The sequence below is a fragment of the Lethenteron reissneri genome, chromosome 24 (genome assembly GCF_015708825.2).
Source record: "Lethenteron reissneri isolate LAM-NWPU_2019-01 chromosome 24, ASM1570882v1, whole genome shotgun sequence".
NCBI lineage: Eukaryota > Metazoa > Chordata > Hyperoartia > Petromyzontiformes > Petromyzontidae > Lethenteron > Lethenteron reissneri.
Genome location: NC_083802.1, coordinates 4,351,412 through 4,423,500, shown reverse-complemented (window position 1 = coordinate 4,423,500; position 72,089 = coordinate 4,351,412). Strand labels below are relative to the sequence as shown.

At 42.2% G+C, this 72,089-nt stretch overlaps 1 protein-coding gene across 3 annotated transcripts; it reads right to left on the bottom strand.

Annotated features, from left to right (window-relative positions):
* Window positions 1-31,331: 31,331 nt before the first annotated feature.
* Window positions 31,332-52,352, bottom strand: LOC133346437 (GTP-binding protein Rit1-like). Of its 3 annotated transcripts, none has more exons than XM_061558003.1 (6): window positions 52,204-52,352; window positions 48,766-48,888; window positions 39,505-39,561; window positions 37,428-37,501; window positions 36,577-36,768; window positions 31,332-35,311 (listed from the first exon to the last, which is right to left on the bottom strand). In XM_061558003.1, exons 2-6 carry the CDS (start codon window positions 48,866-48,868, stop codon window positions 35,078-35,080), a joined length of 660 nt encoding a protein of 219 aa, XP_061413987.1. In that variant the 5' UTR covers window positions 48,869-48,888; window positions 52,204-52,352; the 3' UTR covers window positions 31,332-35,077. The 3 variants fall into 3 exon arrangements, with proteins under 3 accessions (XP_061413987.1, XP_061413986.1, XP_061413985.1); XM_061558002.1 differs by having other exon boundaries at window positions 48,766-48,877; window positions 52,204-52,331; XM_061558001.1 differs by lacking the exon at window positions 52,204-52,352 and adding an exon at window positions 49,318-49,337.
* Between the last annotated feature and the right edge of the window lie 19,737 nt (window positions 52,353-72,089).

Sequence of the window (72,089 nt, the reverse complement as noted above, 5' to 3'; positions counted from 1 at the left end):
TGACTTTATGTGAACGAAAAGACACAAATTCGCCCGTTTTCTCATTGAAAATAGGTAAGTTTCTAAATATCACTGTCCTGGTCACAAAAACAAAGTTTGTGGGGAATAATAGCCATCTTCTATACTTTTTAGGCATAAGCAATTACAAAATAACAGGAACAAAAATTGTGTTACATAGTGTAATACTGGTAGGAACCTCCTGGTTACATCAGCCCACAGGGGATTATTGTGTCCGTCCGTCGTGCAGGGAGGGGCTGGGTGAGGAGGGAGGGGCCAGGATGGGGAGGGGCTGGGTGGGGAGGGTGGGGCTGGGTGGGGGGTGGGAGGGGTGGGGCTGGGTGGGGGGTGGTAGGGAGGGGTGGGGCTGGGTGGGGAGGGGCTGGTCACCCCGTGGTGCCCTTATAAAACTCAACGTTTAACCTACTCACGCCGGCTTGTGCCCGCCCTCACAGTCGGGCATATTTGCGGAATACACCACGCCGCCGTTGACCCTGGCCATTGACCGAGCAACCTAAAGTTCCTACCAGCTCCCTCCGCAGGAATGTGTTCAATGCCGAGTCCTCTTTTAATAAAATTGTTTTGCGTGCATTCCTTGCATCGTGCAGTAGGTGGAGCCTTTGCCCAAAAGATAATGCACAAATGCTGGACTGCCGAATTGTTTTCTACCAGCGTTGAATTTTACCAAGTATATCGTCTGATATAGCGATGTTTTGCATTGCCCTTGTGACAACATTGTTATACATCGACGAGCTACAAATCTAGCGACGTTCTGGGATGAAGATATTGTGAAAATTTAGGATTCCAGTAAGTTTTAACTATCATGTATTAGTTTCATGTGCTCAATTCTCGAAGTGTCGTCGAGTGCCATGTTTAATGACTTAACACCGATATGTTTAGCCACGTCTAGAGACTGGGGTTAATTTTGTGGCATTCTGCTGCAAGGAGTTGGTAACACAATGTCGACTGCTTGGCTGGAAATAACCAACATTTCCATGTAATAAATATTTCACGATACAGTTATCCCTCTCATCAAATTAATAATCAGCTTCAAGATCGGTAGTTTTGCACGGAAAATAACACCGAACATTTCAAATCTTTAAAACATCCTGCCTCAGCAGCTTTCCCGATATGTTTTTCTCCTGATGACGATTGCTTGTGTTGCGATCGAAACTTCGTAGTTTTTTGTTTGTTATTTTCTTTGTACCTATAGACGCGACTTTTACCGAAAGACCCAAGAATATCACTAAACAGTTTTGGCTCCTGAGTTAGTTGCTTTGCCTTGCAATTGCCAACGTAAAAAAATAATATGTTTCAAGCACCCTTATTCAGCTGCACTTAATTGCACAAGCTACTCTGCTTAGCATTATTCCATTTGAGTGCATTAAACATGCAGCCTCTGCAGCACTCCCACTGAGTGATTATAGCGTTTTATTATGAACGAGGTACAATAGTAGCACTTGTTTAATTCAGACCAATGCATACATTTTGACATCAAAGCATTATAAGTGAAATGTTTTGCTGAATCAATGATGGCTAATTGTGCTATAGGCTCGCTGAGTGATGTCTGACTCATTGTGAACTCTGTTAACCGTGGAAAGATAAAATGAATACTTCCCGGTGCAGCCATATGTGTACATCCCTTCATTTCATGGGAAATAATACAGTTATGACATACAAATGTGAGATCATAGGTAAAAAGTTAATGATATTGGCTACATTTTCAAAAGGAAATGTTTACACCGTATAATGTAAAATATGCACACCCCATTTTTTTCCCGAAACCATTGTTTTCATTATGAAAAAACTATTATCTGAAGGCAGTTCATTGTCACATCATGTATTTTAAATTGTGACACAATTATGTAAGGCAGCGTAATACATTTTGCACAAACTCGGACAACTTACGTACCCATTAAAGCTGTTTAAAAATACGGAATAACAATTGTTGTGTATGCATGTAGGCATGTCCACATTTATGATCACATGTTCTCTGCGTGGACAACGCGGCATGAATGTTAATGGGCTTCTTTCCACCAGATACTGCATATCGAGGTACAATAGCATGTTTTACAATGTTATGCATGTTACTATTGCATTTTCTGATGCATTTAAATGTATTAGTAGTATTATACATTTGCACATAGTGTGACCAGTGCATATTGAAAACATTTGTATGTGTGCAGCTTACTGTGAGCTCTGAAATGAAATTACAGTCATAAGCTGTGCACCATCGAAATTAATTATTTGTGATTACGGTAGATGAGACGTACTATTTTAGGTCAACAAAGTATATCCCTTTAAAGAGCTCTAACAAGCTCAGATGAGCAAACAGTTGTGCACCGCATTGTAATGTTTGAAAATTGGAGTCTACACCACTGTGTGTAGTTATATGCCCTAAAACTATCATGCACGTCATTGTGGAGAATATAAATAACAATAAATACAAACATGCTCACAGAGCCCATCAGCCCCTGTGGCCTTCTGGGTGTGAGTAGTTTTAGCAGTATTGATTCAATACAAGCAAACTCTAGATCGGTTTAAACATGGCAGTGTCTTAGCAGCAAAGTCAGGTTTGCTTGAATCAATGCTTGTCAACTGCCAGGTGTCAAATGCAAGGATCTTTAAGACGTAGGCTTTCGCGACCAAAATCATCCATATTAGTGTGTTTTGGGTTATATCGCGTAAATATATAAATGTGCCGTTAAAACCCGCTACCACCCGACACAGCCAACTAGTAAGGGTTGTCGCGTAAACGGAACATGCCAATTCGTAGCACAGAAATCTGCTGTTATCAAGATGCTCATTCATCGAGCTAAGAAAGTGTCAGATGGTGAAAGTCTGAGAAGTGGAATTCAACATGTTAAAGATGCGCTGTAAATGAACGGTTGCAATGATGCACAAATCAACAGGGCATTGAATACCAAAACCAAATAAAATAACAAGAGCATTTAAACTTCCCAATTAATTAAAACGATCATAATACCGACCGTACATTGCGGGAGTAACTGATAACCTAGCCAGATGTTTGGAAAAACAAAACATCAGAGTCAGATTTGGCATGATACATAAAATACAGAAATTAATACTGGAAGGAACCACCTGGTTCTACCAGCCCACAGGGGATTATTGTGTCCGTCCGTCGTGAATCAAAAAATGGGAGGGGTCGCGCTAGGTGGAGAGGGGAGGGTGGGGAGGGGCTGGGTGGGGAGAGTGTGGAGGGGTTAGGGTGGGGAGGGGAGGGTGGGGAGGGACTGGGTGGGGACGGTGGGGCTGGGTGGGAGGTGGGTGGGGAGGGGCTGGTCACCCCGTGGTGCCCTTATAAAAGTCAACGTTTAACCTACTCACGCCGGCTTGTGCCCGCCCTCACAGTCGGCTATATTTGCGGAATACACCACGCCGCCGGTGACCCTGGCCATTGACCGAGCAACCCAACGTTCCTACCAGCTCCCTCCACAGGAATGTGTTATCTGGTACAAAAGATGTATTACCAACGCTATCAACAGAAGGCGTGTACAAGATTAACTGCATTGTGTGGTAAATGTTATGTTGGGTAAACAGGACAAATGATCAGCACGATAATGAAATAACATCAGAGAAATGTTAAATTCTCCCAAATACAACTGTCAGCAGTAGCAGAACACGCGTGCCAATAAGGACACTCAATTGATTTTGATAATGTCGAAGTTTTGTGCAAAACTAGCTACTACTGGCCAAGACTAATTAGCGAATCTATCGAAATTGAACCGTTCGGATAGCTACCGCCTTAGTGCTGCGTGGAAGTGAATCATCAAATAATACATTATTTAAATGCATGACAAAAAGGGCAGCATATTTCAATAGGAATTACCGTTGGTAGGGCTATCTTAATAAACACAATAGACAGGAAGGACAAGTTCAAAGGGCTCGCATAATGCACAAGTATAATGTATGTTGCCTCAGTAATCCCCCCCACACACACCTTGTGCAAGAGCGCAGAAGGGTGGTCAATACATCTACGCCTCTATACAAGGAACGAAACAGTAAGACTTCTCCACAAATCTGGCTTTCGCCTGATGAAGCTAGTTGTAATTACTGGCGAAACGTCGTACTCAGATTGTAAATGTTGTGGCTTGGCTCTCCAACACACCGGTGTGCTGTACTAGTGATGAATTGGCACGTTCTGTTTATGTGACAACCCTTACTAGTTGGCTGTGTCGGGTGGTGGTGGGTTTTAACGACACATTTATATATTTACGCGATCTAACCCAAAAAACACTATCATGCAAGGCTCTTAAAAATGGGTCCTAAATAGATAAGCAGACACTATGTCTCCTTTACGTTTATTTCTTTTCACGTAAAATGTAGAACAAAATATTGTTTTAAATGTATAATAAATAGTTTATAAGTGTATTATGTGGAGACAGATATATGAAGGGCAATATAGTCTGCATATATAATTTTTGCTCTATGAAAATAAAGATACACAACGTTAAGGTATGTAATTAAAAGAGAGGGAAATTAATTTACAGGTACCTTTTTAGAATATGTAATTAATGTCTTGTTGTTGTGACTGATGGCAATAGAATAGGAAAGCTGTCATCTAGAAGTGGATAAACAATGTATGATAATGATTTTGTTTCATGTGTATTGTTATAATTTTGGGATATAATTTGCCATGTTGACTGAATTTAATTCGCAGTTTCATCTCAATGAGCACTCGGAAAGAATGGATGCCTCCTGTGAAATACAACTCTTGGCTGTAAAATCTAAATTTAAACTGTAGATTGCACAATTGCTGAATAATTTTATATGTATCGTCATGTTTCCATGTGTAATATAAATATTGAATGTTTTATCCCAACAACTGCAAATTTTATTGGTCATTGCCATCATGCCCGCCTTTTGTACTGCACGTATAACAACGAGAGAACGTGCCAATTATATTAAGCACTTGTATGACTCAGACTTCATGGCCGCTGTGCATGGTGGAAATTTACCGTCCAATAATCCAAAAAGCAGCTCTATTATTGGACCGTGCCCTGACTATGAAAATATACGTATCCAATTAAAGTTACGTTTTTCTATTGCAACTATTGAACACAGATGATAACGGGTTTTTTTTCGACTACGGTCTTTTAAACTTTGTGGACCCAGTTATTTAACGTGCACACTTGTGCACCTGGTTACCGTTCACTGCTCACAGCATGTGAATTCTGGTTCGTGTAAAATGGCCCCAAAAGCAATGCTGTGTTATATTTGCTCGCCAATCTTTGTGGACTATAGGTTGTGATGTTAATATGTGGGGGGTGGCCCAGTGGCTCAGAACTAATGATCTTGTCTAATGTGAGCCATCACCAATGTATGTTGAACTTCTTTCGCACCGTATGTAGCCAACCGTGCTAATCGGAGGTGAAAATATACATCACTGGTGTTGGCCATGAGCGGGACTCCAACTTGAGTCATGCCGTGAGGTGGGTCATGGTCAATGAAATCCTGGGTTCAAATCTGGGAAATCATGACTATTAAACTACTTTTTCAAGTGCAATGGTCTGATCGCCTTAGATTGCTTACTACTGCTGAAAAGCAAAGGAATGTCGTTAGTAGATCCCTTAGCTCAGTATGTCTAGGTAATAATTGTACGAAATTTGTTTAACAATTGTTGACCAAGGTGATCCTTGCAAAAGACCTGTTGTCTCAATGGATTCTCAACTCGTGAAATTTGAAATCAATCAATCTCGATGTATAATTTCACTTGATGTGGTCTATTGCATCTATTAATGCTACATTTATAACTACAATTCAACAGCTATCATTATTTATTGTTGCAAATATGCATGGATAATAGTAATGTAAAATCACATCATCCCAAATAAGAGTAATTCTGCATATCAGAGTTTGTATTTATTCCAGACTATCTGTGTATTATTTGTAGAAGTCCTATTCAGGGGAAATTGGCGTTGTCATTCTGCACACTTGCATACTTAATGCAGAATTATGAATATTGTCCGCATTCTGATATCAAGCTGCAGGTTGCAAGATGTATGCTGAAGACCACATAACACTTTAGTCTAAAGGATTTTTGGTGCTTTATTAAAATAAATCATGAAAATGTATCTTTAAATTCAGTGTGTGCCATGTCTTGGCTCAAAATATTTAAAATATTTAAGGGGTTACTTACCTGAGCACACATACAAGGCCTGTTTCCTCTGGAGCTACACCATCAATTCCATTCAGGATCATTTCATATCAGAATTTTGTGTTGAAAAAAAAAGATGCACATCAGATACAAATTATTGGCTTGATAGGGACTCGCTTTAACCAGGGGAAACCCTGAGAGCTAAAACAGGTCAAGCTTAGGTTCTCCCTGGCCAATGTAGACACCCTGTTGGAGGCAGTGTTCACCCACCTTGCCATCATCTACAGACTGTGGGGCCCAACTATTGCAGCGATGGTTCCCGTGTGTTTGGGGAGTGAGGCGGTTGTTACCATATCTGCAGAGCGGGTGGTCATTGTGGGGTGTGATGCAGGTGAGCTGCTGAACAACCAACATAAGCATGAGAAGCCACTTGCATGTATGTATGTTGAACTTTTTTCGCACTGTACGCATCTCACCGTGCTAATGGGAGGTGTGGGGGAAGGACAACAAACTAAACACAAAAGGCAGTTCTAAAGAAATTAGTTTTTAATCTATATTTAAAAGTGCATTGCTGCAGTGGCTACCTAATATCGGAACGAAGAGCGTTCCAGACGGCCGCAGAAGCGGATTTGAAAGTGCGCAATTCAGTGACCGCCTTTGTTCAATGGCCAGCCAAAAGCCGGTGTTCTTTACCTCTCATGTGTCCCAGGGGAGAAACCATGCATGTGGGTAAGACTACGATGAGAAAGTGGAGTGACGATGCTGTTTATGATGATAGTGATGATGATGGTTCTTCATCATATCCGTTGCTGCAGTGTTACGCTTTCTGGTACGGTTAAGCAGGTTCCATGTTGTGGAAGCATTCCTGTCAAATTATGGTGGAGCAGAATACGTCATGACTCGCACTGAATGCATCATCACCATGCCCATTCCACAATCACTTATTTAACCACTCAATCGCCTCCACAGTAGCACTACCCACTTTTGAGCAATTCACTTTGTTTACCAAGGAAAATTGCATAATGCAACACACCAGCAGTGAACAGGGCCCTATAAGAATTCCAAAAAATGTAATCACGACAATTGTTAACAAAATCGACCATTATTCCATGAAAAAAAGTCAGAATGATGGGCAAAAACGCATATACATGGTACCATTTACCTGGATTGGCCCATGTATAATTACTGAATAACATTTCTCTCCATATGCTGGGAGCTTCTTCAGGAACTAATTTTTTCAATGTTTTTAAGTTGTACATCTTGCGGAGCAATAAACCCAAAAAACACAGCATGAACAAAAACACACATGATGTAGCGAATCTCCTGTAGCAACACTCAAGACAATGGCGAAAATATCCACATTTCCATCACAGGTGTAAGTCTCTTGATCTTTTATACATTATACATTTATCTTGCCACTTGTCCAAAACTGCGTCGTAGTTAGAGGGTCTGCCCACCCGATACTGCCGTGGCTAGATGCCTGGGTACACTGATTTTTTTTAATAATCCCAGTTAATCGGCACCATTATCACATTTGAAATGATTACACATTTTTTTATTCTTTGCTGCTGAAATTACTTTAGTACTGTAAATTAAAGTGTTTTCTTCACCAAAAATATAACCCAGGAGTATTGTGAACTCAATAGGAAGCATTCAACCAATAACAGTATAATTGCAAGGCTCCACTGGGGCTATACTTAACGGAATATTTAACTACATCTGTCGTAGAATGAAGATTTTTTTTTACATTAGAAATGTATCATTTCTGTTACCATAAAAAAAATACAATCATCCCTTCTAGCTTATCATGAATTTGAACAACTTGCCAATCAGGTTATAACCCAATCATGATCTGGCCGATCATTCAATGTTATCTGATTTTCTTTGACTTTAAACAGTTTGGATCCAATGCTCAATAGATCATGTATTTTTATTGTATATAGTTATAATTTTTTTATCATTGCACCTTCTACTGTTAAAATATAATAATACTGAGAATATATCAATTAAAACACAAATTTGGTATTTGGCCTCATTTATTAAAGCTCCTGTGTTACATACTTAACGGTGTATTTTTCTCATACATCAATCCAGCCATGTACATATAAGTAATTGACTTGTGACAAATGAGTTATATGTCAGGTGATTATTTTGAATGAACTTTATTGCCACTCCAACGATGGCCGGAACGTCATTCCAGGCTTTGCTTCTGAAGGCCTCTTCACCACAATATGAAATTATTAAATTAATGATGCTCTTCTGTTTTTTTTGTTAACTACTGCATGTAGAAGCATTATACCGTGGCTATAATTCCTTAATTTTTTAATGAGCCAGATTGCTCTTCCTAAAACGCATAGCATGAACATGAAAACGATGATATACATATCTTTCTAAAAACAAAGTATTTATGTTTAATATATGTTTTGATTTAAAGCTTTCGTGACTGCAGGGATTCATATTCTTGGTTCTTTCTGTATAGTCAATTAGAAGGAAAAAAATTAAATAATAAAAATATTAAAAAAAAAAATTCATTTCAATTGTTATTGTTTTATATTTTTCTTTTTTAATATATGTGTTTATAAATAGAGTACTGTCATGTTAGCATATAATAATGCTCGTGATGTCTAATCTCATGAGGTCGTTTCACTGCAAGGGTTACGTTCAGAGAGAGTCTGTCATTGTGGTGCATAAATCAAATCACGAATACGTCAGCAAAGAAAATGTATGTGCAGTCGCTGGGGACAAGATAAAGGGAAAGTGAAAGGCAATGCAAGCACTATACATTCGGCAGATGGAAGGAAATATTAAAGTACTGTATTGTAATAGGGCCTTACCAAAAATGAACTTATTGACAGAATATATTTATTAAAATTTTCATTTCCAGTAAAAAAAATATATGCTCTCACAATATTTAAAGCATAGCAAATTAATACAAACATAGCATTTAAGTAATAAACACAATTGAGAATTTTGGCTTAAAACTTTCGTGACTGCAGCAATTCATATTCTATGGTTCTTCCGGTAAAGTCACGTAGATAGAAACATAAAAATAAAGTGAATAAAAAAACACTAGACTGTAGCCCGGTTCTTAATCTGAGTGAGTGTACTGACAGTCTATAATGTAGACTGTAGCCTGGTTCTTAACCTGAGTGAGTGTACTGGCAGTCTATAATGTAGACTGTAGCCTGGTTCTTAACCTCGGTGAGTGTACTGGCAGTCTATAATGTAGATTGTAGCAATGGTTATTATGTATAAAAAAATGTGTTTGATCGATGGAAAATCCCCTTATTTTGACACCCCTGTTCGTTCACCGTTATTTCAACATGTCATTCTCCATGGTGAAACCGGGCAGTGCTTATTCCCATTGGAAGCACTAAGCCACTGGTGGAAATTCCATGTTTCTATGGAAGGAGCTAATATATCTTCATTATCAATCATTGTTGACTTCTCACTGGGTGTCTATTTATCAAGCCAAGGTGGATGATGGGCCGAGTTTATCCCCAAACCTGGTTGTGAACGTTCAAACCTTCCAAGTTTAGTGACGTGAGATGAGTCACTGGAGCGCGTGCCGCTGGGAGATTGGTAGACAATCGAATTAGGGGTAGCAGCCCATTCTACCAGTTCAACCTGTGGCAGAGGTCGCAAACGGGTTTTGATTCCTTACCCGTACCCGGCCGCACCAGGGTCGCAAACGGGTACGGATATCGGGTACCTGATTGCGACCTCTGGGATGAAGCCATGTTGCAGGCGTGGGTGGGTTGATTCTAGGAACTTGAATTGTGAGAAGAGACAAGACGTTGGGAAATGAGTGACAAACGGTGACTCACCAGTGACTCACGGTCTACCCGTACCCGTACCCGGCCGCACCAGGTTCGCAAACGGGTACCCGTACCCGGCCGGGTAGCCAGGTATCGGATAGGGTACGGGTATCGGGTACCCGGTTGCGACCTCTGACCTGTGGGCAAGGCACGGGGCCATCTGGGGATCCAGAGGGGTGCGGGGCCGAGGGCGAAGCCTGGCTACGCTGGGCAGGATGTAAGGCGAGCTCCGACTCACAGTCTGGGCTGCTGCGATCTGGAGTGGAACTCGTCGTCGTTGTGATGTGACGGAGATCGGAAGGGGCCTGTCGTGGCGCCCGGGATGGAGTGTTGTTTACGGTGTTTTCTTTGTTTTTTTTTTGTTTCCGCTGAGAAGTTAATAAAAACGTTTAAATCGGATCTTCACGCTCTTCACGCTGTGGGTCTGGCAGCATGTTGGCTGTCCCGACCGGGTGGGTGGTTATCCCCTAAAGGCTGTGAAGGCCGGAATAAAAGAGAGAAAGAGTACCTCCTACTAGTGTCTGTGAATTAGTACACTACACAAGTGTGGGTCGATAGCTTTTAATCACAGCACCGCCAAGACAAATGAATACGCTATTTTAAAAAAAACTTACATGAAGGAAAATAAAATCGTGATCCAAGATAAATATGCGTCACAGTAATTCCCAGGTGCTGCAACGGGTAGACCAGATGTCACGCTCGATTGCAGCTCACAATCTGAAGGTTGCGAGGTCAGATCTTGGTTGGGTGTTGACTCGGCCCATCATCCCTTTGGGGTCAATAGAATAAGTACAACTTTGTGGGGAATGTTAACGGTGGTTGTCCTATGGAGAGACTTACCCCTGCCATAGGAAGGTTGCTTTATCCCTCTGGTTTCAAGCTGTAAATAGAAGATGGTTACCACCACCCCAATGGTCATTTTAACAAGAAATCACCTTTGGTGCCTCTTTAAGATATTATTAGCATCACTTGTATTGTAAATACCTAAATAATATTCATGGTAATTGTTTTTTTACCCTTCTATCTGGCAACAAAACTGACACCTTTTTTTTTACAAGGAGTCATGTTTGCATAGACCACAATACCTGCAGCCATAATGCAAACAAAAAACATGACTCCTTAAAAGGAAAGCTGTCTCGGGTGTGGACCAATCAACTTCAAGGACAGTGCATATATTATCAGAGTTATGTTTTATGTTTGCATTATGGCTGTAGGTATTGTGGTCTATGCAAACATGACTCCTTGTAAAAAAAAGGTGTCAGTTTTGTTGCCAGATAGAACGGTAAAAACCAATTATCATATTTTTTACTGGCAAATGAGGTTCTAATGGTGTAATATTCATGGCTTGACTGTTGAATACAATAATCAATTAACACGATGCAAACGCAGTGGTGTATCGCTGGTTAGGCCTTCTGGAGCAGCTGTGGAAACCATGGGCAGTTTCTTAAATCCCCTCACCTTTGTCCACCCTGCAGGAAAATGGGTATACACCGCAGTTAGATGATTGCAAGGCTACCTCTTCCAAGGCGCCTGGCTAGTGTAGAAGAGTAGGCCAAGTAACCTCGAAAGGAGCTCTTTAAAGCTCCCTCCAGTGGAGGCCCTCCTACCTGCAGTCGTGTGAGGAAGCAATTGCATTGCTGTGGTTTTACTTTATATCCGCTAAAAATCCTTTAATCTATTATCTGTGGGAAGCAGGGATTGGTGGCCAAGGTGATGACCTAAAGCTAGATGGAAGGATCCAGTCATTGGACCTTTGAGGTCGGCTGTCAAATGTGCAGCAGTTGTGGGATTTGGCTGAAGCTTACCCTATCCTGCCAATATGACATTGTGTATCCTCTACAGGTACCTGTGTTTCAAAAGGCAGACCCTTATTTTCGAATTGGTTTGTTAAAGTGCAGCTCTCTGAATCTGTACAGTACTAGACACGATTCCTGCCTCGAACACCAGTCTCTTATCACTTAAACTCACATATCTATGTATTCAAAGTGGTTTATCTAATATGACAACAATGCACACATCCCTGCAATGCCAGCACACTTCTGAGAACGCTGGATTTGGAGAAGTCGACCATAACGGACCCGTGTCCGGGAACTTTAAGAGCTGACTTCATTTTTTGGCGATATTCCCGGATTTTTTTTACGTGTGACGTTAGTGTGGAAACAAAACGTGAATATTGGGGGATGGAAGGTATCTTCTTAAGGGGCCTCATTCCAACTACGACGAAAGCCTAAAACACATTTTGGTAGAAAGGCAGTTTAAACTCGCGAATATTTTCTGGAAAATTAACTGCTGTTTGTTGTTGAATGAAAAGTGTTCTACTCAAAATAAAGACAGCTGCCACAAACACATGGATTAAGCCCACTGCTCTCAGTGGACTCTAAGCTGGTTATAACGGGTTTAATTAATTCATATACATAAACCACAAAGCCTAAAGGGATCAGGGTAATTCAGTCGCAAGATGAGCGATCATTTTAATTATACATCAACTACTGTATAATAGATTCATTAGTGTGCAATTAATTATGGTCAATTCTAATACGGCTTTGGATTAAACAGGCCCTCGTTGGTTGATTTAATGTAAATATATTAGAGCTAGATGATCTTATTCAATAACGCCTTAACATAAATGCGAATACAACAATACAAATCAACACATTTTACGGTGACTCGTGTTTAAATATTGTAGTCAATTTATAGCCAATAAATCAATTTATAGCCAATAAATTATAACAAAAATAGGACTGCGGTTAGAAATAATTGTACAAATGTACACTTCGAATAACGACTTGCACACAGCATGTTACGGTGAAGCATCGAGGTTGTACAATGATATTCACTATGGGCGTGACAAGATGAGTCTCTGCGCCGTGATGACTTACAGCTGCCATGCGCTCGCAATGACGTCAATGGTGACATGCATCTCAGGCAATTTGTCCAAGTGGCATCACCATGCATGCATTATTCGCTGCTGCTGGAAATCAATTTCGGCAATTATACTTGCCTTCAGCAGCATTAACTGTTCTTTGGAACTGCGCCATAAAGGAAAGAGAAACGTATTCATTGAAGTGGTCTGAATGTACACAGTTGTGAAATGATACGTTTTCCGAGTGTGTTTTATACCAGCTTTTACGTAACCTCAAAATGACAAGGACAGTGCGTGACAATAGTTGATTTGTCAATCCCCTATGGGATGAAGGCCCCCCTATGCCGTGTGAGTTATGGCATTATCTGACTGTCCTTCACGATGCTAATACATGCGGCGGCTTTGAGATTGAGTGGGCACGAACAGGATTTCAAGGTTATTAATTGCCACTGACGTTAGCCGTGGCTGGAATCGAACTTCTGTCATCAGTTCCCCGCCCTCTCTGACTTTAAATAATACTGTTCATGTAAAATATTGTGAACTTACAAAAATATATATAACGAACATGCTTTCCGTTCATGTCCGACTATTTCTGAGTTCTATTAACATATAATGGGGGTAATTTAATCAGATTAAGAATACATATATAAAAAATAATTGTGGAAATTACCCAATGGGCCTAAGAGAAGTGGGGCTGACTAAAGAACAGAATATTTTGTGAAGGACTTTCAATACAGCAGCCAGAAAAAAACATATTTAGTACGTGGAAGAATCACAAACCCCCCTTCCCATACTCAATGGTTGAATTAATTAGGCCCAACCTCAGCATTGGCGCATCTGAGCTATAAGCCCAGAGACAAGAAAGAAGAATACACACGTACATGGGGTTCACTCCTAAACCTTAGACCAGTCTTAAATACCTGAGCCCAGAGTGGCGATGACCTGACCACTCCATCACCCAAATAAAATCCCCCCCACCCCCCGCCTGCTCTGATGAGTCCGGTATGCCTGATACCGTCAATAAAACTGGGAATGCTGTCCACAATGTCAGCATGTTACAATGTGTAATGTGAGGATGTGGAATAAAAAAAATTATATAAAAAAAGTATATGGTGAAGTAGCGCTGCAGCGGTCAGCGAATTTAGCAATAAACCTTGTGACTTGAGTCAAATTCCCAGCCATTAATAACAGTAGCGAGTGATATCTGACCCAGTCCTGGGCCACCCAACCAGTACGGTAAAGGATGGCCAAACAACTGACGCAGCTTTGGTAAACTTTCATCCCTCACTGGATTGACAAAGCACTGTGAAGGTACTCCACTCCGTCTTATCGTTTCCACCATTAACTCACCTACTTACAAACTGGCCCGATTTCTGTCTGAGACCCTGCTTCCATTCACGGGCAAGACCACCTCAGCAGTACTTAATTCAGCTCACTTGGTCTCTCTAATCAAGGACATTTCACTATCTCCAGGTGATTTGCTTGTCAGCTTCGATGTAGTCTCCCTGTTCACCAAGGTACCTGTACCTGACACCAGAGTAATCATTGAAGACTTGGTCCAACAGGGACTGAATCCTGATGTACCAAGCCCTCAAGATGAATGGATACTCAAACCGCACAATCCGCAAAGATGTATCCCCAACAATGGGAGACCACAATCTGAGGACCCAATCAAAACCACCACCTTGCCATACATAGCAGGTGTTACCAAAAATATTTCCAAAATCTTAAACACAAGATCCAGTTCCGATTCAATACAGTACACAAAATCCGTTATTTGATCCCATCTGTGATGCAATACCCTGGTGTCTACAAACTAAGTTGTGTCTGCGGCAGCAGTTACATTGGGGAAACGAAGCGACATGTCTCGGACCGTGTTCGCGAACACAAGGCAGATTTGAAACACGGCAGAACCAATACCTCTGCCGTGGCTGATCATTGTTATAACTCAGTGGGTTCGCACGATATTGTTTTTTTCCGAGACCAAGGTACTCTGCAAATCTTCGGGCTACCATAAAAGTTTTGTCCATGAAGCCATCCAGATATATACACACAGACACAATTTCAATCGAGAAGATGGGTATAAGCTGAACAATCATTGGAAGGACGTTATTAACCAAGCAACGTTGTAACTTGCTGTGGTGCTTCCATTCTTCCCTGACGTTTGGCTGTTATCTTCGACTCTCTGAGTTGCATTGCCCTCTTAATTTTGGAGCTTTCGTGACTGCAGGAATTATTCTTTGGTTTTTTCGGTAAAGTCACATATAAAAATAAAATAATAAATTAAATAATAGCATACGACGTTTCGATTGCAACACAAGCAATCATCATCAGGTATAATGAAATAGCGACATAGAATATAACCAGAAAACTATAGACAGACATATAAGCAGACAGATATCACCAAGATACATAGAGAGAGCAACCCAGGTACAGAGAGAGGTGATCGTCTCTGTGGGGTGGCCTTAAATAGACAGAGGGGGGCGGAGGCAGAAAGAGGGAGGGGGTAGGGAAAACATTTACATGTCAATGAGTACGAAGGGAGGGGAGTAAGGTAAGCAGGCTTAGAGGGAGACAGAACACACTAAATTAAATAACCTAACATAACATTTCGATACTTTGCTAGGTTATTTAATTTAGTGTGTTCTGTCTCCCTCTAAGCCTGCTTACCTTACTCCCCTCCCTTCGTACTCATTGACATGTAAATGTTTTCCCTACCCCCTCCCTCTCTCTGCCTCCGCCCCCCTCTGTCTATTTAAGGCCACCCCACAGAGACGATCACCTCTCTCTGTACCTGGGTTGCTCTCTCTATGTATCTTGATGATATCTGTCTGCTTATATGTCTGTCTATAGTTTTCTGGTTATATTCTATGTCGCTATTTCATTATACCTGATGATGATTGCTTGTGTTGCAATCGAAACGTCGTATGCTATTATTTAATTTATTATTTTATTTTTATATGTGACTTTACCGAAAAAACCAAAGAATTGCATTGCCCTGTTGGGTGCCTCTGCATTAACGGGATGGGGTGTCACTAACATGGCCACCTCTGCTCCCTTATCCTCGATGTATCGATGGTTCTGGCTGTGTGATGGGTTGTGTGTCTCACTGGAGTGACCACCGTTGCGGTGGTACCTCTTGCATTGACGCGCTTGCCTCTTACAGCGCAGTTGGCAGCGCCGCAGCTTGTGTTATACATAGACATGACGTTAACTTGCTAATCCCCCTAATCTCACTGCCATCAACATAGTCTCCTCTTAACACTGCTGTTGTGCGCATATGCGGGGACGATACTCTTATGCGTCGACGGAAGCTCATTTCATGCTCATCTCTCTCCCTAATCTCTCTCTCCCGAATCTCCCCCATTAGCACAACGGACGTGCTTGCGTGCGGGGATGGAATTCCTTTCCAGCCCAGACCCCGCCTGCTTGCCCTTCACCACATATATAACCTCTTGTTGTAACAGCTCTCTCGCTGTGTTCTTTCTGGTTCAGCAGTTCTACTGCTGTATTATTTTTTCTGCCTGAGGGCGACCGCTTGTGTTGCGATCGAAACGTCGTGATATATTTTTATTTTATTAAATTTTTCTACCCACGTGACTTTACCGAAAAAACAAAGAGTATGGATTCCTGCTGTCACGAAAGCTTCAAATCAAGAATGACTGTGAATTATTACATGATGTATGACTATTATAAAGTGAGCTATGTTTAGGATCACAACATCTTTAGTTCGTGAAGCATAATGGATCGTGTTAAAACCAGTCCAGCGTTTCCTTGTATTTAAACTAATCCTGCTGAAAGGGTTGTGAAAAAATATATATATACAGTACTTAAACAATTTTAACATGGAGCGACAAATATGGGAAGGAAGCATTTGTCTGCTTAATACGTGTCAGAAACATTGATGCATTGAACATAGACATAGGACGAGTTATTCACAGTAATTCTCTCTCTGTTGACTTGCACTGTTCTGAGAAAAAAAATTTACTTTGTCAGATATTACATTGGTAATTTGTGTTTGGTTTCACAAAGCCATTGTAAAGAAACACATTTGCCTAACTCATACCTCTTCACTTTAAACAGTATTAGCACATAAATGCATCGTTGAATCATCAGCGTCCTTTTTTTAAAGCATTAGGTTAATTTGCGAGTTATCCGACTGAAATGTACTGAGCTTTACCATTGTGCAGCCATGTAACGGGAGGCCAAATGTGTCCGACAATCTACAAATTAACTTTTAAATGCATTAAAATGTTCACGTGCTGATGACGCATCACACCTCAATGACTCAATCACCGCCCACCATCCAACTTCACCCACCAAGCCTATTTAACTGGGATACAAAAAAACTATACATTTAATGGAGAAATAGCTTTTTGCAGAATTTGCACTTGTTGGCAAAATTATGCAAAAGCATCTAGGAGAAGGATAGATAAATTGGGACCATTGCGTCTGAGTACATGGAGAGGTGGCTGTTACAAAATTAAGATGACTTGGAGCAATGTCAGGTGCCTATATAAAGCCACAACAGCAGATCATTCTTTCTCACCTGATGACGGACGCTTGTGTTGCGACCGAAACGTGGCGTTCTTTTATTATAATTTTCTATCTACGTGACTTTGCCGAAAGAACCAGAGAGTATGCATTCATGCAGTCACGAACGCTTCAAATCGAGGTTGAATTTAAAGTTCATGGGAAAAAATATTTGTTTCTCAGGTATTTTCTCAGTAATTTTACTGCTGTAATAATAATCATAGTCATCCAGGGTTTTTTTTAGGGTTACATCGAGTAAATATAAATATGTCGTTAAACCTGCCACCACCCAACACAGCCAACTAGTAAGGTTTTCACGTAAACGAAACATAATTCAGCACACCGGTGTGTTGGAGAGTAAACCCATGGCGTAAAAAAATTCGAGGATGACGTTTCGGCGGTAATTACAACCATCCTAGCCAGGCTACAGCCATAATTGTGGATAAATCCTCCTGTTTCGGTCTTAAATAGAGGTATAAATGTGATGTGACCCAATCAGGTGCGAAGACCAAGGTGGGGGGGGGGGGGGGTAATGTATTCAAAAAAATTACAATTAATATATATTATTGGTTGGGTTATCCACAGTTCAGCAAGAAGTAACCGGGGAGAGACAGACTCAACAGACAAGCAGGAAAAATATAGCGCTATATTTTTTCCTGCCTCAGCATTCCTGCTGTATTTTTTCACCTGAAGACGATTGCTTGTGTTGCGATCAAAAGGTTGTGATTTTATTTTATTATATTATTATTTTTATCTACGTGACTTTACCGAAAGACCCAAAGAGTATGGATTCCAAACATGTTATACAACATGTAAACTAGACATGGGGAATGGCTTTAAAAGTTGTATAATCTCATGTAGATACAGATGCTACTGGTTCTTCATATTTCTGCAGATTTGGATGCCACCACCGCCATCAATTGCATTGCGGTCTAAACGTATGTCTCTTGGTCCGAACAGGCAACTGGACATATGGACAGACATGTTCGTATTTCTGCAAGTTCGTAAGTCGAATGTTCGTAAGTAGAGGAGTCCCTGTATGTCTGTCTCTCCACGTAAAAATGCATATGTTACACAACCCATCGGCCCCACTGCCTTCTGTTAGTGCACAATTTCAGCAGCATTGATTCAATACAAGCAAACTCGGGATCCGTTTAGATATAGTCTCATCAACTGTTGAAATTGCGTACTGAAACAATGCTGCGGAAATTATTACCTTAATTAGGGGAGACGTAAATATTATGGAGAAGTATTGTCTACTTATCTAATTTATTGCTAATATTTTCCAAATGCACTAATTATTTAGTATTACAATGTTTAATTGACAACACTATTTTGTTTACAGTTAACTGACATTTCGAATCTGAAAAAGGGATCATTCAATCAACCAGTCAGAATATGACTTGAGCCTGATCGGGTCTCAACGCAGCGCATGCACAAATAATTCAAACCGATGCAGGTTATTTGCCGAAAAACATATTTGGTCTACTGCGAGCATTCTTTGACTCGTAATATATAGCAGCACTGAATGCTCAATTGTATCGTGCAAGGCCAAAGCCATAATTTAATAACACTTCTACTAAATGCTAAATATGGCATATTCTTTCAACGTTGACTCATCAAAATGTAGTTTGAACTGCATAGGTGCCTTTTCAAGGTAACACGGTAGCCACATCAGCTGATGTGTCAATGTAGTCTCTCTCTGAATAGTGGCGTATTGTGCATTTTCATATGCACATTTTATCATTAATATTAATTTTATCCCCACTGAAATGTACATTGTATCGTGTTCATGTGCGGGTTTGGTTATGTCCCAGTGATGTAAATTCCATATCCCCATGCCCAGGGTCAATGACCTCCATAGTACAACCGATGTGCACGCTATAATAATCATTAAAAAAGCCACAATTTTTTTTTATTCACTTTCAGATTCTAAGCCATGAACACAAATTGGAACCTCGCAGCTATTACCCCTGCATAGTCTCCCCCAAAACCATCTCAAAATGAGCACACGGAAGATTATACCAGAGCACAGGCAGCAATAACACCAACATGGTGTGAGTGCTGTAGTAGACCAGCGTGATTTGGCTTCACGATCATAATAAGATTGCATGTCTCTCGTCAGCCCCAGTTTCATTGTAATATTATTTAAGAGTAATACTGCACCCTAGCTACGTGACCGCATGGACTGCCCGGACCAGTTCTCCCATTTTTTTTTTACTCTGTCATGTTCTTTAGAAGAGATTAAACAGAAATATAATAAAAGAACGAGGAAAAGGGTATGAAACCAAAGTTAGGATATGTAATATACTCCCATGACACATAGCTCTTTGGAAGTTTCTCACATTACTCCACACAATGATCATGTGTCATTTCCAATGGAACATGGCACCTACTCCATGCTAATAAACTCCCGGCTTCAGAACCCTCTTCTCTTTTCCCACCTCATTGAATGTGTTAGGTGCAAATTGCCACTTTTTGGTCTGCAATACTAACAGCGAATACATTCACTGCATCCACTGCATGACCTTCCATCTGAAGCTAACAATACAACACCAATTATGACCAGTGAGACCCACAAGGGGGTGGAAGGTCTCACGGTTTCAGCTATCTTTAGCTTTGGATTCATATTTATAGATAATTAAATACTGTACATGCTTGTGATGAGATTATCAGTGACATTTTTACAAAGGCATATGATGCTAATATAAATCCATGCTGACAAGGGGAACACATTCGAACAATCTTCATCAAAATGTGTGGCTATAAATTCCACAAATGGAAAATGTAAAACTCTCCAGTGTGCGACTGTGGTCATCAAGAACAGGCTGAACAACAGCTAACGACGCAGTGCCCGATCCACACATACGAAGGAGACACTCCCCTGCTGGTGATACGGATATCTGACTTAATCACTTGAATGTGAAATTGTAGCTGTTGCCAGAGGTGTGGACTCGAGTCATGTGACTTGGACTCGAGTCAGACTCGAGTCATGAATTTGATGACTTCAGACTCGACTTGGACTTGCTTAACAATGACTTTGTCCCACCTCTGAGGTGTGGACTCGAGTCATGTGACTTGGACTCGAGTCAGACTCGAGTCATGAATTTGATGACTTCAGACTCGACTTGGACTTGCATAACAATGACTTTGTCCCACCTCTGAGGTGTGGACTCGAGTCATGTGACTTGGACTCGAGTCAGACTCGAGTCATGAATTTGATGACTTCAGACTCGACTTAGACTTGCATAACAATGACTTTGTCCCACCTCTGAGGTGTGGACTCGAGTCATGTGACTTGGACTCGAGTCAGACTCGAGTCATGAATTTGATGACTTCAGACTCGACTTGGACTTGCATAACAATGACTTTGTCCCACCTCTGAGGTGTGGACTCGAGTCATGTGACTTGGACTCGAGTCAGACTCGAGTCATGAATTTGATGACTTCAGACTCGACTTGGACTTGCATAACAATGACTTTGTCCCACCTCTGAGGTGTGGACTCGAGTCATGTGACTTGGACTCGAGTCAGGCTCGAGTCATGAATTTGATGACTTCAGACTCGACTTGGACTTGCATAACAATGACTTTGTCCCACCTCTGGCTGTTGCTCTGCATCCACGTATGTTGAACGTCTTTCGCATCGTACGTAACCAACCGTGCGAATCAGATGTGGGGGAAGGACAACAAACTAAGCACAAATATCAGTTTTCAAGAAATGAGTTTTCAATCTAGATTTAAAAGTGGATAGCTCCAGTGGCTTCCTAATATTGGAAGGAAAAGCGTTCCAGATGGCCGCAGAAGCTCATCTGAAAGCGCGCGATGCAGTGCTTAGCCAAAAGCCGCTGCGAGGATGACCGGAGTTCACGTGATGGTTTATGCTCCTTTACAAGATCAGCAAGGTATTGTGGTTCATTTGTGGCAATCAGTTTTTGTGTAATAGGTGCGACCTTATATATTCGTTCGGCAACCAGAAGCCAATGCAGCTCGATGAGAACTGGACGGATTCTGCAGTGTCCGTTAAGACACGTGCCAGAAATTTTTGTACATGCTGCAGCTTGGTAATGTTTTTTCAGACGTCCTGTAGAGTTGTCATTTGCAATAATTTAGCCTTGTGGATACTATGCTACATGCCACCATCCATGCTATCACATTTGTCATTCAATTGATATTGGATGATCCTCCACCTGCATCCTTCCACCATGCCCTGGAATTATGTTGGAGAGATCCACTTTTCGTGTCACCAGTCCAAGACATCTTATTATCATTTTCATCGCCATTGTCAACAGTGGTGGGCGTTCTCCCATTTTGTGAATTCAACTGTGTGTGGTATTTGTAGTAATCTTCTGAGGGATCTTATCCCAAATTCGAGTATTCCTTATTCTGTCTCTGCAGTAAGTCTCCACGATTGACAGCCACATAGCACTGGAGAAATAACTATTGCTCGTATCAGGCAGATGTTGGATGTGAACGATACACGTGTTTGCCCATACCCTTTTGATGTTTGCTAGTCTTCCAGTTACAGCAGCTCGTCTGCTGTTGACTTCATTGTCTGATCTTTGATGGTTGCTCCGAAGTGAACGATTTTACTCTTTCCAACTTCTTCCCACCTATGCAGATATCAGTTATGAGATTTCCTACGTGTTTTTCTGTTATATTAACCTTCCTCTTTACCGCAATCATATCCATCCCGTCAAATGATGTAATGCTCTGTTCGATCTGCCACTGCTTATTCTGTTCCTGCAATCAAATTGATGTCATCCGCGAAATTAAGATTGCAGATATTCCTCTCTACAATAACTGAGCATTCATTATTTTTCAAGACATCTCACACAATGCGTTATCACGAATGACTCATGAGATTTGATGAAAGTAGTCAGCCTTGGCACACTCCCCCACTGTTTTACAAAACTAGTCGTTAAGTGCAGGGGCGGTTTCTTCATTAGGGCGATTGGGCGACGCACCACCAATGTCATTCAACCACAGAGTCACGCTAGCCGTCACTGTGCCTCTGGATATAGTCCAATCAGCGTCATGCTACGTTCTGTGGAGTACCGCCTCTTTTTGGGCGATTTCCCTCCGGCTGAGAATCGCCCCGAGTGGTCCCATAGACTTACATTCAAAGATGTTTTTTTTCGAACGGGGGGCGCTGCAATGCATTCTCTATGGCTTCCGGGAGGGCTCGCACTAACGTGCTTACATCATCATACGTAAGCACGTTTCATCCAACAAAATTATTTGTCGCCACCTAGTGGAATCTTTAATAAAAGAAACATAAGTGGATTGTATTAATAGTGAGTATAGAAACAAACAAGATGTATTGTAAGAGTCACTTTATTTTTCATTAATATTAAAGAAGTGAAGTTGCCTTTACATGCTTAAGCTGTTAATTTATCCGTTGCATGGGTGGACCTTATCCTTATCAATCATCCAGACATTTGCCCCCCCTGAGAGATTTTGCAGGAGCCGCCACTGGTTAAGTGTACTTCTCACCAGTACCGTGCTCTTTGCGTTATGCAGAGACATTTGATTGTCCTTACTATTCTCGAAATTATAGTGTTTTTTTTATAATTATTGCCCATAGTCCTTGTTGCCATACATGATCAAAGGCTCTCTTGAAGTTAACAAAATTATGGTGTACGCTTTTATTGATCGTTTAAATATTTGTCAAACATTCCAAGTTGAAAACCTCTTTTTGTAGAGCTCTGCCCTATTCTAAAACCTGCTGGTTCTTCAGCCAAAAGTGTATCCACCTGCACGTGTGTGTGTCTTTATGTATGTGTAACGGTTATGACTCCCCCGAGTGGGTCATGACGCAAACACTTGGGTTGGAGTGATTGGAAGGTATGGGCATGATCAGCTCAATAATAACGGGAGGGGGCTGCTGGACTTCTGTGCAGCCAATGGGCTTGTAATTATGAACACGCTGTTCCGGCATTGGCGCATCCACACTACATAATGGATGCACGCCAGGTCCAAGCAATAACATCTGCTGGACTATATAATTACGGACCAGCGGATGCAGGCTCATGTCCTTGACACCAGGACTTACCGTGGAGCTGATCTGCACACTGACCATCGACTTGTCATCTGTAAGATGCGCCTGCCATTCTTCCACTCCAGTGGTGGGTGTCCATCTAGGACCCCTTTCAAACCCACAGTGGCCTTGGTCTCAGCGAGCTGATAGTTGCAAGCAGGGATTTTAACATCTCTTGCAGCTGGGGTTGTCCGACTCATTTGCCGCGTGATCACTTTAATAGGCACATTGCCATGTGCTTTGCGGTGGGACTTCTTTGAAAAGCATGTTTTTATTATTGTAATGGGGTACCAGTATTAATAAATTAAAATGTATGCCCCCCACCCTCTGTCCCCCTCTTTTAAACAAAAAAATAAACGGTTGTAATTCTTATATTTGTAGATTTCCATGGGGGTTTTTTTTTTATTGTGAAGTTCCTTGGGCAAGGGTTGCCACCTTTTTCGACAGAGCAGACCTAGACACATTTCTCAAGTCAGCCTACGACCTACGTCTATCAACACCTATGTGGCAAATGTGTAATAGAGCCTGGGCGGCAGGGTTGCGCAGTGGTCACACCCATGCCTCACAACAAGAAGCGCCTGGGTTCAATTCCTGACTTGGGCGCCTGTCTGTGTGGAGTATGTATGTTCTCTTCCTCTTCTGTATGCATTTTCTTCAGGTTCTCCGGATTCTTCCCTTAGCTAAAACAAAACTTGCCGAGAACAAAACAATGCCGAGAAGCTACCTGCAAACTACTAAATTGGGATTACACATGGCAATATTTCCCCGACTGCAAGCACTTGAAAAATAGTATTGAGACTCGATTAGTCTTCCTGGGTAAACAAGTACACAACGATAAAACAATAATACCAGTTCAACACAATATACCACCAGATCTTGGTACAAATCGATTCCTGCCACCCAAACTTAGATGATAATTCCCAGACTGACCCAGACAGATGGCAACGCTACAATGGAATTACTTTTGTGAAGGCACTCCAAAAAGCTAGATTTCATGAATATATGGGTCAGGGAGCTGACTTTAAAAAAAACAGGTTATTATACACAAATATACTGGCCTTTGAGTATATCCGTATACTGAAGATAGGAACTTCATAAAACTATTTGGGCATTATTGGGATGCTGTTGATGTGGAAGTTTGAGCAATGGGCAAGTCGATCGGCAGTTCCCGTGTGGTTGGGTGAAGTGCGTGACCCCACCTATTCTATGTTTACTGCAAAGATGTAAGTGTAAGTTTTGTGCACTTTATCTAATGACAACAATTAACTTGGAAACCACAGATATATACTTATTCGGAAGCCAATGGAGCTATGTATATATGCCCTTTAAACTTAGATTGACAACTCATTTCTTTAGAAATGCTTATGTCTAGTTTGTTGCCCTTCCCCGGCATCCCCGATTAGCACGGTTGGTTACGTACGGTGCGAAAGAAGTTCAACATAAATACATACGTAATCAGTGCACATACGTACAAATGCATAATTTAAATTAGCTATGCCCAGTGGCGTCACTAGGGTTGGTGTCACCCGGTGCGGTAACTCATGGTGTCACCACTCATGGACTACCACCCGAACCAGACCATACAGAATCCTTAGTAATGTTTTTTTGTACTGTTACTCGTAAATCGTAATTCCCGTATATCACTGAATGTAATGGCAATAGTAGTGACGTAAACAACTAGCAAAATTACACCTTTAAATTACAATATTTCCTTTAATTACTTCTTCATTCTCAAAAAAGTTATTGATATAGGTTCACAAATACTGATTACCACAATATTGTAGCTAAAACACCAGCAATTTTAACAAAATCGGCGACGATAAAAACACGAGCAGCGACGAAAACAACAGCGCGTGCTTGCAGCGCGTGCAGACGAAAGCACGTGACTCGAAGCGTCACTGTAGTTGGGTAACACAATCGCTTCCACGCCGTCGCCCACCCTCTTGGCCCCGCCCCCCTCCCTCCCGATACGTTCCATTCATTGGCTACCACATTCTGATGAGCTCCCCCCCCCCCCTCTCCTCCCCCCCCCTCAACTCGCTTTTAAGGGATTACATCTTGAATCATTGCCTCACTTGGTGCAGCTAATCTGGCTGTGACGGTCCCACCTGATGACGGAGACTTGTGTTGCCTCCGAAACGTCGTGATCTTTATTTTATTTTTATTAATTTTGATGTTTTACCTACGTGACTTTACCGAAAAATAGAATGAATATAACAATGACAGCTCTGACTGGAGCGCATTAGAAGTCTCAAAAAAAGAGTTTCAGCCTTGTAGGTATATTGATACAGTACATGTAAGCTGGGCTTACGAAAAAAATATGTGTTGTTACTACTAACTACGGGGATATTTTTATTAAAAATTATAAATTTCTGCTGAAACACTGCACAAAAATGTTATATACAGTCATTTTGGTGTCACCCCCTGTTGGTGGTGTCACCCGGTGCGGTGCGCACCTCCCGTACCCACCTAGTGACTCCACTGGCTATGACCCAACTGGAAAAAAACAACACAACCCAACAATAATCTTCACTATGGGGACCTCATTTGCCAGTAAAAATATGATAATTGGTTCTTTACCCTTCTATCTGGCAACAAAACTGACACCTTTTTGCAAGGAGTCATGTTTGCATAGACCGCAATACCTGCAGTCATAATACAAACAAAAGAACATAACTCTGATAATGTGCACTGTCCTTGAAGTTGATTGGTCCACACCCGAGACAGCATTCCTTCGAGCCTAGTCTCATATGGGTTGGACCAGATGACGCCAAAAGGCGCACAACTCAAGGACAATGCACCATCAGAGTATGAGAGCTCGGGGCAAGCATCTACACTATGGGGACCTCATTTGCCAGTAAAAATATGATAATTGGTTCTTTACCCTTCTATCTGGCAACAAAACTGACACCTTTTTGCAAGGAGTCATGTTTGCATAGACCGCAATACCTGCAGTCATAATACAAACAAAAGAACATAACTCTGATAATGTGCACTGTCCTTGAAGTTGATTGGTCCACACCCGAGACAGCTTTCCTTCGAGCCTAGTCTCATATGGGTTGGACCAGATGACGCCAAAAGGCGCACAACTCAAGGACAATGCACCATCAGAGTATGAGAGCTCGGGGCAAGCATCTACACTATGGGGACCTCATTTGCCAGTAAAAATATGATAATTGGTTCTTTACCCTTCTATCTGGCAACAAAACTGACACCTTTTTGCAAGGAGTCATGTTTGCATAGACCGCAATACCTGTAGTCATAATACAAACAAAAGAACATAACTCTGATAATGTGCACTGTCCTTGAAGTTGATTGGTCCACACCCGAGACAGCTTTCCTTCGAGCCTAGTCTCATATGGGTTGGACCAGATGACGCCAAAAGGCGCACAACTCAAGGACAATGCACCATCAGAGTATGAGAGCTCGGGGCAAGCATCTACACTATGGGGACCTCATTTGCCAGTAAAAATATGATAATTGGTTCTTTACCCTTCTATCTGGCAACAAAACTGACACCTTTTTGCAAGGAGTCATGTTTGCATAGACCGCAATACCTGCAGTCATAATACAAACAAAAGAACATAACTCTGATAATGTGCACTGTCCTTGAAGTTGATTGGTCCACACCCGAGACAGCTTTCCTTCGAGCCTAGTCTCATATGGGTTGGACCAGATGACGCCAAAAGGCGCACAACTCAAGGACAATGCACCATCAGAGTATGAGAGCTCGGGGCAAGCATCTACACTATGGGGACCTCATTTGCCAGTAAAAATATGATAATTGGTTCTTTACCCTTCTATCTGGCAACAAAACTGACACCTTTTTGCAAGGAGTCATGTTTGCATAGACCGCAATACCTGCAGTCATAATACAAACAAAAGAACATAACTCTGATAATGTGCACTGTCCTTGAAGTTGATTGGTCCACACCCGAGACAGCTTTCCTTCGAGCCTAGTCTCATATGGGTTGGACCAGATGACGCCAAAAGGCGCACAACTCAAGGACAATGCACCATCAGAGTATGAGAGCTCGGGGCAAGCATCTACACTATGGGGACCTCATTTGCCAGTAAAAATATGATAATTGGTTCAACCCATATGAGACTAGGCTCGAAGGAAAGCTGTCTCGGGTGTGGACCAATCAACTTCAAGGACAGTGCACATTATCAGAGTTATGTTCTTTTGTTTGTATTATGACTGCAGGTATTGCGGTCTATGCAAACATGACTCCTTGCAAAAAGGTGTCAGTTTTGTTGCCAGATAGAAGGGTAAAGAACCAATTATCATATTTTTACTGGCAAATGAGGTCCCCATAGTGTAGATGCTTGCCCCGAGCTCTCATACTCTGATGGTGCATTGTCCTTGAGTTGTGCGCCTTTTGGCGTCATCTGGTCCAATCCATATGAGACTAGGCTCGAAGGAAAGCTGTCTCGGGTGTGGACCAATCAACTTCAAGGACAGTGCACATTATCAGAGTTATGTTCTTTTGTTTGTATTATGACTGCAGGTATTGCGGTCTATGCAAACATGACTCCTTGCAAAAAGGTGTCAGTTTTGTTGCCAGATAGAAGGGTAAAGAACCAATTATCATATTTTTACTGGCAAATGAGGTCCCCATAGTGTAGATGCTTGCCCCGAGCTCTCATACTCTGATGGTGCATTGTCCTTGAGTTGTGCGCCTTTTGGCGTCATCTGGTCCAACCCATATGAGACTAGGCTCGAAGGAAAGCTGTCTCGGGTGTGGACCAATCAACTTCAAGGACAGTGCACATTATCAGAGTTATGTTCTTTTGTTTGTATTATGACTGCAGGTATTGCGGTCTATGCAAACATGACTCCTTGCAAAAAGGTGTCAGTTTTGTTGCCAGATAGAAGGGTAAAGAACCAATTATCAACAATAATCTTCTTTGAAACCATCCAAACTTGTCAGTGATTTGTGGGAAGAGTTGCCCGGTAACAAATGCACAGCGTGGCTTGTGCTGAAACGAGAACATTTCATTACAAAACCATACTCACGTATGTCCACTCATGCCCTCTTGTATGCTTTATGACTGGAATATTGTGAAAGCCAAGAGCACATTACACTGATTTGTGCAATTTTACTGACAAAATTGCGTGAGGCATGTGGACTTGCAGGCAGGAAGGCAGACGCACCGCAATTTTTTTTTAATAGCAAAGGCAAGCCAAATGCTGCACCCCCCTCCCCCCCAACATCATGTATAGACCCCCTCTCGGATACTTGACAGGAACATCATGACTACTTGCCATGCAGTATAATTGCATAATTAATGTTGTCTTTCAATTCAAAGCAACTTAATTCGGAGGCTAAAGCCTCTGGTGTGACGTCATTGAATGCAACTTGCACACTTCCCTGGTGTCGTTTCATGTGATCCGCCTAGGCCAATTATGGGCAAAGTAGTGGGTTTTTTTGTTAATCAAGATTTCTCCGAGCAGCCACATCCGTAACAACCACTGACACCTGGCACAAGGCCATTCCTCGTGACAAGCAAAACCAACCACTACTCGCCCAGGGGCACGATGATATCACCCGTGAACACACAACCCATGGCTACCACTCAGTGTGAGACCACCAGGCATGAGATGGCTTTTATGACAAATACCACCACCAAGGGCAAGACTGGTTATTGTGAACACGTCCAGGCATGAAATCGCTCCTCACCTCCACCACCAGGCGCAATATACTCCTCACAATCATCACCAAAGCATTGTGCAAAACTGTTACTCTTACCCACCACCACCATCAACTAGGGATTTTGGTAATAACCAACCATTTCTCACAACAGGGAGCATAAAAAACATGGCCCGATTGCAACAATTCTCAAATGTCCCTCTATTTTGTGCTGATAGAATCAGGTCACGTGCCTCAATGTCGGAGTTAGTCCTACATGAGTGGTTACTTTTTGTATGCCTTGGCAGCACCGACACCATTACATACTCAATATTATACTCACCAAACAGGTTTGGCGTGCAGAGAGCCATATCCAACCAATCCCCCAGGTATAACTAAAAAAAATGAACCCGTAAAAACAAAGTTTTTCACTATAAATCCTTTATATGCGTGGCGGCTAGAGTCCTCTCGTCCTCTGGCTTGAGATGGCTGCCACCTATGGGTCAGATGATTGCCTGCCACCATTAAGCAATTGGTAATTAAATATAATTTATTTTTTCCTAAAAAGTGTAAAATTTTTGAAAAAAAATTTCACGAAAATAAATTGTCACGCACGAGTCTGTGTGCAAAATGTCAGCTCGATTGGATCACGGGAAGTGGGTTAAAAAACGACCAAAAGATTTGCACGGTCGTAAGCGCGCAAGCAAGTGAACTTAATATAAAGGATTTAAAAAGAGGTTCGACTGTCCTGTAAGCCAGCAGGGCCATGCTGCGGATCTGTAAAGGAGGGAGAACATGGTTCCAAGCACCTGCTCGTTGCAGTGCACAGCACACCTTGAGGTGCACCGTCTGCCACCAGGTAAAAGTATCGTGGACACGCCGGGCCCACAGTCATGCCTTGTGCGAGTGTGGTTGAACCCAAGTGCGGATTAAGGTAATTCTGTAAAGGAAGCTTGGTGATGGTGCAGAAATTAGCACAGCCCACATCGGAAGTGAGGGTGCAGTTCACGACCGGGTCCCCACCAAATGTGGCTCGTGGCTGGAGCCCGACCAAAGCCTTCATCTGTTGACTGCGTTTCTCTAAACAGTGTGGAATCGGGACAAGCACGGTCCACCTGGGATTTCAGACTTTGTAATACCATCTGCACCGACCAATGCGTTGCTAAAGTATACCAGGCCATGCCTACCGCTGTTGGGGTGACTCCAGCTGGATTTTGCTGCAGCCCAAAAGCCTAAGGGCATTGGTCGTCGTTGATGCTGCGAGTTGGCTGCCCTATACCATGATTATCCCGTAGTTCAAGTACGAATGAGTCCACACGCAGGACTTTGTTGTCACCTTTAAGCCAGGTTTAAAAAAAAAACTCCCAATCAGAGTCGAGGGAATTTTACGGCTTGAGCAGACTTCTGCCATCTGGTGCTCCTGACCTCCAATTCTATTTGCGGCAATGCCGACAGGCTTAGCACTGATACGCAGGACAGGATGTGGTGGTCTGTGCGCAAAAATGGACGGTAGACCATGTTGCAGTCTGAAATGCACCACTCAGGCAGACAGGGCTCATTACTCACAAGGGTAGAACATGAGGATACAAACTTTAAGTGTTCCGTCTACACTTGTACAGCGAAATAGTTGGTCGCTAAGCACTGCTCTCTTTATAGGTAACATAGTGTGAATGTATGAACTTCTTTCGCACCGTACGTAGACAACAGCGTTAATATATAGGAACACAAATTTTGTTACAGTGTTATCACTGTTGGCTATGTATGGTTCGAAAGAAGTTCATCATACACGTAATGAATAAGTCACGCTTACTTTTAACATCCTACTCAAAAGGTACATCATATACTGATGCATACATAGTAAATATTGCGTGGCTACAAAAATATATCATATGCAAGCTTATAACTGCAGATCCTGGACATTATCCCATTTACCATGAATCTGCTCTGAACAAAACAATGCATGGACACCTAAAGTGGCACATTTTGAATTGGCCACCAATTTATAAATGTTGATGGGTTACACTTTAGTACAGATGAGGAAGGTATCTCCCCCCCCTCTCAACCGATCTGGGGTCACACTTCACCAGCCTGCACTGGCCAGCATGGGAGTGAACATCGTTAAACAACCCTTGCGACCGAACAGAACTTGGGATGACTTTCATCGGTGGATAAACAGAAGGTCTGTAAAGTATTACTGTGCACTTCATTTAATATCCTTGCAGAATTATATGTTGTATGGCATTTGTGCTACATTTTAAAAAAGACGATTTTCAAGTTGACTAAAACAAAATTGCACGTCTTAAACTGTAAACACAACGCTTGCGAGACGTATTAACAGACAAAATGAAAAAACATTTATTAGAACTGTAAAACAGGCTTCAACAGCTTTGACACAAATTAAAAACAGACGATGGCATCTCGATTCGCATGAAACAGCTACCAAGTAACAGTGTTCAATGTCCATAATTACCCGTTTTTGGTTTTCATCCTGAAAACAACCACTTTTTAGGGGTGAGTTTTTTTTTATATTTTTCCTATTTTAAATCAAAGTAGATAATAATGCGGTTAATTATTTACTCAATATAATGAAGCTAACATGTAATACAATGCACATTGAAACTTTTAATCTCTCAATTTAATTAATTTATGTGTTGGCCTATTTTTAATGTTATTTTTATGTTATTTTTATGCAGGAATTTTAAAACCAAAAATGTGCAATTAACTTACAGTATCTTTTTTTTTATTGCAATAATTCTTTACTGCCCCCCATTGAAAAGGCACCTAAATAAGTTATTTCACTATGTGTGCTGGCAAAAAAACAGCCACAGCTTAATTATTTGTTAAATTATGCACTTTGGAAATTGTGCACATTTAAACATGATACAAATGTTAATGGAAAACTGCTTGATCATAGTATTATGGGTGACGACAAGTTACTCAAACAAGTGATCATTTTCTCACTGTTTCTTACTGATAGATTCTAGACAAAGCTGCTATTAAAAAAAGTATTATTTCCCAAACATACATCATTTTCTAAACCACAAGGACAATAATAGCTTCCATATACAGGCTAAAAAATAGCTCTTAAGGCAAATGTAGGTAGACTCTTAATTGTATTATTATGCAATACATGAACGTAGGCTGGCATTTGTTCCAGTTGATTGGAAGAAAACATTACAAATGTCACCCTCTGGTCATTGACCCACTGACTCAATTTTGTAAACGTCATCAACTGGGATTTAAATCAAATATTTACATTTTAGAAAACAGGCATTTGAGTGAATTGAATACATCCAGCTTTTGATATGGAAGGTCTCACCAGGCTACTTATTCCTCCTGTTAAGCTTCATGCAGGAGTATTTAAGACAGTCCTGACCACACTGAATCTTCCTCTAATGCATTCTTGATTCCGTTATGCATCATGTAACCTGTACTACAAGCATTTGAACACTAGTTAACATTCAATCTTGATTTGAAGCTTTCGTGACTGCAGGAATCCATACTCTTTGGTTCTTTCGGTAAATACACGTAGGTAGAAAATAAAACAAATCACTATTTTATACCTACGTGACTTTACCGAAAGAACCAGAGAGGACTAGTTAACATGATTACCATTTGCAAACAGTCTTGGTGATATGAACATTGGTCTTCATTAACATGATGTGGATACCATGTTCTGGATACCATGTTCTGGACACCCCATTCCAGTTGTCAGTTTGACTGGTGGTGATTTTTTTAAATAACACTTATTACAACCTCTTGTATTGCAACTGTAATTTTGCTTTGCAACGTAGACCTGAGGTTAATTAAAAATGGCAAATTAACGATATGGAGCAAGATCATGAATCTTCAACTAATGACGATGCTTTGAAGGACTGAATATGTAAGCATATCATAGTCCACAATAACTTTAACTGTCACTGCTAAAGGATTTGTTCATAATTTTAAAATACTTTTGCTGTAATGGAATCACCTTTTTCTTTTAATTGTACGTTTTTTTATTTATATATATAAATGACAAACTTTGAAATTTAGAGAGTGCCGACTAAAATTAACATTAACATGTTTTTGGTATTAGTCTGTTAGTAATTATTTGCATTTACATCTAAATGTGTTTAATTATAAATGGATTATAAATAAGTACAACTTGAGCAATATTAAAAAAAATAGCCTTTCATTCCTGAAACAAAATAAATAAGCTCCAACTGTAACATCTACAGATCATTGTGAAATTATCAGCAGTTTGTTTTACCATGTCATCAGTTTTGTATGCAACTCGATCATAACGTGGAATAAAAAAGTAGGTGTCCAGTTGTGATAAATTGCCCTACCATGTCTACATGAAGGTAAATGGATTATAAAATATCATATTAAGAAAACCAAATATAATCACGTTCAAGCGGGTTACCCTTCCCACAGTGAGAACAACCATGCGAGCTGAACTTTTGAAATCTAATTCTGTTAAGCTACAGTAAACATAAGGCAAGTTTAAGGAAATGTAAATGTCCAAAAGACTACTTTGACGTTTTTTTTTGTTGTTGCAAATTTGAATTCAAATAATGTATTCTGGTTTGCTTTATAATTTACTTTAAGTGGTCATATAAATAAACACAACTGTTGAATGAGCAATACAGTGATTCTAAGCACAAGTCAATATTTAAGTTGAAAGGATGTCCTAAAAGTAAACTGGCGGTTAACTTCCGTGATCATAAAAATTACAAACCAGGAAAATACCCTCAAATCGACAGCACCCACCACCCCTTAACATCAGACTCTTGTATTTGTGCCAAAAAAAGTTTCACACTGACCAAATACAATGCAATGTAGTTAGCTACCCATACTTGATGCAAAGTCATCCTTGTACTTCTGGGGACATTCACCACAAAACAGGTGACCTTCTACACATTGGGAAAACAGATGTATGTATATTTTTGGAAAACCTGTGTGACCATTATTATGTAAACACACCAGGTATGTTTCATTCTTATTCATTTTAGCTTTCAAGACGAGATTTCAAAATAAGACATTATGTGATTTAAATGGGGTGAGAAATGCATGATCATTGTACAAATGCCACTAAGATGAAAGTGCAAATATTAGAACAGTCATTGCCTATCAGAGATGAAGTGATGTTTTTCTGTCTCACAACAATATCATTTATCACAGGATTTCATGGCCAATAATAATATTCACAATTGACACAGCCAAATAAACGTGATTTGTTTAGCGATGTTGGGTGGTGGAGGGTTAAGAATTTGCCTATATTAGGGACGTAAACCAATTCTCATTCATCTTCTTGGTTCTTTCGGTAAAGTCACGTAGAAGGGAAGCAATAAAATAATAAAAATAAAACATAATAAAATAAAATAATTCTCACGACGTTTCGGCCACAACGCAAGCAGCCGTCCTCAGGTGAGAATTATTTTATTTTATTATGTTTTATTTTTATTATTTTATTGCTTCCCTTCTACGTGACTTTACCGAAAGAACCAAGAAGATGGATCCCTGCAGTCACGAAAGCTTTAAATCGAAACCAATTCTCATTCATTCAAATCAATTCGTGTTTTCCTACTTGAGCTCTTTTCAATATATTCCAAGAGGAGGTATAACACTTCGTTTTTTATTCGCCGCAGTTATCATACTGGGCGACTTGCTCATTTGGGTCAGAATAGACTTGGCCTTTCATCTGTCTTGAAAGTTCCAGCACTGCCTCAAACCTTCCAAAAGCGAGACGAGCACTTCCCCACGCTCATTAGCGAGGAGACAGACTTTTAAAATTTTAAGAAAAATAATTTAAACATTACTTTGCATCAAGCACAGATGTTTAAGTCAGTGATGTGTGTAAGGGTGGTGAATGATAGTCATAAATTGGATATTATGCGGGTTCCACGGTACGTGGCACCGTTCCACGTGCCGTAAACAAGCCCACCTCAAACTAATCAAACAAAACCTGATGAAATATTGAGAAACACATTAAGCCACAGTGCACGAGTCTAACCTATGATTTATAGAGATTAGTGCCAGCTTGCGAGGTGTAAATATCCTCAGCCGCTGAAGGCATATGCGACCTGTGAAACTCATGTGACGTTCTCTCTCTTTTTAGACTTCAGGGAGCCCTTGAGCTTTTTCCAAAGGCTCTCCTTCCTTTTGGACCGTCTCTCCATCGCCACCATGGCATCGTGCTCCTTGCGGCGGATTTCCCGCACGACAGCGTAGAATACCTCGTCCACGTACTGCCGCAGCGCGGCTGACGTCTCAAAGAACTGGCAGCTAAACTCTCGTGCCAGTGATCGGCCCTCTTCCTGCGAGACCTGCAGAATGCAGAGCAATTTGAGATAGGCCTGGGTTAAGTTATCCATTCACGACCACAAACATCATTGCATAAATAGCACACCCACAAGCACATGAATGTGAGCAAATGTGCAATGCACAATGTATTCGTGTATCTGCAGATGCAGTTGTCACAATTATTCATTTTCCAGTATATTGTTTTATTTGAATATTCTCATTCGACAACTTTGTGTACGTACATTTTTTTTTTATTCATTGGATCATTAACAGACCTCATGTCATTTACAATGTAATGATTTAAATGCCTCAATTCTGGAAACATGCACTTACCAAATGTATGCTAATTGGTCTGCTCCTGAATGCTGACAAAAATGTATTCAAGTCTGCTGACTTGCACAATTGGCAATGGAATATATTCACCAAAACACGAGTTTATTTTCCTTTTCAACGAAAAAAACATCCACATTTTACTTCCCCTTTGTGGATTTTCATTATAAGCACACACATCCAAAAGAATAAATACTGGTTATAAACAGCAGACAAATCTATCGCCCCACTCTCAACACTCGGAAATAGCTCAGGCTGTCATCTATACGCCATGTCACAGGGTCACGGCACACAAAATCCACTTAGGCATAGAGCAATACCATTCATCCTATTTTATGCCAGAAAATGCTGCTAAAATCTGATGCCGAATTGCACATGTATTGATGTGGTGGTGCTAGTGAATCGTTATGATTAAAGTCTATATGGCATTGTTAAATTTATACCGTGAGTAAAAAGGGACTTTAAAAAAAGGTAAGAGAAGAAACACTAGTTAATCTAATGGATACTTTGTTACAAAAAAGTTCATCTTTGTACTTCCAATATCCTGATTCTGCATATTTCAGTCTCCACCAAAATAATAAAAGTGCTGGAATAAAGGGTGATTTGATTTAAAAAATACCACTGATTTCTAATGACCCTCTTATTTCTTCTCAACATGAGATTGAATGTGTGAAAGCGATTGCCCCATGTGTTAGAGAACAGTGGAAAATATATTTTTTAAGTGCATTGGAATTGGTGGGAGACATGAAGAGGCATTGAAAAATGTTGCTGTTTCCTGTATAATTTCTCCATACTATTTCAGTAGGGTACCTATCCATGGTTCACCTAGTTCTTGGAATAAACTTTATGATCAGTAAACATGAGCCTGAAATAGGATTAGGTGCACAAATTCAGTTTGATCATTTGAGTTTAACACGTAGTTAATGTTTGTTAAATGCCACTTAAGTGATTTGTTCACCTGGCGAATTTCTCCCAAGTCGGTCTTGTTGCCCACAAGCACCACAGGAACCTCGTACGTGTGACGGACTTGATAGATGAGCTGTTTGAACTGAGCAGCCTCCTGGAAACTGCGGCGGTCGGTAATGGAGTAGCAGATGATAAATCCTTCGCCTGCGCGCATGTACTGGTCACGCATGGCTGTAAACTCCGCCTAACGGAAAATGAAATGGCAAAGTAAACTGTTTAATGTTCGTCATTCATATAAAATGAAACAATATATGACGTGCATTCGTACTAAGACACCCTGCATAAGTTTGATTAATTGAATCCTTCTGTCAACCAGTCATGGAATGATGACAGTGTATGCCTTCTGCTGTAAATGTTAAACATGAATCAGAAAAGTTATTTTTCTTTCTCTCCAAAATAACAGGTTTCAAAATGATCTCGTAAAAGGTCATACCATTATAAGTATATTGTACTGTACAACTGTAAAGGTAGTACCATAAGGGAAAAAAAAACCCGTAAGTATATTTTGTTTTCAATCCTCTGGCAAAGTATCCAAAATGGTCCATTCTAAAAGCCTGCAGGCAAGTCTATTAAAAGACAAACATAATGTCCCATGCGTAGAAAGCTTTGATTTTTCTATATCTTTCCCACTACAGCTTACAGAGCAACATGATGACTAAAGTAACAATCCTTTGGCTTACAGGCATACAGCCTTTGAGAGACTACTGTCTCTCCATTTACCATATTTCTTACACGGAACAATAGGCAACGGATTACTCTTATTACTTCTTGGCTGAAAATGCGGAAATGAAACAATGGCTATACAGTGCAAAAACATAGCCAGAATTATGATGTTTGCCTTACTTGTCCTGCAGTGTCCAAAATGTCAAGGTGTGCCGTTTCATCATCAATGCGGACTTGTGTTTTATAGGCATCCTCTATAAAAACAAAGTACATAAGGTCAGTTACCACAAACATTTGCTGGGACAGGAGGCTTGTTCACTTTAATACTCTTGTTTTATAAAAAAAGGGCTATACATAGACATTCACATGATTAAATACTGAGCTATACATTTCACATGTCAACAACAAAGAACAAGATCCCCCCCCCCCCCCATATAGCCATAACAGACTTTTGGGGCAAGTTCTGTTCGCGAGCACTTATGGAGGCTGGCACGGCGCATGAGGGGGTGGGTGGCCAGCACTACGCTGGCCTGCCTTTATCTCCCCAGTGGTGATGTTTATGCACCGTACCAGGTACTCATCTGAGGCTCAGTCAACCTATGGGAGGACCAAGACCAGTTCCGTAAGCAAGAATCAAACTCGGGTCACCAGGTTCGTAGCGCAGCATTCTAACCGTTACACTACCGCTCCCCACATGTATCAAGGCTATCACACCCATCACAACTCAATTTTACATTGTCCTACAACTGCATATTACAGTTTCTGTTTACGGAATTTCCACACAAAACATACCAACACCGAAGGCCAACAAAGCACGTTTTGCAGAACTGTAAAGTAAAATATTGGCAGCAACACAAATTAATTTACAGGCCCAGGAACAGAGCTCATATGGCCTTGACGGCAGAGATTGTGTCCTAATCAGGTGGGCGAGGTACTCTGCAGTTGCCACACACGTTCCTCCGTAACTCTGCCAGAGACGGGGAGGGGCTATTGTGACAAGCACTGAAATGGAGGCAAATGATGCATGGTCTTCAGCTCGCGTACTGTCTGTGGGTTCTCCGAGAACAGGCTACCTGTGGGGAGGGTACGATGTTATGATCAAGTGGTCTTGATACACACTCTTCCAGTTGCTGTTAAGATAGAGGGCAAGACCCCAATGGAATGCGTAAAGTAACGCGGTGCACCTTTTGAACATCTCTTGCACTCGGTTAAGAGTGGTCTAAACCTAGCAAGATGAACTCGAGTAAGCGAAGAGTAAGGTATTGAAATGTATAATCTATCATGAGATGGATGCCATTATAAAAAAAAAATCATCATCCATCCAATTGTTTACTTTCTGGACTTATAGATATGATTACTGTTCCAAAAATGTAAGACTACTATACATTTCGGATATCCACATGGTTGTAAGAAAAGCATTTCATCTAATGATCATAGAAGGAATCGTAATTTTTCATTTGCAGCTACTAAAATGGAGTAGTAAGTGTTTAAATATAATTCATAGTTCAAGAATACTGTCCATGTGCCAGAACAATGAGACCATGTACCATTATTAAGTACACAGCTCCCTATTCGCAAAATGGGCTGTTAATGGAGATAATGGACTGATGCCTGTTTGTTTTCAAAAATTTCAGAGCTTTATCATTTGAGTTGTGTGTCTCATTAACTGGCTATTGGTAATTTGGTTTCTGCATTCGAGCGAAGGGGCTAGGTGTAGAGCTCTCAACCCAGTGGACAGTGTTGTAAAGTAAAATGTTGAAAGTGTATTGTGAAGACAATGGTTATCCTCTCTGTTACCACCAATAGCAACTTATTTTCCTCCATACACCAGCAGTTCATTGATTTGAGCTGTCCTGCCAAAAAAATATGCATGTATATTTGGGGGACCCATGCCACCAGTCTTCAGAACGTGACCCCTATTTCCTATCCAATACCACCTACTACTTAACCATCTGGGAATGTTGCATCTTCGCCGGGCTGGTATCTGCCAAGGTAAGTCATCCACTGTCGAGTTCCCATAAGGTAATAATTGTGTCAAGCCAATCTTGATTTGATTTGAAGCTTTCGTACTGGGTGAATGGGATTTGAATGTTTTATTGAAAGTCAAATATTATACCGAAAATGCGACCTGGTCTGAATTGCACCAGTTAAGGCATTATGCTCTTGTGTAGGTCAAGTGGTCTACACAATTACTCTTTGCCTTAATTGTAAATATATCGTGGTTATAACATCAAGACGTAAACGTAAATGTCCTTACCGATAGTTGGATCGTGGTCTTCAGGGAAGCGGTGGCTGATGAACTGCATCGTCATTGCTGAAGAAAAATAATGTAGAGTAGTCAGAACACAGCTGTATTTTAATAACTCTAGCCAATGACTCATTAACATTGGCACATCATTACAGTAAACACAGTGACTCGCATTTATGTAATCCGAAAGGGTGATGCAATCGAAAGAACTGGTGAACAACATTTTAAGTTTCTGGGTTGTAGTCGGTCAAACCGATTCCATCATTCCTCCAGGTTTAATAAAATACTACAACTTTATGGTAAGCTAATAGTGGTTGTTCAATGACGAGACTGGTAACAACCATTGAAAAGGGTAATTTTCACCATAGCTCAGTGCCATCAAGAGACAGATGTTTAACATTGCCGCATAACATGCAGTTCATTTGATATATAGAAAATCCATGCATTGAATGCACGTTCTGTTTCGTTTAAGTCTTGAAAAATGTCGACCACTAACACTGTGGCATAACTGGCCATTGAAGATACTTCCCTTTGTATTTTTTTTCCACTTGTCATGTTTTGCCAACTTATTTTAGTTTTTACTGATAATCACTCTATGCCATTAACTCCAGTTTTAGATGTAGATCACCCCAGCGGTCATCATCAGAGTGCACTTTCACGATGCACAATTTAATGCATTGCACACCAACAAATGCAACAGAAACACATTTATTAGTCCACGTTTCAAAATGAACCATGGAAACATACGCACAGTATACACAAGGGGAGGTGTAAATGTCTGCAGCTTGACATCTGATGCACAACGGATCGCAATATGGTTGTGTTATTTTCATACATCTTCCCTGTGTACATTGAACTTGGTCCACTGATGTTCCAGTCCTTTAATCCCCAAGCCAAAAGAACGTTGTCATGCTCATAAAACCATTCATCAATCACACATTGCTTAATTGTCACTAAAAATATATTTTCCTGCAAGTGTTTATTTTTAACAATGGAAAAGTGTAAGTCTCTTGAAGCTGGGTCTGGTGATTGTGAAAGGTAATGAACCAATTTTAATCCAACATCATGAATGCCAACCATGGCAACTCAAATTGTGCAAATTAGAGTGACATCCTGGTTGAAGATGATATCAAAACTTTCCTCGCCTTTCTTTGACTGCATTGGCTAACGTTGTTCTCAATTAAATTAACCACTTGCAACAATCACAGAATAGGAGTTGTATACTGCATAACTTACAAATTGTGCCCCTCATTAATATTGCTCTCTCTTCTAAATAACTCATCGGTATGCATGTTCTTTGTAGAGCCGATCCATGATGTTTTCACTCAATATTCAAAGCTTTAATTTCCAGATTAAAATCATGGACCCATGTTTTATCCATTGTCACAAAACTGGCGATATCTTGTTCTCAATATCATTGGTAATGGTTCAGGAGCACCTATGCCTGACCGTGGTTCACTTCCGATTAATGGTAAACCTTCTGGGCACCTACTTTTCACAAATTGTCAATGAGTATGGCCTTGGTAATTGTACAATTGCCATATCAGACCACAGTTCTCATTGTGTTTGATGTATACCTTAATCACAGCAAAGTACACCATTTAATCGTGGAGACTGTACAGCCCATTTCAAGTTTTGTGAAGTCCTTTTACAACAGATTACATAAATAGAACTATACCATTCTGCTATATAAAGTTGCTGTGTCTTCAAGAAATATGCAAGCCATACAACAACCAGTAACTAAGGAAACATGTGCACTTCAATAAAGAGCGTAGCATATTAAACATATGCAGTATATGGTTATGATACATTTGGTAAAGTTGCAAAATGCTTAAAAGGAAAACGTTTGGAGAATGTTAAATCAAATGGTGAATCAAGATATCCAAGTACACGGCATTGCATTATAACGTTAGAGCAGTAAATCATGAATGTAATTAGAAATCCCTATGCACAGCAAATTAAACAAATATCATAACATCCATGACAGGTTTATTTTGGGTTAGATCGCATACCACCACCACCCAACACAGCCAATTAGTAAGGGTTGTAACATAAACAGAACATGCCAATTAGTTACTATAACAGCACACTGGTGTGTTGGAGAGCCAAGCCACAACATTTACAATCTGAGTATGACGTTTCGCCAGTAATTACAACTAGCTTCATCAGGCGACAGCCAGATTTGTGGAGATGTCCACCTGTTTCGTTCCTTAAATAGAAGCGTGGATGTGTTGACCACCCTTGTGCGCTCTCTTGCTCGAAGTGGGGGGGGGGGGGGGGTTAATGCGCATTCTGTGGGCCCATTGATCTTGTGGCTTGGCTCTCCAACACACCGGTGTGCTGTACTAGTAACGAATTGGCATGTTCTGTTTACGTAACAACCCTTACTAATTGGCTGTGTCGCGTATTGATGGGTTTAACGACACATTTATATATTTCCGCAATCTAACCCAAAAAACCTGTATTATGGATATTGGTCGCGAAAGTGTAAATGTTCAATATCATAACGTCATGAGCTACATACTGCTGGATGATGCCCTCCCCAATGCACTGTAATCACTCAAGGTCCTGTGATATGCCAATGAGCCAATTTCAGCACTCCATCTCCATGGTGGGTATCTCCTCGAGCATGTTCCACCTTTGCATGCCACTCTGGCATTAGCCTCGACCTCCAGTCACGTGTCCTGCCCAATCCCACTTTTTGCATGGTTAATATTGTTTATAATTTGCATGCATATGGTTGTTGAAACGTATTTCACATCGTACATAGCCAACCATGTGTTTCTCTTGCTCTCATTTAAATTCCACACATGCACCTCATCAATGGTTCTTTGTACGCTTTCCAGCTTGACAGTTGACGAAGAAATATCAGTGGCAATATAAATGTAATTTTCCTCCCACGCGTAGGCTAAAAGCATGTTATTAAGGCCACTATGTTCCAGAGTCTAAGTGCCATCCCACCATCATGTGAATCTTATTTCCTTAAAGGCCGAGGCATGAGTGGTGTACATTGTGAGGCAGGGTAAACACACGGTTAAGGATGTGTCAAAGCTATTTCAATATAATATTTACGTACCGTTAACTAGATTGTCTCCTAATGAAATAAAATAAATTACATTCATAAATACATTCAATATATTGCAGGCAATGATTGATGAACTGCATGATAGAAGTTATAAATAACAAATGTGATTAACTATTGTAAGTAACTTATAGAGAGGGCAAAAGTTGATCACACAGCAGGATAAGTATACTTGGGGCAATAATAGAAGGTGAATCATGATCAAAACAATGTAAGTGGTGAACCAAATTAGAATGGAACATTTCTGGGAAACTGAATTTGATACACTATGTAACACGATTTCAGTTCCTGGGTACTAAGTGCTATTTTCTAATTGCTTATGCCTCAAAAGTATAGAAAATGGCTATTATTCTGCGCATAGTTGTCCCATCTTATTTAGCGGGTACGAGTCTATTTTACCGAGTCAATTGCATCCCCAGCGTTTAACATTGCTGCTATTTTGCTTTGGGCGCCAACATCGGCTGTAACTGCAGTCGTTGCTGTGCCCCCCCCCCCACGCATCTCCAGCTCCCTCAACCTCTCACTTCTAGCCCCCCCCGCACAGTCTCAGGTCCCAGTCCCTGACGTCCACACTTATATAAAGTCCTTAGCCCTGGCATTTCTCCCACTTTAGTAAAACAATTCTAGCTGTGATTTTCACACCTGATGATTGCTTGTGTTGCAATCGAAACATCGTGAGTTAATTTACTTTTATTTATTTTTTATTTCGATTCTTATTTTTTACCTACGTGACTTTACCGAAAGAACCAAAGAGTATGGATCCTTGCAGTCATGAAAACTTCTAATCTAGAATGATTCATAAAGGTTAGCATATTTTTTCTCATCTGCCCATAGCTCTGCATATGGTTCAGGTAAACTGTGGTTCACTTAAATAACCTGAAAGACAACCCTTAATCTGCAATTTCTTCTAACTACACTGTAAAGTTTTCTTGTAATATTAACAATGTGTATTATAATCATAACTTGCCTCACCAACCCTTCTTAATTTTAAATGAGCCGAGTAATGCCGCAGTCTTTCACCCCGATTACCACAGTTGGCTAAGTTCGGTGAGAAAGAATACATCTGAAACATCACAAGTTTGTAAGGGCCACTTATTACATTGCCTGCATAGAATCACACTAGGATGGGCTGGCCTTTCATCTCTATGCCAATTTGGAGATTTTTTTGTTATTGCATCATACCCCTCAACGTCATAATACACGAGGGGAATTTTGGGGCAACCGTTGCCAGCAAAGTCACCTGCAATGGTTGCCACATCATTTTATTTCATATTGTAAACATATTTTTGTGTTTAGTTTGTTGTCCTTCCCCCGCACCTCCGATTAGGAAGGTTGGCTTCATACAGTACGAAAGAAGCTCAACATATACACATATCGATTGGCCAAATGATCACTACTCCCCCTCGTGGGTACCTGAATGGCAACTTACAATCAAGAGTCACAGACAGTCGTCACCCGGTTGCCAAAAGGAGCAGCAGTCTATAGACCAATCATTGTTCACTTTCAACAAACTGTGTTTTCATTGGCTTGACATAACTGCCACTCTTGTTACTGCCTTATCGAGTTGCCATAGTTGCTCATAGTAAATAAACAATGTGAGTTACGACTGCTTGTGACGACTGTCAACGACAATCGCTCTAACAATGTCCGAGTGTGCCATGGCCTTTATGGACACATGGGAAATCAAGTTAGGGGTTCTTCTCAAGCAGAGGTCCCACTGCCTAGACAGAGGATAGCCTTCTGTCAGTGTTAGCTTACATATATTGTGGACACAAAAAGTGTTCCACATCGGGAGCTGCAGTTAATTGCTCTACTCTGCAATGATGTACGGCAGTGTAATGACTGGTTCACCGTGCGTCTCCAGTTAGAGATCAAAAGTGCTGTGACCTATTGGATGTTAAAACGGCAAATGCCACCAATTTTATTTAATTGGTTTAGTGCAAATTTCCAAACATTTCAGATCCATGCCATTTTACACTCTTCTAAAGATGATTTAAAAAAACACATTACACAGCATGGATGTTCCACTCACAGATGTGATGTGGCAGCAAAATTAAGATTTTCTTCACATTTATATGAAATATCTTGATGAGGCACTAATGATAGGAAAATGTGACTTTTCTGTCCATGCATAAAATGTGACGATACCCAACTTTTATTACACCATAATTGTGTAATTATACTTGCTTTTGTCCTGTCATGACCAAGTTGTACTTTGAGTGTCATTCCCAAAGGAAGCAAATTCATAAATTGAACACTTATCAACAGATAGCATATTGTGAATGATAAATATAACCACAGATCACAAACGAACTGCTGTGACAATCCAAATATAAATTTTCCACTTTACTGAGGAAATAAAATATATATATTAATGGAGCCCAAAGCCTTGATACTTAATCTGACAAGTCATAGATTAATGTAAGTTATGGACACTGTCCCTCAACTCTAAAACTGGAGGCTTGTTTCCAGTCTCAGTAATTAATTCTGAACGTTAATGAGTCTTGGGTTAATTTGGTCAGGGTGTCAACCTCAATCATTATTTATCAAATTCAAAGTGGAAAGTGTTTCTGGTGGCACTGTGTTTGCATGGAAACCTACTTTTTTGTGCTGGTCTGCCACTTACCTAGACTTCCGACTAAAAACAGTACACCCATTGCTCAGCTATTAGCAGATACAATAGGCTATAGCAATGCTATTTTGAAACATATTTTTTGCAGTATTTTTATATTAAATTAATCCCGGTCCTGCACAAACTACAATCAGCTGTGGAAATATTCATTGTATGATAATTAAGTGAGGTTTGTAAGTTATTTCTTCAAGTGAAGTGTCAACAGACATAACTAATTATTAAAACAAAGATTCTTAATTTGGCCTCGAACGTACTTTTGGGGTAAGCGTTGTTAGCGAGCACCTATTAAGGTCAGCACGGCACTACGAGGGGGTAAAGTGGTCAGCACCACCTTTGTCTCCCCAATAAATATTTTTACACACACATCAGGTACTCATTTAATGCTGAGTCAACCTAGGAAAGGTCCACGACCAGTTCAGATATTCGTTCCCAAAGTTAACCATAAGTGGAAATCAAACTCGGGTCGCTAGTTTTGTAGCGCAATGTGCTAATCACGACACTACTGCTACCCACAGCTAATGATCAACACATACAGACTAGGTTCTATAAGTTAGGATATTTGTTGATCTTCACCTAAATGATGTTATACTGTTTGTTAACCCAAGAAAGCATCACCAAACCTTATGAATCTTTTTCGAAAGGGTCTTGCCAAGTTTTGCAGGAGGGGGCGATGATTACTATGTATAATCCAAAATGAGTTACGTGAAGGTAATCTTTCAAATTTGGAAAATGTGTACCATTTCGCCAACACAATGGCCTACTCTTGTGAATTACCTTCAGGGATAACATCCACTGTGAAGCATATGGTGCAGTATTAATCAGGTTGACCGGTGGGATTCGAACCATGAACCTCTGCAATAAGTGGCAAGCGTGCTACCACTAGACCATCCCACTGCGCCTATACACAATAGTCTGCACGCGTATAGCAAATACGCCACAATAAATGTTATAATCAAAGCATGAAGAACAAGTGTAAATATTAAACCGTAACAACACAAGTTTAAAGTCTCAAATGACACGGTTGTTGCCTAGTTACGTTAAGCAATTCCTCTTTAACATTTGACAAAGAAAGTTCAAATAGGGTCAGTGACTCTTAAAGGTCAACACGCAAGCATACTTATTCTTGCTTTTAAAATACCATGGTGCTACAAATCAACAAGACAGTGTTGCAATACACAGTCATGTTGGTCTCGTGTATTTAAATTGTACTCCATTGAAACACATTAATAGCAAAATGGTTCTGTTTTTTACCAATCTTAAAATTAATATATTAGCCTTTAAGATCTGCACACGTTGTACTGTGTGAAATAAAAAAAAACTTTCAATATCCAAGCATGACCACATTTAGAAACACCCACTCCAATTAATCATCCCGGTATTGACATAACCATACAGTGCAAGGTATTGATAATATTGTCTCTTCATTTTGTACTTGTGGAAGGGAACTGCAATTAATAACCAATTGCAATACCATACTATCAGTACCATTAACTTTATTTAACTTGGCACTTTCCAAGTGACAAATAAAAGTGAAGAGCACTCACAATTATTACAGGACTCTTATTAAATACAAGCAGTCTTAGATAAAGACATTCAATAGATGTGGCTTCAAGTTTGCAACTAGCATCCTGACCTACAGGTAATATTTACACTGACAAAGCAGAACAATTACTTCTACAGAATACAGCATCATTGCGCATAATGTTTGTGGAGTGACATCGAGGTTGTCACTGTATGGTGCCGGCCCGGGAGGACCGTGGCGTGCAATGTTCCTACGTCGCGGACAGCACTGGGTGGGTTGCTGTGTGAGGCCGACTCAGCACAGCACGGCGTGCGATGCACTGTCATCTAGTACACTCCGTAGATGGGTGTAGTACCAGCCCTAGCGGGGCTTGGTGAGCGCTGGGATAGTGCGGGCACCGCGCATAGCGTGCAGTGAGGGCTGCCACAAGGGGGAACGAGAGAGTGTCAGCCCAGGGACAGAGGTTGCCCCGGGCCATGGCACTCTGGTTGACCCCGTAGACACGTGATCCGGAGTGTCCACAGAGGAGGCCCCAGGTGGGGAGCTAGGGGGTGATCACGTGTCCAGGGGAGAGCTCTCGAGAGGGAGCTAGAACGCTCGAGAAGGCGAGCGGGGCCTGGGCGGAGGCCAGCCCCGACCCGGGAGGATATAAGGTGGGTCCCTGAGAGGGACCGGGGTCGCTTCGTTCTACAAGCTGGAAGCTCCACGTCCTACAAGCTGGAAGCTCTACGTCCTACACGGCATCAACACGTGGCCGGGATACGAGAGAGGGTCCGACCCTTCGTAGCTGTAACTCCTCCATATAGTGTAGTTAGCTGGGTGGTCACCACCCTAGGCTGTATTTGGTAAAGGGGCAGTTACCCCTTTGTATATACGTGTTACAATAAATGTGTTGCCTCGAAATAATAACGTCTGTGACTCAGTTGGACTCACTACACTTGCACTAATTGTATTTAGAGCAGAAATAAGACCTTCGTGCTCTGGGAATTTCCCCCACACTTGGGGGTTTGTCTTGAAGCTCCAGTAGAGATTTGTAGGAGAAGATTCCACGGGACTTGAACAAGCACGCTCGAGCATGTTGGTGCCATTACTGTGCTTACCTAAAAAACTCTGAAGTACAAATGCAACCCTGCAGCTGCCATGTATACACTTGGCTGTGCATGCTTGTGCAGTTGCACAGAATACAGGTATGCACATTAAATTGCACAATCGTGCAATAAGAAACGTGCGCTAACATGTTATTACCGAGTGTGATGTGCATTACATATCTCTTGCATGCATCAGCAAGGGAGATATCGTTTTTGGAGCAAGGTTTAAATCTGGTGAAGAATGTCATGCCTATTTTACCTTTACCATAACTCTATGACCCCACATTACTTTGTCTCAGTAGTGTGGGGGCATATGTAGGAAAGCCAGACTGATTCAAGGCAGGAGACAATCACAGACGGTCATTCAGCCCTACGGTTGCATAACACAATGTGCAGCATTTCCCAAATCCACGCTAACTCAATAAAAAAATGGCATAAACTTAAGTGTAGCAGCAACATCGTTAAAGATGAATGTGTCCATCTCACCCATGGATTATCAGGGTTTATGAATAGAATTAAGAACTCTAGATCGACTCGCTCCTGTGAATACGGGGATTTGCAAATTGGGAAGTCCACTAGAAGCGGTGCTTCAATAACTTTACAAATTCTAGTGTGACGATCTAGCTTAAATATTTTCAGTTATCAAAATGCTTATGTAGCTGATGTAAGCTCAGCTGTGATTAATCACACATATACTTTGTGCATTCTGTTGCTAGCTATGGAGAGTTTGGTGGGTTTTTTTTACTATTATTGAAGTGAATGCAATGGGTTGATGAGGGATTGGACCCCGAGCCCCACGTGCACAGGAGAGTACGAGGCATGCCCCCAGTTTAGATTTGGGTAGACTTTGTGGTGAGGAATTGGAGCCGAGGTGGAGGATGTTTCTGACCATTATTGCAGGATTCACGATGGGAGGAGAGGGACAGGGTAGACCGGCTACACTTACCACTTTTTCCAACTCCACCAGGTCCCAGCATCACAATCTTGTATTCTCTCGTTCCACCTGCACCTCTGGATTCTGTTTTTAAAGCTGTTGCCGTGTCTTCCATCTTAAAAGCCTGAAAATACACTATGGCATAAAAAATAATTTCACACAAACGGACCGCAAATGTGTGTCAAACATTTCACGTGACTTAGTAACTCTGCAGAAAGCTTGTCACTTTATCCGACTTCACGTCTAATGTTTCAGTACTCCCTTTACAATCTCAGCCGAGGTGTTTTTGGAGAAAATGTCAGAAATATAAAATAGACAAATACACATTTGCGTATGACACTTATAATAGCAAACCAATGCAAATTATTAAGGGGAATTATACAAGAATATCATATCGAAAACTGAAGTGTGGGGCTCGTGATCAATGCGCAAAAACAAAGGTCACGCATAAATTGTTCAATGAAACAATTTTATACATGTCAGAAGAGCAATTGGAAAACATTTCAGGGTATATATATATACCAGGATCAGTTATTGAAGGTGGACTGGGATCAAAATTATTACTTTTAAAGGCGGATGAGAGCAGGTTGGGAGTGCTCTTGGAGAACAACTTTGCAATGAAGAGCAATCTACCAAAGTGTCAAAAGAAAAACATTTCAGAGAGAGTATGTTACTTGCTATGACATATATATTATACACACACGACATCATTCGGGTAGGCGCAGCATGCGTGAGGTAATTTATTTTGTAATTAAACGTAAATGCAGTTGACACCGAATGCCCCTGGGCACCGGACTAGCCGAGATTGGTGTCGAACCAAGTTACTATTCATCCTTCTAGATTTGAAGTTTTCGTGACTGCAAGGATCTATACTCTTTGGTTTTTTTCGGTAAAGTCACGTAGGTAAAAAATAAAATGAAAACAAATAAATTAAATCACGACGTTTCGGAAGCAACACAACTATTCATCAACTGCTGAATGTAGACCAATACAAGTGTCTCTAATTTGTTGCCTGATCCATGTTACCTGTTGATCCATGTATGCCCATTTCTGTCTCATGTGATTCCAAGCTTGCATCTCACCGTGCCTGCATCATCTTCGTAATGCTCAATCCATTGCTGCATGAAGATCGAAGTGATGTTTCGAGCTTAAGTGTGCTATATAGTGAAATTGTTGCTTTGCCTCAATGTAACCTAAGCATGCTTCTCTCTCCATGCTTCTTTACACACTTTCAGCTTGTTACAATTGTTTTAAGGACAATGTTCTCTGATCCATGTCATAGCAGGTAGTATGCTTTCATGAAAACTGTATTCCTTAAGCACATTGGTGAGTTTCTTTTATTAGCTTAAGTTTTTCAAAAGTACTCCAACCTGCTTGCATCCAACTCTTTATTTCACCATTCTATCCTATTTCGCCTTCAATAATATAATTGGCCGAGGTACACACTGTTGCTTTCCAGTTGTATCCGGTGTATGGAATAAAATATCACTTATGATGGAGTAATTACATGAATAATTAATTTTAACCACTTACTATAGCACTAAAATGTCATTACAACTGTTTAATTTAAATTCATTTTGTAAATCGTTACAAAATCCATGCAAAAGCCTGATTTTGTCTACCTTGTTTTCATGACCGAAGCTTCAAGCTATTGATAAGGAAAATCCCCAAGCCACGCACAGCATAACCTTGCTAATGTCTATGACGGCACAAAACCCTGCTAATCACCTGCCGTCCAGCGGCACACGTTGGGAGATATTCACCTTTTGTTTACAATAAACGTTTTTGGGTTAGATCGCGTTATTTATAAATGTGTCGTAACCCTCCACCACCCGACACAGCCAATCAGCAAAAAAAAGTGTCACGTTGACAAAAGACAAATAGTTCACTACTTTAGCCCACCGGTGTGTTGAATAGTGAATCCACAACATTTACAATTTTGGCGAATTGCCTGATGATGCTGGATGTAATTACCAGCGAAACGTCGTACTACTCAAAATTTGTAAATGTTGTGGTTTCACTCTTCAACACACCGGTGGGCTAAAGTAGTGAACTATTTGTCTTTTGTCAACGTGACACTTTTCTTTTGCTGATTGGCCGTGTCGGGTGGTGGAGGGTTACGACACATTTATAAATAACGCGATCGAACCCAAAAACGTTATGAATAATATTGCTCGCGAAAGCCACCTACGTGTTTAACTTTAGTTTACAATTTGCGTGTTTTCCGATTATTCGAACAATCGAATAGAGATGCTCGGTGGAGTCATGAGCTCCTTAAATAATCAGATATCCCAGTTCTCAAGTGGCACAACCAAAACAAAGAACGGTGACCCAACTTAACAACACTGAAGCCGACAATAACCAGGCAGCCCCCCACACGTTTCACCAGGGCCCCATCTCGAGCCACCACATGCGTGACAGAGGGCCGGGTTCCCCATCCAGTGTGAAGGCAATTACTGATCACTACAAAGGAAGACAAAGACGGCAGGGGGTGCAAAGCCAGAGCCTGTGGCTACTGTACTCTTTTCTGCAATATTTTGCTGTCTTTTCTTGGATTTTCTGTTTACACTTAGTCACATATTCCCTTTAAGATGTTTCCTTGTTTTTGTTTGTTGCGGTTGCACCCGATTCAAGAGCCGAATGGCTCACAGGGCTATACCTAATGCATGAACTTGAACTAAGCCATGCGGAAACAAAGACACAGTGATAGACATGCAAATTGTTGTATGGTAAACACACTGTGCACTTAGACCACTCATATTAAACACGCAACATACGCGCAAACACAATTTTATACACAAAGGACCCCCCCCTTACGTAGCCTCAAAAGTTGGGGCAAGTGCTGTTAGCGAGTAGCAGGGCCCATGAAAGCCGAGTCGACCTAGGGGAGGGCCCCCCAGACCTGTTGCACACCGTATAAAATGCAACTCGGCAAAGAGTACCGTGCACCATGTACCACGTACGGTACCCACAACAATCACTGGATGTACGCCCGCCGACGTCACCGCGGCGCTGGTGCCAGGCTAGGTGCACCGGAGTGGCCGTCACGTCTAGCGAGCGGCTGTGTCTCGCCGGCAGGGTACACGGCACTGACCCAGGTGTTATAGGTTCAAGCGAGATCTACCGACAGTCACAAGCGGTGCCACCACCACCACCACGACGATGAGACGGATACAGCCACTCGCCATCAACTCGTGCGGACACTCGCACGGCGAGGTCGTCCCGTCGTTGCCGTCATCGTGATCGGGCAGCGACGCCCGCCGTTCTCTATCCACTGCTGGATGAAGGCCTCACACCCAACACCACCCAAACCCACCACCAAACATCACCAAACAACAACACCAAACAACAACACCACCCAACAACACCACCGAGTTCGTGGCCGATGTTGGCGCTCTCGCCGCGGTTAAAAGGCGATCGGGATCGAGAGACGCGTGGGGCTCCACTCACCGCGAGAGATGCAGCGGTGGGAGCCGGGTGGGAGCCAGGCGGGAACAGCAGCAACAACAACAGCAGCAATAACAACAACAACAATGATGACGATGGTGGAGGGGAGCAGTGGGGGGAGGAGCGGCTCGAGGCGCAGGCGGCGGAGTGCAGGAAGCGAGACGCGCATGCGCACTGCGGACGCTGGTGACGCTGCTGGTGACGGTGACTGTGATGACGGTGGTGGTGGTTGTGACTGTGATGGTGATGATGGTGGTGGTGACTGTGATGGTGATGATGGTGGTTGTGACTGTGATGGTGATGATGGTGGTTGTGACTGTGATGGTGATGATGGTGGTGGTTGTGACTGTGATGGTGATTATGGTGGTGACGGTGGTGACGATGACTGTGATGACGGTGGTGGTGGTTGTGACTGTGATGGTGATGATGACGGTGGTTGTGACTGTGATGGTGATGATGGTGGTTGTGACTGTGATGGTGATGATGGTGGTGGTGACTGTGATGGTGATGATGGTGGTTGTGACTGTGATGGTGATGATGGTGGTGGTGACTGTGATGGTGATGATGACGGTGGTTGTGACTGTGATGGTGATGACGGTGGTTGTGACTGTGATGGTGATGATGGTGGTGGTTGTGACTGTGATGGTGATTATGGTGGTGACGGTGGTGACGATGACTGTGATGACGGTGGTGGTGGTGATGATGGTGGTGGTGACTGTGATGGTGATTATGGTGATTATAGTGGTGACGATGACTGTGATGACGGTGGTGGTGACTGTGATGGTGATGATGGTGGTGGTGACTGTGATGGTGATGATGATGGTGGTGGTGACTGTGATGGTGATTATGGTGGTGACTGTGATGACGGTGGTGGTGGTGATGATGGTGGTGGTGACTGTGATGGTGATTATGGTGATTATGGTGGTGACGATGACTGTGATGACGGTGGTGGTGACTGTGATGGTGATGATGGTGGTGACGGTGGTGACGACTGTGATGACGGTGGTGGTGGTGACTGTGATGGTGGTGACTGTGATGATGATGATGGTGGTGACTGATGATGATGATGGTGGTGACTGATGGTGGTGACGGTGGTGGTGATGGTGGTGACTGTGACGGTGACGGTGGTGGTGACTGTGATGGTGATGATGGTGGTGACTGTGATGATGATGATGGTGGTGACTGTGATGGTGATGATGGTGGTGACGGTGGTGACGCTGCTGGTGACGGTGGTGGTGACTGTGATGGTGGTGATGATGGTTGGTGGTGACTGTGATGGTGATGATAGTGGTGACGGTGGTGACGCTGCTGGTGACGGTGGTGGTGACTTTGATGGTGGTGATGATGGTGGTGGTGACTGTGATGGTGGTGGTGACGATGACTGTGATGACGGTGGTGGTGATGGTGATGATGGTGGTGACTGTGATGGTGGTGGTGACTGTGATGGTGGTGGTGACTGTGATGGTGGTGGTGACGATGACTGTGATGACGGTGGTGGTGACTGTGATGATGGTGGTGACTGTGATGGTGATGATGGTGGTGGTGGTGACTGTGATGGTGGTGGTGACGATGACTGTGATGACGGTGGTGGTGACTGTGATGATGGTGGTGACTGTGATGGTGACGATGACGGTGGTGGTGACTGTGATGGTGATGATGGTGGTGGTGGTGACTGTGATGATGGTGGTGACGGTGGTGACGATGACGGTGGTGGTGACGGTGGTGACGATGACTGTGATGACGGTGGTGGTGACTGTGATGGTGATGATGGTGGTGGTGACTGTGATGGTGATGATGGTGGTGACGGTGGTGACGATGGTGGTGGCGGTGACGATGGTGATGCTGATGGTGACTGTGATGGTGACGATGGTGGTGGTGGCGGTGACGGTGATGGTGGTGGTGATGATGGTGGTGGTGACGGTGGTGGTGATGATGCTGATGATGATGGTGGTGACGGTGGTGATGGTGATGGTGGTGATGATGGTGGTGGTAATGGTGGTGACGGTGGTGGCGGTGATGGTGATGATGCTGATGGTGACGATGGTGGTGACGATGGTGATGACATTGATGATGACTGATGATGGCAGCGATGATGCTGATGAAGATGCTGCTGATGATGATGGTGGTGGTGGATATGGTGACGATGATGATGATGGTGACGATGATGCTCAGTACTGCTGTTGTGTTAAGTTTGTTGTCCTCCCACGCCACCCCCGATGAGCATGGTCGACTATGTACGGTGTGAAAGAAGTTCAACACACTTCCATGATGCCTCCTCAGCCCCATCCACCTCTAGCAGCGAATTTACCCGAGTATTAGATGCAGTTTCCACCGTACACCCGATATTTGAAAGCAACAATTGATGGTGCGTCTTATAATCCGATTCGTGTGAGTGCGGTGGTGCCACGAACCTGGGCCACCCGAATTCGAATCCCGCCCATGGCCACCACCAAGTGACAGGTCACATCTGGACCGGTCATGGGCCTCACCGAGGTCGACTCAGTCTCAAATGAGTGCCTGGTGTGTGTTGCGTGGAAGCATCGCCACTGGAGAGACAAAGACGTCCGTGCGTGCCGTTGGCCACCCAATCTTCTCGTGTGCCACCGTGCCGGCCCTTCATTAACAAACATCAACTTGCTCCCCAATAGTTCGTGGAAAGGCTACATGGGGGTGGGGATGGAATCTGTGTGGGAGTCAGATCTGTTAGTCGTCTCAGTCGGTTAATCCATAGCGCCTGAGTCTCGTGCCGTCACCTGGCGACGGCACTCAAGGTGCACCTAGCCTGGCACCGTCGCTTAACGGCGGCTGTCGTCAGATTTGTAAAAAAAAAAAAATTACTCAGTGGGAACAAGTTTGGAGTGGGTCTTATTTTTTCGGGAGATTCTTCCAATCCGAAGACTTCGGTGACGGTGTTTGATTCCCCTTCTCCACCACCAAGCCACATCGATTCATCAATAATTCATCATCAATCGTCCGTGGTCAATCCGCTGCTGGATGAAGGCCTCCCGCGCCAAACATTTACAACCGCCTCCTCCAAATTGCCATCGGCGCTGACCCCACTCCCTTTGCGCCTTGGGGGCCGTCCATAAATGACGTCACGAGATTTTGGACGATTTTTGACCCCCCCCCCCTTCGTCACACGGCGTCGCAAAAAGTCAGACCCCCCCCCCAAATATGACGTCACAAAGCTCTGCTCCCCCCCCCCCCCAATTTTTTTTTAAACATGCTTCAAATCGCTTTAAACTATTGTCATTGTAGTGCGTATTTAATGTGGCGCTGCACTCTGATGTTGTAGGAGGAAACATGTATTAAAAAGTATATTTAATGAAGTAGAACGTGTTGTCTACATTTGTTTAAAGTTGTGCATTTTGATGTGACGTCACATTTTTCACCCCCCCCCCCCTCGTCACACATCGTCACAAATGTCTCACCCCCCCCCCCCTAGGTGCGTGACGTCATTTATGGACGGCCCCTTGGGCTTGTGACTCGAGACGAATTTGCAAAGGTCCCAAATCGATTCAGGGCTGGCGAGTCTTGTCTGAGCAGATTGCTGGTGCCTGTAGTCAACCTCGACTGGCAGCAGGGGTCGCCTGACCGCCCATGTCCTCTGAAAAAGGGCCATATCCGTGTGCTTACTGAAGAAGGATCATTGGCTGAAACGCTGGCAATATTTTTGTTTTCATTTTAGAACAGTGTTATTGACGACTGTGTTGAGTTTTTGTTCGGTTACATATGAGGTATATGAAAGATAAAAGGGAACAAAAACCGAAAAGTGCACAAAGAAGCATGGAGGCCCTTTATGCATGGTGGTCCAGGTGTTTTGTGACCCCCACATTTTATTCTCTATAACGTATTATTTTTTTCAAGTAAAGTTTATTTAAAATATAAATGAATGCGTAAAGGAAAAACATGTTAGCGGCCAATTAATTGAGGGTCACAAGACATCTGGACCACCCTGTACATGGTAGGCAAAGAAATCTACATTGACAGCCGATGTGCGTTCTTTGTCCATGTGAACTTGATGCAACCAAAAATCAACCTTGCGATTTGGGGTTCAGATCTCTTCAATGCTGGAGAATTTCGACGTTGAATATTTTGATCCACGTAAAGGGAACTTTATCATCAAAGGTGAATCTTTAATGAGAGGGGGTAATCGTCGAAATAAAGATTCTGATTCCGATTTTATGAATATTTAATTTCTTCCAATTAAAGTAGATCAATAATGCACAAGAACTGTCCGTCTGTCTGTAGAAGCATGCCACAGTAACTAGTAATGATGATCCAATATGAATAACATTTTTAATACTGTATAAAGTTATGTTATTAGCAACTTATCCTATATAAAACCAGCCATATTGATCAACAGTTTTCCCAAAAACCTGGCGTTAAAATACTAGTGCTCAACAGAAAAGCTTTTTTTGGCCAGTGTTATGAAATCACGTGCTATGCATGCCCTCTGCGATTCCATCAGTATCCATGATGCCATCACACAACATCACATTATGTGCCTTGTGACCTCATCTCGTGCTGCATGAAATGCAATTTCATTTCATCAGTCATCCGCTGCTGGGTAAATTTCTCACCAAGCCATGTCTCACTCTCTTGCAATGTAACAATTCACCCAGCACCTGCACACAAGCTGATTTCATTACTCTGTCTCTCTGGTGGACGTACTCTTGAGTCGCATCTACTCATTTGTATGTATGTATGTTGAACTTATTTCGCACTGTAGGTAGTCAATCGTGCTAATCGGAGGTGCCACTCCATTGTTATTCTCGCTCACGGACCATAATTCCTTATATCTGTAATAAAGCACTTCCACATCGATTGTAGACTCGTGTCTTTTTAAATCCTTTATATTAAGTTCACTTGCTTGCGTGCTTGCTTGCTTACGACCGTGCAAATCTTTCGGTCGTTTTTTAACCCACTCCCGTGATCCAATCGAGCTGACATTTTGCACACAGACTCGTTGTGCGTGACAATTAATTTTCGTGACAAAAATTTCAAACATTTTACACTGTTTAGGGAATTTTTTTTAATATTTAATTACTAATTGCTTAATGGTGGCAGATAATCATCTGACTCATAGGTGGCAGCCATCTCAAGCCAGAGGACGAGAGGACTCTAGCCACCCCGATGCCACGCATATAAAGGATTTATAGTGAAAAACTTTGTTTTTACGGGTTAATTTTTGAATAACAATTACTGCACAACTCTGCACTTTCTTTCCGGATGGTTCCGCGCTCTCTCTTCCGTCGTAATGCGTGCGTCTCTCTCTTCTCACGCTCGCCGCTGGCTGGCGGCACGCGGGGAGTAGAGAGGGCTTCTCCGGCGGAGCTCGCCACGTGGCCGGTGGCGAGACGAGGTAGGCGATGATGCAGTCCGGACTCAAGGCTTCCCACACCGACCCCGAGTCCTCTCATTGCCTCTCCTTATATTGCTCTCTAGCCACGCCCCTCGTAGAACCTTCTCGATGCTTCCCGTACATACCCACGAGCTCCGTCCATTACCTTTGGCCCAGATGGAACCCTTCCCTCTGATTGGATGAGTAGCCAAGCAGTGCCTATGCAGCCCTTCGTCGTCCCTTAGGTGACACTCTCTCATTACATATCTGCCACTGTCCTCCCCACTTAACATTTTGCATGATGCTCTAGCTTGCTTATGATCTATGGTCCACTTTTTACATCTCTTCCTTTTTATTTACACACTTTTGAACTCCTTTCTATATATTCGTCAATGTCCATGTTTGTTGATCAATATGTCAGTAGTTAGTACACATTAAAATATATACTCTTGAGAAATTTAATGTTGGAAGGTGTTACAGTATTCATGCACATGCATTATTTTTCTTCTTCGTTTTATTTAGGCATCGGTTTGTAAAAGCTTGGATCACTGCATAAATATCCACAGATTCAATTCCCTCTTCATGTTCTACAATGGCGAGGCATAATGGAAAATTGACATTCATTTAGCTTTCGAGATTCAGAATGTATGTGTTAGATGGTAAGGCAACCGTTTCCAAATCTTGCTTGCTCATGTGTTTATTGGCCTCTAAATTTCCCGTAATTGTTTTCCCAATGATCTTGGTGAACAATTTATATACCTGAGATAAGAGGCTAATGGGTCTGTAATTCTACAAGTCAGTTACACTGAGATTGCGTGAGGAAAGTAACACGCTCCTAATAATCCTGCAAATCAGTGCAACAAGCCACTGGAGAACGCTAATGAACATAAAATATGATATAAAAAACCCTGCTTCTTATGCAACTTACTTTCCTACAACAAAACAATTTCCACTCGTCTACTCGCTCTGTCTCAGCACCGCATATTACATCAGTCTCAGGCATGCCTCCTTCACAGATCCTCAACAAAACCTTAAAAAATCCCAACCGCTCTAACTCGCAAAACCCAACTCTTTTGCCTCCACTTTCATAACCCACAAACTTACCACAAAAAAGTAATACGTACACATGGATTCCGTGAAGCGTTGCAACTTGCAGTCTCGTATCGATGTCGTGATCGGATCAAGTATCCGCTTCTGAACTCTCAGGCGAGCCGCATCATTTAACACTGACTGGAGGCACAGCGCTGGCACAGCTGGAGATGCTGTTGCAATAGTCCACACGACTGATGACGAATGCGTGGCCAGGCTACCTGGCTGTCTCCATAGTCAGTGCACAACGGATTGGAGCACGGTTGTTGAAGCTGATGGAAGCACGGTACCGTCAAACTACTGATGTGAGCAGTGAACGTCAACCAACTGTAGACAAGGACGCTGGGAAATATCACTTCATTCGACACTGGGAGGATGTCGCAACCATTTACGTGAATGGACTTGCAGGGGATCCTAAAAGGGATGCTTGCCGATGGTCCAGAATCATAATGGAGTGGCTGCCAGGGGTGATGAATGCGAATGTGAGGATGCCCACCAGGGAGATGGAGTGATGATATCAGCTCGTGTGCACGTGCTAATTGACGCACATCTGACTCAGTGACGTAAATAGAAAAAAAGAAAAACTCTAAACATTAAAAGTGGCAATAATATTTCCTGTGATACAGAGTCGACAAGCAGTTTGGAGGATCAGGATTCTCAGGCTCTTTGGTAACCGTAATTTTAGGACTCAATGTTAGTTCATATCGCGTTTTCCAGCGAACATTAAGGCTCTCAAACCAATGCAGGTTAAAGATAACTGAAAATATGTCCCCAACAACAGGCCATGAATATGTAGAAATAGACCATACGTTTAAAGAAGTGAAATACATTCTAAATGAGGGCAAACTACACAGTACTGGACTGTGTCTTCTGTTCTGTTCGTATAAACTCAGATTTTTTTTGCAGAAAACATGCCTGAAAATGTTATTCCCAAAAGCCACATTTCTATGCATGTATCTGAGTGTGATAATTAATTTCCATCAACCAATGTGGCATCATACTCTATATTCTGACACGCACGATTTCGTTCCGCCTACACTCGTAATGATCAGTCCCTCCTTCCTCATTGATTCTGTGAATTGTTACAATTCGACGCTATGATTCAACCATTGATTTGTTTTGTGCCATTGTTGGTGCGTGGAAAAATCTGTATTGGCTGCAGTGCCCCCGGAGAACAATTTACAGTGTATGACTCATGACAGCAAGCTAGAGACCACAGCCCCCTTTATTTAACAAGTGAGACGTGTCGAATGCAGGGGACATCATAGCCACCATCAATTTAAAATGTCTCCACCTTTGCTATTGGGCTTAAGCAGAAACACTGAGGATGTGGGACGAGGTTGGGAGTGGTGGTGCGCAGTCATATTTACGTCTGAGTGCACACTTCCACACACTGCATTCTATACACCTACAGATGAGAACGTGGATTAGCACCTTTAAATAATAATGCCGTAGGGAGGGGACGAAAAGGGGAAATCCTTTTCTATGGGGGGAGGGGTTTGAGATTGCGATTTGAAATGAGAACTATTAATAAATATGTCTGTAACTCGTTATTGTGTACGCTTATGACAAAGATCCCCCGTATAGCCTGTACCAGACTGTAGGGGAAAATGCTGTGAGCGAGCACCCATGAAGGCCGGAATGGTACACGAGGGGTGGGTGGCCAGCACTACACTGGCCGCCTTTGTCTCCCTAGTGGCAATGTTTACACATCCCACTGGGTACTCATTTGAGGTTGAGTCGACCTAGGGGAGGTCTAGGACCAGTTCAGATAATCGTCACTGGTGTTGGCCGTGAGCGGGAATCGAACCCGGGTCGCCAGGTTCGTAGCGCAGCGCGCTAACCGCTACACTACCGCTCCCCACTCTTATGAATACACTCCATCACGATCAGAAATGTACACTGATGACGCGCAGTAAGCTCTTTGGAATAACTCTGTTTTAAGTCTGTTGCAAAACTGGCTCGGACTTAAGGTAACTGGTTCCCAGTCTTCGCACTGGAGACCCTGAAACTGCACTGGCCATATCGCACAAGGTTTGCTCACAGGTACAGCTCAAGTAGTGCACATCTTTCTGGCACCAATCTCGTATGTCGTCAAAGCATTCTCTGTTAGGTCTTCCTCTCTTTCCGGTCCCTTACATTTTACCGAACAACAACAACGTACTGCGTACATCCCCAGATGATTCGCCGTAGAGATCCACGTCTTGCTCGGCTGAGCAGACTGCTCAGTGAATCTGCGTTTCCAATTTGAAGTTGCCTTCTCACGGTAGATAGAGTGCCGTTTCCGTCCATGTTCCATCCACACGTGCGTTCGTGTCGATGGAGTTTGGCGGCACTCGGAGTCAACCCAAGCCGCGAGTAACTGGCGTCGAAAAGCCAAGTTGCTGTTCAACGCCAGTGGCTCGCTGTGCAAAATCATCGGCCAGGGACTAAAGGATACTCTAAAAAGTAAAAAAGAAATCCATCCGCATTATTGAGCTCGAGCTCATGAGCACCACGTAGCTTGGAATATATAACAGCGGTCAGAAATGTCTCCTTATCTAGCCTCCCCCAGATCCTAACCTCTCGCTGCGCTCTCATTGGCGGTTGGTGGGGAAATGACAGGTGCCAGCGAACGAGACTGTGGTCTGAGATAACGTCATGCGGCTCTGCCGACAGTTCCTCCAGGGTCTGCTCCGACTTCGTAATCACGAGGTCCAAGGTCACGTCGTGTCAGTACGTGTGACACGTGCTGCTGCACACCGTTGAAGCTAGTGAGCACGTCGTTTATATATGGACAGCGTGTGGGTTATGGGCTGCCTCGACGTGAATATTGACGTCGTCGGCCAGGACGATTTGGCACTCGTACGGCACAATGCTGGACAGCTCGGTGACGAACGCGTCGGGAAATGGGCGATGACCCGTGCGGTAGAGCAGCAGCTCAACGACACTGCTCGAGGACCCGGTGACAGAGGGGCACAAGGACTCAAACGTCTTTGGGGTGCAGTGGCAGAGTGATGAGCTTCCACAGCAGCTTCTCGGGCATGAATGCTGCCGCTCCACCATGGTTCGTCCTGGAGTCATTCCGTGACGCACGTGGTGCATGAAAACGGATGTAGCCCTGGGGGATGTGCACCGACGTAGTGCGGTATCTTTGCTTCCCAAATGCCATACCTCGGTTACCAGAAACACGTTGTAGTTGCATTCACTGATTTTTTTGTATTACTTTAGTATAAATACATGTTAATTTTGATTCATATGTTGTTGTTTTTCTGACTTTATGTGAACGAAAAGACACAAATTCGCCCGTTTTCTCATTGAAAATAGGTAAATTTCAAAATATCCCTGTCCTGGTCACAAAAGCAAAGTTTGTGGGCAATAATAGCCATTTTCTATACTTTTTAGGCATAAGCAATTACGAAATAACACTACCCAGGAACTAAAAGTGTGTTACATCATCTAATAAAGCCAGTGTTTTTAAATAGGGCCCTACATTAATAATAACCCCTTACTTACTAGTGTATCCCTGAGGCCCCAAAACAAAAATGGGAAGAATGCCCTCTGGATTTGTGGCCAGAAGTCTGTTTTGCTGAGTGCCTTCACAGATGAGAGAATGCATACACAGCAGGGAGTAGCGGACAAAAGGGCAACTCTTTAAAGACCCGTCAGTTCCAGACCACTGTGGCTGTGCGTGGGCATGAGTAAGCAGCCATCATTTTTTTGTTTGCCTTCCAAAGGAGTTTGGAATACCAAAGGTTAGTTTTTTGATAATTGTTTTTTTTTACACTTTAATCTGGCAACAAAACTGACACCTTTTTTACGAGGAGTCATGTTTGCATAGACCACAATACCTGCAGTCATAATGCAACCAAAAAACATAACTCTGATAATTTATGCACTGTCCTTGAAGTTGATTGGTCCACACCCGAGACAGCTTTCCTGAGAGCCTAGTCTCACATGGGTTGGACCAGATGACGCCAAAAGGCGCACAACTCAAAAGCAATGCACCATCAGAGTATGAGAGCTCAGGGTAAGAATATACACCATTGGTACCTCATTTGCCAGTAAAAAAAGGTGTCAGTTTTGTTGCCAGATTAAATGGTAAAAAAAAACAATTATCATATTTTTGTTACTGGAAAATGAGGTACCAATGGTGTTAGTATTTTTTTATATTGTCTATTCCATCCGTAATTTTGTCCGGAAATTATATTATCCGCAAGGGTTTTGTGTAATATTCAGTCTCAGAATTGGATTGGATTTTTTTTATAAATCACCCTATGTTAACTGAAAAACGATGACACCAGTTACTACCAAGTTACACCAGTTACTACCAAGTATCTGACTACCAATATATATATTTTTACCACATACCTCCTTACCTTTCACTAATCCCAGCTATGTATACATATTGTACATTCCTGTTTGATATTTTCAGATTCCTTGCAGTAAGATTAATGTACGGTGTTCAATCAGGGGTATGTATATATATACGGTACTAGCGGAAAGTAACCGGCGTTGCCCGGGTCTTAAAAATATTTCAAACCTACTCTTAAAAATCAAACAGCAGTGCGTACTGACTGTGGTGGTGCCTGCTAAGATTACAGCAGTGCATACCGACTGTGGTGGTACCTGCTATGATTACAGCAGTGCATACCGACTGTGGTGGTACCTGCTATCACTACAGTAGTACATACTGACTCTATATCAGTATTTATCGACTGTATAGCACAAAGTATTCACCTGACAGAGTTGGGTGGTGAGGCCTAGTCCCGTGCAGAGACTCTGGCCTCGCCTAGATTGTCCAGCCCGTCGAGGTGGCACCTTCGCAGGCTGGGGCTGAGCTGCTACCCCTGACCCCCCCCCCCCCAGCCACGATCTCCACGGCCGCTCTGCAGTAATATCTACGGCCTATAGTGGTAGCATCTAGTGACTGTATTGTAGTAATAACTGCACGCATCGGGGTGGGGGGGACATCACAGAGTGAATAATTTACCTGAGCATTTAGTGTATTTTAATAGCATTTTAACGCGAAATAAGATGTCCCCCTCACTCCCACCGAAGGCGTGCGACTTGGCATGGGCCCCCCCTCCCCCCACCAAAGGCGCGTGAGTTGGTATGGTCGTGTACGCATGATAAGTAAATAAATAAACGGTCTATTGCCTATAGTGCTAGCATCTAGCGACTGTATATTTCAGTAACTGCACACATCAGCGTTTAGTGTATTTTTATAGCATGGTATGGTCGTGCACGCGTCATAAATAAATACAATGGAAGCGCACAAAAATCGCACTAAATCGCTAATTAAACTAATTTAAAGTTGACGGATGTGAAAAAGGAATAGCGATTGCTGACCGTGGGGCTTACGGCGTGGTACCTGGCTATTTTTTTACGTAAACCCCACCGTTGGAGAGCCAAGCGCGCCACCACACAAAACCCCACACACAAACCCACAAACCCCGCCACAATTTTTGACATTTTTAATATAGATATCATGATACTGCCATGGTGTCATGGTTTCCCAACTGGACTTGAAATCCAAAGGACACCGTTCTATCTGCCGGCGCCTCAATTGAAACAATGGTGCATGTTTCCTAAACCCCCTCACCTCCATCCACGCAGCTTGGTAAATGGTTACACCACAGTCGAGCGGCAGGTCACCTGTGATGGGGTAAATTGTGAGAACTCCCATGTCTGGCCAGAGTGAAAGAGTCGGTTATAAATACCCTCAAGTGGAAAGAAACCATCATGCCATCAGTGACGTGAGCAAACATTTGTAGGGCTGCACTTTTACCTATTATATATCACGTGGGAGAGTTTTAATGAGCGACATTAAATAATCCCGTAGCTTTTGTTGATGGAGAGGTTGTAAAGATTATGTTACGAAAGGGGCATGACCCTGGTACTCATCGGCTTGTTCTCTAAAGGAAAGTGATGCTTCATTGCAATATGGTAACAATGACATGAATTATGGTAGAGTTTTAAAAAATAAGTGGCTCAAAATTGCCTTCACATAGGAATCTGGCCGAAAAGGCACAACAAATCGTAATGCTGTTTGCTTCATGCTCTTCCGTTAACGTTCTTGGCATCAAATTGTGAGAAATTCCACTTTTTATGATTATTAAAATAATTTCACACGTCTATAGGGCCGTCCATAAATGACGTCACGCACCTAGGGGGGGGTGGGAGGGGGGTCAGAGATTTGTGACGATGTGTGACGAGGGGGGGGGGGGTGAGAAATGTGACGTCACGTCAAAATACACAACTTTAAATTGAATATAATTGTTATAACAACACTAATTTTGATTAATTTTCATTAACTATTTGATTATTTAAATTTACTAAGGTCACTTTTTATTTATTCCATGAAGGAGCATTTTGCTTCTGCATGGGAGAATGGAGACGCCGCGATGGTGAAGACTGAGACGACGACGGGATCCCACTCCAAACGACAGCCATCCCAGAGCCCCTTTTATACTGTCAGCATGGCCTGGCCCCGCCCCCGAACACGCCCCCTTCTGGAACCGACTAGCGGGTTCTTGATGTGCCCCTTCCGTGACCCTTCCCCTAGATCCCTCTCTGGTCTATCACGTGACCTGCTGTCAGGCAGGGCTGCTGTAAGCTGCAGATCCCCTTCCCTGCCAATAGCTAGTGTTATGCTGCTTCATGACCATTTCTACGTCACTACACATGTGTCAAGAATACACGAATCAATATTAATTGATGCATAATTAACCGTTACTCCTCACTCCTCCATTTTATTAAAATTAAACATTTTAAATCTGTTCTTCAGTAAAACAATCTAAAGAGATGTAGTTTACATCTCCATAATATATTTTTGGTGCAACAAGGCTCAGACCTTGATGATTTCCTCATCGCATCAGGCCAACGTTACAAACGTTAGATATTCCTTACTAAATAATAATATAAACAAATAAGAACAAATGTCCATTCATTATGAATTTCTTTCCATCATTCATTTGTCCTCCTAAGTATTTAATTAGCGACAAGTCCCAAGCGCCAACTCATTATTCTAAAATGTTACCTGTGTTTATTTACATTTTAAGAGGTAGCATGTTAAAGATAAACAGATGGACATCCAGACAGTCTGAAACAACTAAATCAATTAATTTGCTCAACCTTAATTGGAAACTATTAAGTAATTCACAGCCCTTTTTCAATCCACTTCCGGATGAAGGCCCCCTTGCATTGTATCGGATATGGGATTTGTGATCATACTTGGCCGCACTCATTGCGGGTTAGTGACCAGGGAGGGGGGAGGGGGTAGAGGGAGGAGGGTGGGGAAAGGCCAGACCAGTTCAGATGTCACTCGCCACTATTGTTTTCCGTTGCAGGGCATCAAACTCAGGTGACTGGGTTTATCACACAGCGAGCTACAAGCTGCGCCACCACTTACCCCGCATACTAAGCACCACATTTTAATCTCCAGCTTCCCCCAACCGACTCCTCTACGTACACTGCCCTGCAATACCCTCTACATTGCTTAGCACACTGTACTCTGCCCCTTACATGCCCAATCGTTTTCCATCGCCACGCTCATCCATTCTGACTGGGATGAATGAGTTGCAAGGGTCAGCACCTTCAAAACCGCCTGCCTGCCACGGCCTGCTGACGTGGTGCTGGTAAAGATTAGAGGGCAAGCAATCTCTGTTTTGCGTGTGTGCTCTATTGTGACTCCGAAGGAATCTCTAAATGAATAGAGATGTATATTTTTATGTTAAGCCTGGTTTCATAATAAAATGCATCGTATGCTCGATTTCTAACCGGAAAATGCCTTACTCCTCCGTTGGCTAAACGATTAACGTTACCAATTTTCAATGCCTTGCTTTATATAAATGCCTTTAGTAAAAAAAAAGTATCCATGGAAATAATTAACTTTTCTTCTTGTCTGATTTGTGTGCAAAACAATGCATTTTGCAAATTTCGGAAGGCAGGCAAAGAATAATGAAAGCGTTCTTTTTAATCGTTTGAATGGCTGATGCGAGGCTCATTCAATCAAATCCTTTCGGCGTCTCGCCTGGCTGTTGCTTCGGTTGACAGCTTCTCCTCATGGAATCCGCAAATATGTTGCTGCAGCAGGGAGATGCAGAGGCATGCTAATTATATTAACAGACCAAATCTGGATGAACAATAGTCCAGCTGGTGCACCCTTCGGGGGACTCACGGCTTAAAAGGGGGCCCTTTAGTCGAAGGCCCACATAACGCATGACCATGTGCTGCGTTATGATTATAGCGTCTCAAGGGGGGGGGGGGGTACAAACACCATTTCCTTCTCAGGGGGACCTAAAAATAACAATTACATTATTGGGCATTGCAGCATAACACTAAAAATGAAACATCTCTCATACATGTTGATCCAGAGTGATGCAGTCACATATACTTTCATTCTAAGGTACAATATGTGGCGTTTTCTTCATTATATTCTTGGAAGTTCTCCTCTTATCTGTGGTTGCTTATCTGCATTGTCACAGATAACATGATTTAATACTGCATTTTCTCATCCTTACTTAAGGAATATTCAGTGAAGACAGGAATAACTCTTTGTCCGTTTTTTTATTTACACGGTTTATTCATTGCTGGGGCTCATGCATAAAAAAGCATGCCATTATATTTAACAATCCCATGAGAAACCTAAGCACAGTTTTAATAATAATTATTATTATTTATAGTACATTGTCAATCCATTGCTGGATGAAGACCTCCTCACCACGTGTCAATCATGAGTTTGTTTGACTATACTTCACAACGGTCAGTTGGTGAAGGGGTGCTCAGGACTGGTTCAGATATCGCTAGCCACTCATGTTAACCATGGGACGGGAATGGGACTCGGGTAACCAGATTCACATTTAAAACATAAACTATTGCTCTTAGCATAACGCTTCCTTTCAATTAATCACATTCATATGGGGTGAATTTCTTACATTTCACTTGATGGTTAACAATAAAAAATGGATTTTTATCCCAAGGTCAGTAACCATGATAAAAAAAGATGTGCAGTGATACAAATAATAAAAAAAAACACGAGGAAAGAATTGGGACCTTTAGTGGAAAATTAATGGGAATTATAACTCCAATCTTATCCACAGGAAATGCCGTTATTTGTGCCAAATGTGATACGTTTCGTCATTAAACTTCCATTCGCCAACGAAAAGGAAGAGCTGACGCACAGATACGAAGATGAATTGTTCATTTGCTGGACCTGGTAACATACTTTATCGATGAAATGGATGCAGTTAAGGGGAACTACACTGATTAATGGCTGCTATATGACAATAAAAATAGTAATATGCTGATTTTGCAGTAAAAACCATTTGATTAACTTAGAGTCCTCTGTCAATTCACTGCTGGATGGAGGCCTTTCCAGGCTATATCAGTCATGGGAGATGTTTGATTGTTTGTACATACTTCACCACGCTCGTCAATGTGGGTTGGTGAAGGGGAAGTGCCCATAACTGGTTTAAATATCACTCTCGCCACTGATGTTAGCTGCAGGAATTTAACTCGCGTCTCAGGGTTCATAGCTCAATGCAGTAATCACGACCATCACCTCCGATTAGCACAGTTGGCTACGTAAGGTGTGAAAGAAGATCAAAAAACATACATCACCCCGCCTGATAAAAGAGTAGAAAACAAATATGCATAGTGTCTCGGCCTCGCTGTACGCTGCGTTGTACCACTATCCGAGTAGTTAACCTCGCATTTAATAAACATTCAGAGCCAGGATGAACATCCGACTCTGACGTATTTGATTAATTGAACCAGGTAAAACTGATGGAAAACACGGCACAAAATACAGCATCTGTTAATACTTGGAATATCAATACAATTAACACTGCAGCAGCATAACATTGTCTTAGATAGCATGGAACTCAACAATAGGTCCTGGATGGACCAGGCACCTACATTAGCACTGAAAAGCGACACAAGAGAATAAGCTACTGTGTTGAATAAGGTCACTTCGTGTAATCACCATACTGCAGCCTAAATGTACAGCGCTGCACATAGCACTAAACTGTGGATGATGTTGCACACTCGAAATGAAGGACGTGGGCAGGTGCTCCAAATCGAGGGCAAGCACATTTATTTATTGTAGTTAATATTAATCTTGTGAAAAACCGCACCGTCACTCTGTAAAATGCAACAGCGCGTGTTACACGCAGCAATTCTTCCGAGACGCCATTAACCATGTGGCTGGTTTACACGTGCGGTTATTCATTAACCCTGCCAGCCACCTACAGGCCCGACTCAGTCATTACATGCTGCTGTACACACATGCATTGATGCACTGCACAGCACATCAGGACCTTCACAGAACCACACTTTACTCCCTTGCTGCACAAGGACATAATTAAAAGAGTGATCCATTCCTAATGTGCCACAATGAGATACTTCTTCATCCTTGCTCTAAAGATCGCATTAAAGTTACATGGGTACAAGTCTGACTCGACTTATTCAATTACAAGTAACATTCACAATAATGCAAATGGCAGGCTTCGTTGTAAACTAGGCCTCATATTTATCATAACAATTTAACAGCATTATAAAGGCATTTACAGCATTATAACGTCAACCCCAACATTATAACAGCATTCCCAGTATTATAAGAACATTAACAAACTTACAGACAATGCTTCTTAAAGTCCCACAATGAACAGGTGCACCTGTCTTTACTGAGACGCTATTTGTGCCTCCATGGCTGACACCCTGCCTCATGGCTTAGAGAATGTTAAAATCGTAACTTCCTAGTCACGTGACCAAACTCAACACCATATCAGGAAGTTTCTGTGTAATCAACACCCCCATACCTGCCATGGCGCAGAACACATAGTTCCATTACTACGGTATTAAGCTGCTCAGTGTTGTGGAGACGAAATGGAAGACAAGGGTGGGTTTTGTCCCTGAGGTCTCAACAAACACGGACCATCCATGGGGAATAGCATTTAATCGTATTTATTCAACATATAATTTGAATAATAATGTTTAAAAAAATGTTTATTCAAAAGTCAAGCTAGTTTGATTTTCTGCTCAGACCCACGTGGGTGGCGCTCGTCTTTACCGGCAATCGTGAACATTCCAAATTTCGGTGACGGGAGCAAGTATATCTATAGGAAAACTATTATTGACTTCCAAAAAAAGTACCACCTATTTTATCGACTCCAATAAAATGACAACGATAGGCTGAGTAAACCCTCAACCGGCTTTCACAAAATAGTCACGATTTAAGAATCGATTAATTTGTCTTTTAATGCCGTCGCTTATCTTTTTTTTCTGTCTCGTTTGTTTTGTTTTGTTATCTCGCTCAGCTTCAATGTAACATCATGATATTAATAAAAATGTTAATTCATCAAAAAGCATGGAACCTTACGTTAACACTGACTGTTATCAGCAACAACAAATCGGTGGACAGAGGCGAGGGCATTCAAGAAACTTGTCCATCGTTTAAACTGGCATGCCGGGAGAAGGTTCCGGTGACCTCTGGATTGCACATTGAGTGCACTAAGCATTACACCACGACAGCACCCCGAGATACGCATATGACGAGACTGTGGAGGTAGGCGCATTAAAATTCCTTATTAGTCACATTCCTTGACCCACTCAATATGCTGTCTCCCACCTTGAAATGTTCTTGGCACCAGGACGTGCCGACATCAATGTGTCAGTGCCGCCTAGCCCTTGGTCCCTGATAGAATGGAGCCAATTTCACATCATCTGAGAAGCCTCCTTTGAATTGGTGATGTGTATAGGACAGAACAGACACACGCACACTTTATACTGCATTTTTTTTACAGACGCACCAGACATCCTTCAAATGGTGAGTTATCATGTCCGTGCTGTCGAGGGGTCTGAAGGATTGTCACAGCAGTAAGACTGGGAAAACATGACTGTGAGTAAGCACCTCATGCAACCTCCAAGGCTACATCCCAGCCATAGAGAAATAATGAGAATTTGGTAAAATCAATTCCACCATGTGATTAAAACTATTTACAGCGATTGGCTTATAATAATATTTGCTTTTAATTATTTGCCCAGAAACGATACAGTCTCAATATGCTTTGTCGTCGTTTGCTTTTGATAATTAGTTAAGTTATTTATTGAGTGCTATTATTGAAAGTGATTAAATCGGAATGTCTGTAAAAAAAAACAAAGACAACGTACTTTCTGAACTAGCTCTAGAGGCACCACTTTATTTCCCTGAAAGTTCAAGTTCATTTATTAGGTATAGCCCTGTGAGCCATTTGGCTCTTGAATCGGGTGTAACCGCAACAAACAAAAAACAAGAATAAGAAAACATCTTAAAGTGATGGATGTCTTTAACGCATGATCTTAGCATAATCAGTAATCCTGCCTCCCAACGTATATTCAGTATAAATCTTTTTTTCATGACGAAGTTAATGATAAAGCTCAGAGAGGTTTGAGCGAAACATCTTATGATGGTGTTAATGAAAAATCGTAAGCCACCGGTGAGAAGCCTTATTGGTCAGAATTTGATTAAAACATTGCCCACGTCTAAATAATATCTGTGTTAACGTGACAATCTTGTCGGGTGCTGGAGGGTTAATGGTATGAATTTAGGCCTATAACTACCACGTGGTCTAACCCGAAAAACAAATATGGATAATTCTATATTGTGTAAAAAAAAGTGTTCTGGTAACTATATTTGATCTCTTGTAAATAGATCATTTTAAACGTAGGCTTTCATGACTAAAATTATTAATCAAAATTGGCTACGTACGATGCTAAAGGAGTTTAACATACATACATGTAAAATTGTGTCATATACCCCCCTCCACCCGACAGAATAAATTAATAAAAGTGTCACGTGAATCAAGCGTGCCATATGCACTACTGCTTCAGCACATCAGTGTGTTTGAGAGTAATTTTACTAAATTTTAAGAAGAATTCTTATAAACTGGCGTTGGAACGATTCTCGATTCATCAATAGGCCTTGATTCTTATGCTCACAACAAATGTCTAGTGGGTTGTATGGAGACGGAGTCTTCTTAGGAGGCAACACGTATTTATTTAACAATAACGTGAACACACGGGGCTCCCTAACACGAAGGGCTAATGGCCCCTTCTACCCGACGACCTGAGGAGGTATAGCCTCCGAGCTAACGTGCCCTAGTCACTGGGACCACCTAATGTTAGTCCTCCGGCTAACGGGGCCTAGGGGAGGCTGACCCGACCCAGCCAAGGTCCTCGGGTCTCGATCACTAGCCCACTCAGACCCGGCCCTGATAAGGACGTCAGGTCCGGGGATATTCAGGGTCCTAGTCTTCAGGTGAGCTCTCCGATCTTCGGCTTGACGCCGACTGCCCGAGCCGCTCTGAGGTCCGGCTTTTATGGGGCTCCCAGGGTCACTCTGCCCCTGGCCACGCCCACTCTCTGGAACCTTCTGGAGGGACCTAGATTGTTGCGCAATCCCCCAGCCCCCACTGGGGGCCTGGGGTGTCCACCT

What these genes read in the sequence shown, in the direction of transcription:
- LOC133346437 (XM_061558001.1), bottom strand. An exon ending in TTTTGGACACTGCAGGACAA is followed by an intron (nt 36,769 to 37,427) that starts GTAAGGCAAACA and finishes ATTTTCCGTTAG; the next exon opens with GCGGAGTTTACAGCCATGCG. An exon ending in ACTTGGGAGAAATTCGCCAG is followed by an intron (nt 35,312 to 36,576) that starts GTGAACAAATCA and finishes TGCATTCTGCAG; the next exon opens with GTCTCGCAGGAAGAGGGCCG.